This window comes from Fundulus heteroclitus, chromosome 22, assembly GCF_011125445.2.
Source record: "Fundulus heteroclitus isolate FHET01 chromosome 22, MU-UCD_Fhet_4.1, whole genome shotgun sequence".
NCBI classification, from domain to species: Eukaryota; Metazoa; Chordata; class Actinopteri; order Cyprinodontiformes; family Fundulidae; genus Fundulus; species Fundulus heteroclitus.
Window position 1 is genome coordinate 15,061,494 of NC_046382.1, and position 61,117 is coordinate 15,122,610.

Consider the following 61,117-nt stretch of genomic DNA (forward strand, 5'->3'; position numbering starts at 1 on the left):
ATTAAAATCTCTGTCCCCAAAATGAAAGGCTGGATTTTTCTATCTAAGGTTTATATTAAGGCTTTTTACACATCTTTACCAGGGGTGTCAATAAACATGACCACATAAACTTGCCTATCCTTTTTAAATGATGTGATCGCATTCCAAATCCTGGAGGAGACGCATTCTCACAGATTATTTTCCAGCTCTCTGCAGGAGCCACCGGACAGCCCTGAATAGGATGCAATAAAATGTCGGTAGACTGTGCAGCTTTTCTGTTGCCTCCGAAATGTATGTCTGCACCATTACAGGTATATAGTGATGGATTTGGCGAACAAAGAGAAGGATTGGAGATTAATTCATGAAAATAACACTATATTTTGTGACGGTTCTAAGAGGTTTGACCACACAGACCCAACTTTGAACTCCACAAATGATTATTAGACCTTTCAATTCAATTCAATTTGATTTATATGGCGCCAATTCATGTAACATGTCATCTAGAGGTACTTTACAAAGTCTAAATCAATCAGATTATACAGACTGGTCAAACATTTCCTATATAAGGAAACCAGTTGATTGCATCAAAGTCCCGACAAGCAGCATTCACTCCTGGAGAAGCGTAGAGCTACAGGGAGAGTCGTCTGCATTGTACATGGCTTTGCAGCAATCCCTCATACTGAGCAAGCATGAAGCGACAGTGGAAAGAAAAACTCCCTTTTAACAGAAAGGAAAAACCTCCAGCAGAACCAGGCTCAGTATGAACGGTCATCTGCCTCGACCCACTGGGGGTTACAGAAGACAGAGCAGAGATAGAAGCACACATTGATCCAGTAATCTGTTCTACATTAGATGGTAGTAGCGGGTGAGCCGTCTTCTCTGGATGATGTCACAGTTAACAGAACGCCAGACCAGGTGTACCTACTATGAAGAAAAAAGAGAGAGAGAACAAAAAGTTATAAGCTGAAATGATGACAAGCAATGCATAATTGAAGAACAGTAGAACTCGATAGAGTGAGAAAAATAGATCCTGATGTCCTCCAGCAGCCTAAGCCCACCTTCTGGTGGTCTCCTCATTATCCCGAGCAGCAAAGCAGCTTCAGCTAGTGTCGGCGTTTCTGAGCACGTTTCTGATCTATACCCATCCGAACTGAGCTCATGGTATTAAAAAAAAAAAAAAAAAAAAAAAGACAGAGCGCTTTCAGATTTTTGAGAGAGGCCGCCATCAAATACGCCTTACAGCGTGCTCGGTTCTGCAGGCGGCGGCCTGCGGGGGCCCTCTGTGTTTTGTTTCAATCATCAAAGCTATTTGGTTAAGGCTCTTTTCTCTCCGCCTATCTCTCAGCAACACTCATGGCCACTCGGACCTTGAAATCTTACTCCGGGCTGCTGAGAGGAGTGGGCGACGGGGCCGAAGGAACGTCTCCCTGGCCTTGCCGGGCGCTGCCGGGGGGTCACGCTGCCATTCTTCGGTTACACAAAAGACTTCTTCAAGTGGCCGTGTGACAATGGCCTTTAGATCAGTGGAGCGTTATGATTACAGGGGCAACCAGAATGCATTCTGCCTTAAATGAGCCAGAATTAATCCGAACATTTTAACGTGTTTTTAAAGCAGGCCTTCTTGTGGCATCCATTAACTTTTTTTTTTTTTAACAGACAAGCGTTGCGTCTCCGCCGGACAAACTGGGGTCCGTTCTGAGCCCGTCGCTGAGCACGCCCTCTCACTTTCAACCTTAAGTGCTAACATTATGTCACTCACAAGCCCCTCGTAATGAATGTGCGCAAAACCCCGTCTCCGCAACGGCAGTGAAGCATGATTTCACAAGACAAGCCTTTAACTGAGCACAAAGGAATGTCAGATGTGCTGACACAAAAGATCTCCTCTTTTTTTTTTTTTTTTCTCCCCTGATTTACAAAACGTACAGCGCACCGAGGGGAGCTGAGACACTCCGGCATTAGCGCACGGCATTAAAATGCACTCGGCGACTCTGATTGGGGCCCCGAAATGAAAAACATTATCAAATAAAATTAATTAAAACAAGGCGGCGAGTCTATGGCTTCCAGACTGCTTTTGTTTAGCTGTCGTAAACAGAGTTAGCGGCGTCTGTCAGTGAATTAAGAAAACGCTGGGCCCCCCCTTCTTCTGCTGCGGCGGCCTTGATTCGCAGACCCTGTGAGGCCTGCCAGCGCTTTGCTCTCACTCAGCGCGAGCCGACTTGGCCAGTGACAGACAGGGAGCCTCATGTCAAAACACCGTCTGCTTCTGCCAGCCTGCAGAACGCATGCAGCACGGCGCATTGATCTGTTCCTGCTTTTTTTTTCTGCATTGCAACATTGTTTCACGGCTGATCGTGTAATAATTATTATTATTTCAGCTGTTTTATTGGGATTTTATGCAATAGACTAATAAAGACGTAGTAAGAAATACTTTTTTTTTTTTTAGAAGTTTGGTATGCATTTATATTCACCCTGTCTATAATAATGCAACATACAATCCAGCAACCCTCAAGTATCACAAATTAATAAATAGATTGTACTTGTTGAAAGGCCATGGCGCGTCTGCAGGCCTAACAGGACATGACTACCCAGATAATACTGCAAAGGAGTGCATTGATTCAGAGAAACAAACAGGAGAGAGTCATGTTAACTCCAGTAATGTTGACAAGAAAACTGTTGGATGTTCACTTAACAAATTTATGGAAGAGTGGTTGATGTTGAAAGAAAGCCATAGCAAGTCTCTATTTGCTTTCTGCCACAAGCTCAGCGGTAAAACACAGTGGTGGCAGTATCATGTTGTGGGGCGCTTGGAGCTTCATACAGGAAGAAATAAACGGGTTTGATGGTGGAAAATACTTGATACTAGGTTGGAGGTGTACTCTGAGGCAGGACAACGACTCTAAACCAGACTCCGGACCAGAACCAGCAGACTAAAGAACAGCTTTTCCCCCAGAGCTGTCTCTTTATTGAACTCTAACCCTCACTGATAGACTCCCCTCTCCCTCCTCACACCTACCTCCATTTTGTTATTCTGTTATTTACAAGACTGTAATGTTCACCTGCACTCCTGACTGTTACTATTGTAACAACTGTCTACATGCATCTTGCACTACTCATCATGACTGTATATTGATTTGCACTGCTGACTGTTTATTCACAATCGTTTACATATACATTTGCAATACCGTACTTTAACTGTAATATGCAATTACCTTCCACTGCACTATAATTTAAATAGCTGCTGTCCAAACTCTAATTATTCATTTTATAGAAACAGCTACCTGTATATCATGCTCACAATTCTGCCTATAGTACAGTACAGTAGGTAACTTTACATCAAAGATGACAAAAATCACATGTGGGGTTCCCCAAGGGTCCATTCTAGGTCTCCTCTTATTCAATATCTACATGCTCCCTCTAGCTCAGATAATAAAAAACAACATCAGCTATCATAACTATGCAGACGACACACAGCTCTACATCACCATGTCACCAGGTGACTATAAACCAGTTCAGGCACTGAGTAAAAGCCTAGAAGAAATCAATGCGTGGATGTGCCAAAACTTTCATCAATTGAATAAAAACAAAACAGAAGTAATAATATTTGGAACAAAAGAGGAGAGATCAAGAGTTAGCACACAGCTTCAGTCGCTTCAACTAAAAACCACTAATCAGGCCCGAAATCTGGGAGTAGTGATGGACTCAGACCTGAACCTCCAAAAGCATCTAAACACAATTACAAAGTCAGCTTTCTATCACCTGAAGAACATTTCCAGGATTAAAGGACTGATGTCTCAGCAGGATCTGGAAAAACTAATCCATGCGTTTATCTTTAGTTGAATTGATTACTGCAACGGTGTTTTCACAGGTCTTCCTAAAAAGTGGATCAGACAGCTGCAGCTGATCCGGAACGCTGCTGCCCGCGTCCTCACTAAGACTAAGAAAGTAGAGCACATAACCCCAGTTCTAAAGTCCTTACACTGGCTCTCTGTATCTCAGAGAATAGACTTTAAAATACTTCTGCTAGTCTATAAATCCCTGAATGGCTTAGCACCTAAATACATCACAGACTTGTTATCAGTGTATCAACCCTCCAGACCACTAAGGTCTTCTGGTTCCAGCCTTCTCTGCATACCTAGAACCAGAACTAAACAAGGAGAAGTAGTATTTAGTTCCTATGCTCCACTTATTTGAAACAAACTTCCAGAAAACTGTAAAAGTGCGGAAAACCTGAGTTCTTTTAAATCAAGATTATATCTAATCTAGATTAGAGATCAAAGCAGGTTTCTGTGTTAGAACGGCCCAGTCAAAGTAAAGAACTACGTAAATCCAATTGAGAATCTTCAGCGCTGATGAGGAAACTGAAGCTTACAGATGCTTTCCGTGCAGTTGTTGAGCTATTTTGCCAACAAGTAGGTGCGAACGCATTTGTTTCTAGAGTGTGAAAGCCAGTAAAGAAGACATATTCATAAGAGATTTACTTTCAGGTTTTTTTTTATTTCGGATCATTAATAATTGTAATTCATCTTTAAAACATTTGGATTGTTTTTCCTATCGCCGCTTTGTTTGAGGCTATCTCATAAAACGGATGCACAAAACATTGAGATTCTTGTTTGTAACGTGACAAAATCTATAAACGTTCTTGGGGTGTAAATACCTTTCCAAGGTAATGTATGACAGCATGTGCAATATATCAAAGGAACAACCCTGCCTCTCTGCCGCTCCATAAAAAACAGCCAAGTCCGGGCAAGCGTTGTTATTTTCCCCTGACGGAGGTAGAAGATGCTCCAGGTAAAATCTTGAGTTCTGAATTTCAGCTTCTTAATCACTATTCATTGAGCTCTGTTGAATTTGTCACCCTTGAACTTTTATTTTTTTTAGGATAAATCTGGTTTTGCGTGCAGGCCCGAGAGCCAGCTCGTTGCAAATAGACACCGCCTCAAAGAGCGATCATGGGGAGTCACCTGAACGATTATGAAACTGCACCCTAACATCTTCATTTGTAAGTTCCTGTTGCTTTCCTCTCTCGGTGACCGGTTTATCGGAGGCACCTCTTTTGTTTTGCCGTAAATTCCTTGCTGACGGGTGAGCGATTCACCGAGTCGGACACTTGCTTTCTGCTTATCTAAACCAAAACAGAGGAAATTAGCAGAGCCGGCAGTGTGAACAACATGACAACAGTGACAAATTACAACGTTATTGCTTTGTATCTTTATTCAAACAAAATAGGTGCCACGCAGAGAACAAGGCATTCATCCAGGCTGTCAATAAGCGAAAAACAACGCAATCAAAAAGTCTCCATGGCACCCGCGCTTGTGATGGATGCTTGCTGTTTGTTATCATGGTGTGTGGAAACATCCCCCACCCCCCCCCCCCCCCACCCCCACTGACAGTTTTATGATTGCTTCACAGCATTTTGAGAGTCACAGCCAAGGCGGAATAACAAGACAATAAAGCCTGTTGTTGCCTCTTAAAGCCCGGTAAAATTTAACCATACTCAGGTTTATTGATTATACATTTCACTGCTCTCATCGCGCTGCTGCTAAATGGAAACAGAGATGACTACATGTCCAGTGCCCTGCAGAGGGATTCACATCTCATAATCTGTTGTGTTGTCGTGTTACAACCAGAAACCTCAATGGATCTTTATTGGGATCGTAAAGGATAGACTAACACAAATTAGTGCATGACTAAAAGGATCCATAGTTTTTTTAATACACATAAACATTTTTTAAACATTTGAATCAGTGCGTTGATCGTCCACCGTTCACTGCTGTTACAGCTGCAAGAATATTATATCTTTAGCATTTTTGCACATCTAGAGACTAAAACTTTAATCTATTACTCTTTGCAAAATAGAGAGTGTCAATGAAAAAGTATTTTTCAGTCATTTCACAGATTCACAGTTTGATCTCGGCCTGGACTTTGACTGGGCCGTTTTAACACACTGTCCTTCTTTAATCTAACCCAAACCATTTTTTTTGCCCTGTATTTAACTTTATTGATTTTCATAGTTTGGTCTCATCTGACCACAGCGCCTCCTTCCACATTAGTGACGTTTCTTCTCCATTGCTAGTGTCACCGTGTACCAAGAACCCTCCGATGGCTTTCATTTAACAGCACCTTTCTTCTTGCCACTACTCTACTACTCGTAAGTCCAAATTTGTGGGCTGCATCAATCACAATTGCCCCGTCAACAAATTTTCCCACCTGAGCCTCGAGACTTTTAACATTTGAATAGACAGTCATGTCTCGGTAGGTTTTCAGCTGTGCCTTACCTTGTTTTCCAGGGAATGGATTGAGGAGGGCTCCATGAGTTGTTCAAAGCTTGTAATATTGTTTTATAACCTACCTCTGCTTTAAACATCTTCACAGCTTTCCCCTTTAAGATGACGTTTGTTCTCAAGGCCTTCATAGAACAGCTGGATTTAGACTAAGACTAAACTCACAGGAGGATTTTATTAACTAAACGGACAGTTTCTGAAGACTACTGGTTGCCCTGGATTTGATTTAGGAATATCTGGTTAAATATGAGTGCATTCCATCCTTTCGGATAATTATTTGTAAAACAATGATTTAAAACCCTAATTTTCCTTCCTCGTCACAATTATTGGTTACATAATGTTGGTCTGTGATGTTAGTGCCCAGTAAGACGCACTGAAGTTTGTCATTACAATGTAACAAAACGTGAAAAGCTTCAAATGCACTTTCAATTTTCTTCTCCAGAGTTTTTTGAGTTTTTAGTCAACAATGTTGGTGCACAACTCTAAAAAGCAATTGGATAATCTTCAATCTCCATTCACTTCCAGCTCCGTGCTTCAAGGAAACATTCTTCAGAAAGCTGAGTTAAGATGTTCTCGTCATCTCCATCTGATTTTATACAACTATGTGTGTTTTTAGTGGTTTTCAGGGTATTTCTTCAGCTTTTTCTGTTTGTTGTGGTTTATTTATTTATATAAATTGATATTTTCAGTTCTGTGAAAAATTATAATGAATAGCCACATATCCAATTGATGTGAGTTCTTGAACACCTCGATAAAAAATATAAATTTTTTTCATTTAAAAAAACTTTAAACCATCCATCCATTCAAGGATTCAAGGAAGCTTTATTGCCATTGCACATATGACATACAACAACATCTTAGTGAGTCTCCTTAAAAGAACGCAATTTAAAATCCCGTTCCCTCCCTTCATCTCTTATTCTCCCCTCCCACATTTACACATGCACACCTCCATCCGTTGTTTTCTGCTTGTTCGACGTTGGGTTGCAGGGGAAACAGGTCCAGGAGGGACATCCTTCTCCCCTGCAATGTCCTCCAGCTCATTCTGAGGGACCCCAAGGCATTCCCAGGTCAGATGTGATATGTAGTCCCTCCAGCGAGTTCTGGGTCTTCTCCAGGGTCTCCTCCCAGTGAGACATGCCTGAAAAAATCCCTGAGCATCCGGATCAGATGTCCTTTCGATGCGGAGAAGCAGCAGCTCTACTAAAAATGTTTAATACAATTCATAATTAATTCAGTTCAATAAAATATTTTTTATTTGAGATATATTGATTTAGTTTATCATGATGTATTATTACATGTTACATTGTGATGTTATTTTGGCCCCCAAGAACTAATTAATTCAGTTCAATAAAATATTTTTTATTTGAGATATATTGATTTAGTTTATCATGATGTATTATTACATGTTACATTGTGATGTTATTTTGGCCCCCAAGAACAGCTGGGCTGAATCTATTTCCTTTTTCCCATAACAAACGACCCTGAGCTCTCTTTGATAAATGAATAAACTGGGACTGTGTTTTAGCTCCTTCTCCTACCTATCAGCATTACTACCGTGGTAAAAAAAAAAAAAAAACATATTCTAAGATGATCAAAGATACTTTTAGGTTGTTCTACTCAGTCAGAAACTTTCCCAATCAGAAAAAAGCATCATCTAGTTCACTTTTCATGGCACCATGCCCTGTGAGAGCCTCTTTGTGGAGTTGTTTCGTTGCAGTGAACCGTTTTCCAACACCAAGAACACTCACAGCTTTTGCCCTGTGATTTACACAGTGTGCCAAGAGCTTTAAAGCGACAGCCCACTCACAGGGAGAATGGGTCATTAGTTTAACATTAACAGGTAGTTGATGTGCTTCAGTGAAGCAGACCATTCAAATATTCAGCTGTGAACGGTTCCCACATATTTCTAAGCGCACCCGCAGTTGATTGCTCGCCTGCCTCTGCAAAGCGGCCCAGACCCACACATCTGTAAACAAGCCCAACACTGTCCTAAAAGTGTTGGGCAACAGCCCTAATCCCGACACACCTCATATTGGCGCTGGGCCTGAGTCAGGCATCAAATATAAGTAGTGACGGTTTAATTGTTATATAAAATTACCTTAGCTCCTTTGAAGTATGTTTTATTGTGTCATATTGTGCTTCAAAATGACTTTTTCCCCTTTTTGTATTTGAGCAAAACCTTGTTCTTTCTATTTTAGCATGACTCTACAGCATCACCTGCAGCTACACATTTGGAAAAAAAAAAAGTCAAATCAACCCTTTTTTTATTCAGAATAAATTTTGAAAGAATATCTATGGATAGTTGACATAAATAGACAGCCGTGTGTTGTTAAAATGAAACCACAATGAATCACACTGCAACCATTTCCTCTCTAAATGTGGCCCATTTCTTCTGTAATTCAATTTAAAAGCCAACTAAACCGTTTACACAGCAAAAAGGGAACTAAAAGTAAGTAAAAATTTCTTGAAATTAGTGTATTTTTCCTTGATTTGAGGAGCTAAATAACACTATTTGCCAAAGGAATGAGTGTTTTTACCCCTAAAATAAGATAATTAGATATCCTGCACTTGAAATAAGATGATGGAGATTAATTGTTTAAGTGCAAACATCTTATTCCATTGGCAAATAGACTTATTTACCTGCTCTAATCAAGAAAAAATACACTGATTTGAAGAAAATTTCACTTACTTTTAGTTCCCTTTTTGCAGTGTGTGGAAGGAATATAAGAATAAAAAGCAGCAATAACCAGGTTGCACAGCTGTGAACACCCTTAAACCCATGCTTGGTTAAAATAAAGTTTTGACTCGGCTGCAGCAATCAGCCTTCTTAAGTTTGCGCCTGCCATTGTTTGGTCTGTAACACAGTTCTGCTGTCCTAGATTTTCAGAAATGTCCTGCTTTCCATCCCTCAACTAGAGCCAAAGTTACATCTGGTCAAAAGGATTTCAGTCCTATAAGATAACAGGAGAAGAGAACCAAGAGTCCGCGCTGCATCTCGGTTGGTTTAACGTTCAGACTCTGATTAGGACGCTCCAACAAGTGAGGTCTGCAGAGCTTTAGGGGTTCTTTTGGGACCTCCTGGATGAGTCGCCGATGTGCACTTAGAGTAATTCTGGTGTGCCAGATGCTGCACTGTTAAATATTTTCTCCATTCGAGCATAACAATCCTTATTGTTATCCTCAAAGCCTTGGAAGTTCCTTTGTTACTCTTTCCAAACTGATGGTTGTTGATGACTCTGCTTCTAATCTGCTCTTGATCTTTCCTCATTGGTCCAAAGGTTTTGAGTGAAAAGTAGCAGGTGCTTTTATACATCCAGCAGGACAAAAATCCCTGTTCCACCTAAAACACACCATGCTTCACTCTGGGTGTGTCTCTATGTCTCTTGGTGACACGTTGTTATCTCTTTTTTTATGGCTTTTACAATAGTGGCCCACAGGTTTTGCCAGACATTAACACATTCTCCTACAAGGTTTTGGGGGATTTTAGCCAGGGTTGTATCTTTTCTTTTGGATAAAGGAGTCCGTTGTCAGGTGTGGAGCAGAACCACTTCTCGCCCGCTGCCCTTTAAAGTGCTGCTCTCAGCCTCCCTGGCCAGTTTCTGTCATGTCATTGCATTGCTTTTGAGAACAAAATTGGGTAATATTGCAGTTCTCTTAACTATCTTATCTTAGAGATGACTGACTTTACTACACAATGGTATATACAAAGCTGTTACCCTTCTCCAGAGTGACACTTTTGTACTATGCTTAATTTTTGACCTTTTGCAACCTTTTTTTAAACGAACCAGAGTTCCAGGCTTGTTGTGCAGGTGTGAATACACTCAAGCGAACCCTGATCCGGACCAAACAACTGGACCGAGACCCACTTTTTCAGGTGATCTTTCGTCCACTTCCAAACAGACGCTGGTACGGTTAGCTTCAGGTATGAAAACCTAATGGTCTGAATCTGATCCAAACACAGAAAACCTACGTCTCTTGGGACTTAACGAGGATCTGTAGCAGTAACATAGCACCCGTTGGTTAGCAACGCTGCTGGCACATTCTCGAAACCCGGGCTTCTCACACGCACAATGATTTATCAGCTGTAAAAACAGCACAAATATGCAAAGCAGAGGGTCTTTGCTACGACCTGCCCAGTCACTTCTGTTTAACGGAGGCAACCATCGTCACACTTGTGGCTCTGTTACAAGCAATAGTTCACTTGCAAAGAAGTACAATGTGAAAACAGACCGCACCGAAGGCAAAAAAATAAAAGTCCGCTTTTGGTCCGGACCAAATAAGTGGACCAAAGGACTTTCCTGGAGTGAATACTATAGCCGTATAGGTATGTGTGACAAAGTGGTTGAGAACACCATTTGTCTGTTTATATACATTTGGTAATATTCTGGTTTGTTTGATTTAGCCATATTGTATTTAGTCTTTAGTTGCAAATATACACTATCCCGGGTTTGTTTATGTTTTGCATTTCTACTGATTTATTTACTGTAACATCTTGGTTTAAATCATTCAGTTTGTTTGTAATTGTTTTTTCATTTATCTTGTGTATTTTATTTTAGTGAATTTACCTGATGTGTTGCAGGAGGAGGTGTTACCTCACTTCCTGGAAATTAGGCCTTCCTGTTGGAGGATTGGCACAGGAAGAGACCATCTGAAGAGGGGGAAGCAATAACTACGTCATTCTTTTTCTGATGAAGTTTGGGCATTGTGTACTTTCATGCTGTTTGTATTTCAATTTGCATTGTTTCATATTCAGATATAGTGCTGAATTGTATTGATTTAAACAATGATAGGAAATGTATCAGTTGTTTGGGGGGGGGGGTGCTTGTATGGGAGAGTTCATTGGAGGCCATTTTGTCTACCTTGGTGGGGAAAGGTATAAAAGACAAGCAATTGAGAGGTTCTAGAGAGAGGGGGAGAACCAGGTTAGTGTAGCTGTGTGCACGTGACATTCATTTTGGTTGCTTTATGTTCAGTTTTGATTTGTTGAGCCATGTTAAACCTTTTAGTTCTTTTTTTTTTTTTAGATTTTTTGTAAAAAAAAAAATTCCCAACACCTTTTTTGTGAATAAACCACCTGCTGCACTGGACATCTTTTGCCTGACTGCCTTCCTTTTACCCATTTTGGCCAGGCTAACTCACATTATGACTTTAGCTAAGTTCTGGAAATGAGCACATGTGAAGAACATCCAGGAGAGCTGAGCGTGATTTCAGGTCCGTCACATTTAATAGAATTGATTGCGGGTGTAAGATCCTGAAGCCTGATTGCTGAAAAATGTATTACTTTGCAGACCTATGCAACCAAATTATGGCACTTTCTTTTTCCTTTTTCCTTCTGGAAGAATTATCTGCTTTTACGCTGAATTCTACAAGATCTGAATGACATTCAAAGTGAAAAAGACCTTTTAAGTTCATTACTCATATTAATAGCAGTGTGTTTCTTTTTGACACCCGCTGTTGGACATTTTTACAATAGTTTTAGCACCTTTGGGCAACTTGGATTGCACATATGAATATCTGTTTTTGACAGTTTTGCTACGGAGTAAAAATGTGTTCATTCGTAAAGAGTTAATTTACATTTCGTTGAGGAATTGGTTATTGAGTTCATAAAAACAGTCCAAGTTGGATCAGACCTGCTCAACGCTGATAACGGCTTGTTTAGGCTGCATCTCTTCAGGCATTGTAGGATTTGAAGTTTGTTTGGTTTTCTGTTTTATTTGATGTATATTTTCGTTCCCATTGCTCACTAACAAGTGTTATCCTGTTCAATTTGCCTCTTTGTTTTTGATTTGGTTGTTGGTTTATTATTTTTTTTCTTCCCTCGGCCACTCCGTAACTTTTCCCCCCACAGGTCAGTTTGTGCTCCAGTTTCCTGTGTTGAGTTGCTTTCGTTGACCTCCTTTTATGAGCACCAAAGTTATTACATTCCCTTGATATTTTTTTGTGCGCTGTGTAAATAAGCTTTTGCAACAGATTTGTAGATCCCCTGCGTCTCCGTGGTTGGTCCGTGCGCTCCCTGACGCTCCACATGCTGGCGTGTAACGCCGTTTCATGGATTTACATCCAGCTTCCTGGAAATAACATTGCGGCTCTCCATCCGCAGGCTTACAAAAACAACATAATCTCGGGCTGTTTAAGTCAGGAACGAGAGGACCGAACATCAAGACTGATATCAGATCGGGAATGCCTGTTCTTCCTCAAGACTTATTCCTGGTGTGTGCCTGCTAATATGCATGAGCCAGTGGATTTGGTTTGAGCGAGAAGAAAGTGAAGCGGAGGGGTCATCTATATTGAAACTGACAGGCCCATTTGGAAACAATCATCAAATGTGTCATGGAAAAACCGCTACGTCATGGTGCAAAGGATGTCAAGAGGCTGCCAGCATCAATATTTTCCCCTCAAGGCTGGCAACGGATGTCTTTTTGACGGAGCTTATATTCCTCTCTGCAAGCCCGTGGGTCATTTTTCTTTCCCTCTTGCTTTTTTTTTTTTTTTTTCAAGTAAAGGTTGCCGGTTTAAGAGCGACGAGGTTTTCTCACCCCGTGATCCAAAGTGCAACATGAGGGACAACAACCTGGACAACAGAGAGGAAGGGTTTTATCAGCGTCACCTCCTCCAGATAGGAAGCCCAGGTAATTAGGTGCACTCACCTCGAGCGAGGCCCAATATCCTGTTTGGAGAGAGCACTGTTCTGACTCACTGATCCTGAGGACACGCAGGCCCTCTCAGTGTCAGCAGACCACCTCGGTGGGTGCGATGCACAGTGGATCTAATCTACTTGCCTCGATGGTTTTCCTCCTCTGACCTGAGGAACTGTCCCAGGGATCAATGAGGCTGCAAACCTTCCCCTGATTTTGGCCTTCTTCCTAATCTAATCAAAAACACAGTGCCTTGCAAAAGTATTTTGAAATTTTTCTAAAAAGTTTTAACTTTGATATGTTTTTTTCTCGGGATCCTATGTGCACATAACACAAAGCGACACATAACTGTGACGCCGAAGCAATATAAATGATAGTTTCCAACATTTATTACCAACTAAAATCAGAGTGTTGCATGTACTTGTACCACCTCCCCCCACTCTAATATCACTAAATGAAATGCAATGTAATTTAGTGCCTAGTTATCTCCCACCTGTGTGGTTAAATCACAGTACAAAAACGGCTGTTGCTGAATCCCTTGGAGATTTGCAAGCGAAGATGAGTGAAGCAGAACAACGAAGGCCGAGGAACACAGCTGACAGGCCAGGGAGAAAACGGTGGAGACGTTAAAAGCAGGGTTGGGTTAACATGCGACAATATTTCACAGTTGGAACATCTCAGCAAGATGCTCTGAAAATGGAAATATTATAGCACAGCCGCAAATACAATAGCCGTCCACTTAATCCGGCGGGTCGCCCAAGGAGCGCATTCAATCAGAGAAACAGCCAAGAGGCCCATGTTAACTTTGGAGGAGCTGCAGAGATCCACATCACAGGTGGGAGAATATGTTGATGGGAAAAACTGCTAGTTGTCCTTTATGGAGGAGTAACAAGAGGAAGTCCAATTGAAAGTGTCCCTTAAGTCATGTAGGGGACACAACAGCTTCTCCGGTCAGCTTAACTTTATGGCCTGTGGGCAATGAGCTACACGTTTCCACTCTATAGTGAAACGTGGTGGTGGCAGACCCATGGTGTGGGCATCCTTTCCTTCACCAGTTAAAAAACAAAGTAAAAAACAAAGCAACTGGACTTGTTTTCCGTAGTTGAAGACGTTTCGCTTCCTCTCCAGGAAGCTTTCTCAATTCAAAAAGTCTGGAGTAATGTGGAGTACCAAGCTTTATACTACTGCCCAAACAAAGGCCTTGTAATGGTTTAGATAACATGCAAATTCAACAGAAACAGGTCCACCCCCTTAGTAGTTCCTTTACCAGGTCAGGGAATCTGGTTAGAGCTGATGGGTGGATCGATGGAGCTAAAATTAAATAGCTAGGATCAAAGCATATTTATGTGAGAGAATGGTCCAGTTAAAGTCTGGACCTAGATACGAATGAGAATCTGGACTCGTACTCCGACATGCTCTTCGCCGGATCTAACTGAGTGTTGATATGTGGTGCAAAGCAGAATGGGCAAAAATGTTTGTCTCCAGAGACTCACAGCTGCACAACTTGCACCAAAAGAGATTCTACATTTAACGTATTGAGTCGGGAACGTCTGAATACAAATGGACACCATACATGTCACATGTTCGTAAAATCAACCATCCTTTTCCCTCCTTTCCTTCCACGTCACAGTTAGTCGCCGCTTTTGTGTCGGCGTATCTCATGAAATCCTACTAAGATGCACTGGAAGGTTTTTGACTCTGACGTCGGCGCTGGACATGAATCCTCTGTGGAGGAGTCCTCCTGTACACGCGTCTGGGTCACCTGTAGACCAGGTGGAAATGCAGCTATAGCACTAAGACAGGCTAATCTATCTTCCCTCCCCTCAGAGGATCAAATACCCCCAGGCCTTTAAGGATGTCAGAGGACAACACACCGATGATCCATTCATGGGTTGATATGCTTGCTTGTAGGTAACCGTCTAAATCCCTCTGCAGTCATGGCCCCTTCTCCCCGTCCCGCTGACATGTGTTGGGAGACACAGAGAGTAAACATACACATAAATGAGTCGCCCGCAGAATCACCGCAGCAATTAGGCTCAGTTTGAACCAATGAAAATCAAAACCAAACCCCCCCTTAAACATGTTTAATCCCCCCCCCCTTTTTTTTTTAACTCGACCTCCACATAGCAGCTGGGCTCCCGCCACGTCGAGGTGCTCACCGCATATCCTCTCAGACATCCAAATGCCATCACCTCACACAGAGGAGCCTTTTGAACTGCGTGCAGACCTAATTTAGGAGAGAGGGGAGTGCATTTATCAGCGTGCAGAAACCCGATACCGTCTGTAACACGTTTTGTTGGAGCAGCTTCCATAAACACCGTGTAAACACTGGGGTATTTATAAAAGCAAAAGCAACCTAAACGACTGAGGGAACCTCTCTGGGCTCTAATCGCCCGCTCAGATGTGTTTCGTCACCTCGCACATTTATTCCTGCCCTATATGTTTTAATCTCCTTAATGCTGTTGATGCATTAAGGCCTATGCTCTATTTAATTTTTACTGAAAGTCTTCTGGGACTCCTTCAGGATTAGCAAGAAGCTGACTTTTCCAAACTTAAACAATCAAAGACAATTCCCAAGATTAATTATGAGCGCTAACAATTGGAAAATATATGTTTTTCAACACACTCCATTAAATAAGGGCCACAAGCTTGACATGCTTTATATAGTGCAATATTTTATGTCTTGAACTGCCTGAAAGGTTGTTTTTTTCTCCAAAGTTGTCAAAACTTTACATACATGTATCATGGGCATGAATGTTGTACCATATCTGCTTTTCAGTGTGGAGTGATAACGCACACTGCAAAAACGGATCTAAAAATAAGTAAAATGTTCTTAAAGTTAGTGTATTTATGCTTGATTTGAGCATGTAAATAAGATTATCTGCCAATGGAATGAGTATTTTGACCCCCTAAAATAACATAATTAGACATCCTGCACTTGGAATAAGATGATGGAGATGAATTGTTCCTGTTTTTAGTGCAAAAATCTTATTCTATTGGCAAATCATCTTATTTACCTGCTCAAATCAATGACAAATACACTAATTTTAAGAACATTTTACTTATTTCTAGTTCCGTTTTTGCAGTGCAGAGAACAATGTCAAGTATTTTATAAAAACAAAAATTGGGTGCTCCAGTTTAACTTTCCTGTGGCTTTCTCTAATCCACGCTGGATCTAATTTGTGCACACAGGCTCAAATGTTTATCTGCACCGCCACTAATTGTTGGGTGAGTGTCCGTTAACGTGTTGCAGAGCCACCGCATTGCTTTTTGTAGTCATCAACAGGCTGAATGTTTGACCGCTCGTCTTGGTGGGGCTTATTTGAATTGGTTGGCTTCCCTGCATAGATTCAGTTTTTTTTAACACACTCCATAAATGTTTCAATAGGGTTGAGATGGGGGCCGTTCCAGATTTATGAAAGTCTGTTTGAACCGTTCCAAAACCAGTTCTGATGTGTGTTTTGGATCATTGTCCCACTGAAACAGTTGTGTCCAAGTTTCCACCATCCGACCCAAACTGTCGCCCTAAGAGGAAAGGTGCTTGTTTAGGATCCTTGAGAGCAACCCGGAAACCCTCCGGAGCTGAAGCTTATCTGTTTGAGCACCGGTGCCACTGTACACTGTGAGGCTCGTTTTAAATCATCATGGACCGAGAGGGTGCCGACACGTTCAAGCTTGACTGAAATTTGCAGCTGCCCACACAGAGAAGCTAAATTCCTTCTGGAGGATGTTTTATGGCCAGATAAGACAAAGAATGAGCTGTTTGGCCACGATGATGAAAGGATGTTCGGAGGAGTCGAGGTGACGCTTTTAAATCTAAGAGCCCACTGTCCGGCATGGTGGTGGAAGTACCATAATTAGGGGATATTTAGCTGCCAGATGTACTAGTGCATTGCGTAAAGTGACTTTAATAATGAAGACTCAAGGGCTACGTCCAAATTCTTCATCTTTGCCTCAGCTCAACTCCGCCCAATCAAATCTCCAGTGCTACGTCGCTGTTTTCCTGCAACTCATTTAGGAACCTTTTTCAAAATATTTGCCGGGCTGTAGGTGTTTATTTGGTTTAATTAAATTTTATTCCATTTCATTTATATAGCTCCAATTCACAACATGTCATCTCAAGGCACTTTACAAAGTCAAATTCAATCAAATCATACAGATTGCTCAAAAAATTTCCCATCTAGGAAAACCCAGCAGGTTGCATCAAGTTTTGACAAGCAGCATTCACTCCTCCTTAAAGATCGTAGAGCCACAGGGAGAGTCGTCTGCATTGTTGATGGCTCTGCAGCAATCACACGTACTGAGCATGCATGAAGCGACAGTGGAGAGGAAAACTCCCCTTTAATAGAAAGGAAAAACCTCCAGCAGAACCAGAACCAGAACCAGGCTCAGAGTGAACGGTCAGTTCACTAGGGGACCGACTAGGGGTTAGAGAAGACAGAGCAGAGACATAAAAAAGCACAGAAGCACACATTGACCCAGGAATCCTTTCTATGTTATATGGTAATCGCGGATGATCTGCCTCCTCTGGATGGTGTTACAGCTAATAGAACACCAGACCAGGTGTAACTACTATGAAGAAAAAGAAAAAAGAGAGAGAGAACATAAAGTTAAAAGTTGAAATAACAAACAACAAACAAACAATAAAAATTGGAGAACAGTAGGAGAATTCAGCAGAGTGAGAGAAATAGACCCTGATGTCCTCCAGTAGCCTAAGCCTATAGCAGCATAACTATAGAGATAGCTCAGGGTAACATGAGCCACTCTGACTATAAGCTTTGTAAAAAAAGGAAAGTTTTAAGCCTAGTCTTAAAAGTAGACAGGGTGTCTGCCTCACGGACCAAAGCTGGGAGTTGGTTCCACAGGAGAGGAGCCTGATAGCTAAAGGATCTGCCTCCATTCTACTTTTAGAGACTCTAGGAACCACCAGCAGACCTGCAGTCTGAGAGCAAAGTGCTCTGTTAGGAACATACGGGGTAATCAGAGCTCTGATATATGATGGAGCTTGATTATTAAGGGCTTTATACGTTAGAAGAAGAATTTTTTTCCAGTCTTGATTTAACAAGAGACCAATGAAGGGATACCTGATCCCTCTTGTTGATTTTCACCAGAACTCTTGCTGCAGCATTTTGGATCAGCTGAAGACTTTGAGCTGCATTTTGAGGCCTTCCTCACAGTAAATAATTACAATAGTCCAGCCTTGAAGTAACAAATGCATGGACTAGTTTTTCAGTGTCACTCCTAGACAAAATATTTCTAATTTTGGCAATATTCCAGAGGTGACATAAAGGAATCCCTGGAAACCTGTTTAATACGGGATTGAAATTGCATGTCCTGGTCAAAAATAACACCAAGATTTTTTACTTTATTACCAGAGGCCAAGTTCATGCCATCCAGATTCTGAATGTATGGCCTATATGACCCTGTGTCGATTAGAGAACATATATACAAATTTTTTAACCAAATTTTTGTTTCAGAAGATCATTAAGGTTTAATCCAGAACAAATGGCTAAAACATCTCCTTACAGTCCAAAACTAAAGACATCAGATGTATAAAACCCTCTCGGTCAAATCTAGTCTGCATAATTTGGAAACTTTTTCTCATCCTCCTGGTTTCTCTTTTTAATCACACACCTCTTAACACTGACAACGTCACGTAGCAATACTAAAACAACAGCAAAAATCCACCTCTTTTTTTTTTACTTATTTACCGTCATCATCGCCGGCTTGAAGAGCCTGCAGAGGTGCCTCACGTGAAGGATTGTGGTCGGGTAACCTTCGTGGCGCTGAAATGTGTCAGTACGTTCCGAAGAGCACCTCGTGCACACGTCATTTCCTCCTTAATGCAATGCTGACGGGTAAACGCACAAATCCAGTCACACGGTTGCTTTCTTGTGTTTCTCTGATGACTGTTGAAACAACGGAGGGAATCCTGCTGTCTGCTAAGGACGAAAGAGGAAATTAACCTCTTCCTTGACTTTGGCGGGCCGAACAATTATGGTGTTAAATCTTAAAAAGGTAGCGGCCGTCGTCGTACGTCCCTTCACGGGAGCGTGTGTTGTGGATTTTAATAAAAAGCAAGGGGGAAGGGAGCTCGCTAAGCACCTAATCCACCGCATTCTTGTTGAAGTCTGAATTCCAGCAGGCTTCAATGCCATGCTCCACAACAGAGAAGGGGTTGCAAAAGACTGAGGTAATTGGATTGGAATACGGCATTGATTGTCAGACAACAAAAGATATCCATCTCTCTCTCTTTCTCCCCCTCATGGCCTTTCAGGTTTTTTTTTTTTTTTTTTTTTTTTTTGTCCCTGGTCTGGAATGTATTTGGTCATTCACTCGTCTCATCCAAGCAGAGAGAGGACACAAGGACAGGAGAGAGGGAGAGAGCAGCCCATGTGTGAGGATGTATGAGCCACAGATCCCCCCCCCCAAAAGCCCAAGGGTCATTTCTGTGATCATTACCATAATCACATTAAGGCTGCAGGAGATTAGCACCATGGCCTCAGAGGAGAAACCAGGTCTGTGCTCCATGAGGACAACACACCATGCTTACAGGGAGCAGCGGACAAGCTGCTTGATAAATGGGAGCAGTCATGGTGAAACGGAGGAGCTCAGGCTTTTTTTCCCCGATGCTTTTTACAATGAGCCACTGCTAGTTTGGACTGATTGTAATACATGCAGAGACCCCGTTTACAGTCTGTTGCTTAAAAATATACCTGCCCGTTAAACCTTTTCATACTCAGCCCGGTTTACAACAGGAGAGCTTAATGCACTGTGTAGGGAACTTATTCGGTATGCCTTCACAGAGTAGTCCATAGATTTAAAGTTGCGTGTGGCATGTTTTTTTTTTTTTGTTTTCTGTACTCTGATACCCCTTAATAGCTTCGACATCCCCCATAGCGTTGTTCTGGTTTGGCATAACTTTAACCCTACCAAGACATGGCCGTCCCCCTAAACGTACAACCTGGGCAGGGATTACTCAAATAATCTGGTAACTCTGGAGGAGCTGCAGAGATCCACCGCTCGGCTGGGAGAATCTGTCGACATGACATGCAGCAAATTATGGAAGAGAAAGTCAGATTTTGAAATATGAATAGAAGAAATAAAAACACAAAGAATAAAATGACAAATACAATATATGTATAACTAATTGAGTCCAATTGAAGGCTAATTAAGCTAAACTGGGTTATTCTGTTTAGCTTAAGCCGGAGTACCCAGAGAGAATCCAAGTATGCATGCAGAGAATTCGGTGAATCCAAGCAGGCAGACCGATGGGACTCAAACCCGAGGCCTTCCTGCTGCAAGGCGCCAGTCCTAACCATTTTACAGTTCGAAATATGAAATCTAAAATAAAATCTTCATTTGATTCAAGCAGCTGGTATAAAATGGCTTTTCTTCGTAGGGAAACTGGTCAGAGTTCATTTGTAGATGGATGGAGATAAATACAGGAACCATCAAATAAAATACCCGTAAAATACACTGAAGTTTAAGTTTGTGATATGACAAAATGTGAAAAGGTTTTGCCCTTTCAAGCACTCCTTTCACCACAGTCCCCGACCCCCCATCATCATCATCATCATCATCACCTCTGGGCAGGTCGTAGGGGCACTAGAGCCAGCTCTCCGACACAACCCCCTCCCCAAGCTGTCCTCGGCGTCTAGACGCAGCTTCAGCCTTTCCCATCGAGGGAAACGAGCGAAAGAGAGAGCGCAAAAAAAAAAAGAAACTTACCCAAGGGTTAGAATTTTTTTCCAATTAACCCTAATTACCCAAAGAGAGCATTTCAATGAGGCCTGTAACCTGAGATGTCTATCAGCTCAGCGGCTGAGGGAAGCAGGGGAGGAAGCGGTATCTTTCATCTCGAAGTTCAACCACAGGAAACGTGACATTTGAATATTGACGGCAGTGATTTAAGAGTGTGGAAGTAACACTTAGACACTCTGAGCCGCCTAAGAAAGGAATACAACTTCTATTGCCTCTGCTTTAGATGAAAATCCAAGCCGTGGCTACCGGCCGGCCGTCCTTCCCTCTGTCACCGATGCTCCTGCGGATAAGATAAGCCCGATCGTCTTCCTGTTCCAGCGGGAAAACTGCAGAAGTTGTACAGTTTCATAGAAAAACCGCGAGAAAACAGGACATTTGTGCTCCTCTGGTGCAAACGCATACATCCACACAACGCAACGGCCTCATAAACAGCTATAAAGTGGGACGGTGAAGCATTACATAGTTACTGATTGATTCGCTCCTCACTATGTAATACCACAGTTTCCAACGGTGCTTCTTTGATTTTGACCCTTTGACTGACCTGTGTAATTGGTTCGCACAAATCACTAACGACAGGGGCAGAGGGGGTTTCCCACCCCTCGTATGAATGCGTGTGTGTGTGTGTGTGTGTGTGTGTGTGTGTGTGTGTGTGTGTGTGCGTGCGTACGCCGTGCTAGCCACTGATCTGGTTCACAGATTACCTTCTCGAAGAGAGACACCTGGCCGCAGTTACCCTTTGACACCGACAGGAGTATTTCTACGATCACGTCAAAATAAAATGAATGCTAAAGCTGTTAATCTGGTCAGGTGGGGTTTTCATTTAGACAGATATCCGTCCTGGTGGTGCAACGTTTGTTTGGTCTTACCGTGCCTTGTGGACGTCTACACCTTCCTTTGGCTTTTTTTCCCCCTTTCATTCTTTGTTGTTTTTTTTTACATTTTGTCTCATAAAAATCACAATTATAATGTTATTTGACAGGTATTTCATTATTGTGAAATGGAAGGAAGATAAAAACATGTTTTCTATATTTTTACATGTAATGTTTTTTAAAAGAAAGGCATGTTTTTGGATGCTTGATTCGACATTTTGCCGGACCGCCTCTTGCTGCAAATACAGCAGCAGGATTTCTGGTGTATGTTTCCACTACAGACTGGCATTTTTTTTTTAAACCTTGTTCTTTGAAAAAATAGCTCAAGTTCAGTCAGATCAAATGGAGAGTGTCGGTGAACAGCAGCGAACAGTAATGTCCAAATCTTGCCACAGATTCTGATTAGGATTTAGGTCTGGACTTTGACTGGGCCATTCTAATGCAAGACTATGCTTTGAGTAGCTCTGGTTGTATGTTTATGGTCCTTGTCCTGCTGGAAGGTGAACCTTAGCCACCATGTCTCAAGTCTTTTACATCCTCTAACATGTTTTCTTCCAGTATTGCTCTGCATTTGGCTCCAACCTTCTTTGCATCAACTCTGACCAATTCTCCTGTCTCTCCTGAAACAAGGCAGCCCCGCAGCATAATGCTGCCACCGCCGTTCTCCATCCAGGATGCAGCGTGTCCGTCCATGCCGTTAGCCTTTAACCACATGTATATACTTTTTACCTTCATCCCAGCAGTCCAACCTTTTGCTATTTGCTGTGTCTTCCCGCACTGCTTCTAGGAAGTGGTCTTCCCATTGCCCTATTCTTTCTAATTTCAGGTGATGGATTGATGATAGATAGGAGCTTGTCATGTTGTTTTATAGCGTGTAATTGATTTAAAAGAGCCTTCGTGATGCTGTTTGTCCATTAACAAACCTCCAAGGAATTCACAGAACAGCTGGATCTTTACTGACATTAAAATACTCTCCACCTCTTTAGAGAATTTCTGAGTCCAGTTGGTTGCGTTTTATTTGTGATGATCAAAATCCAAACGCCTGCCACTGTTTTTCATGATTTTTTTTTATTCTAAGGAACGTTTAAAACCAAACATCATTTGCTTTCTGTCTCATGATAAAGCTCAGCCAATTTGTTCAACTTGCACTCATCCTGATAAAATACATAAGAGATTGTGGATGTAACATGACAAAATATGAATAAGTGGTAGAAACCCTTTTCCAAAGCGCTGTACATTGTGATTAGCAACCCCTTAACAATTTTCCAGGCTTACAAGGAAAAACCTATGTGCTCTTGGAATTCTAACATTCAAAGACGTTTTGACAAGAAAGATATGCTTAAATTTTGCAGATATTTTGCATGTTTCTCTTGTAGAATTTCACAACCTCCTTCCAAGGCTTGCCTAAAAATACCATGCTTTGCAGCACATGCCCTTGGCTCCCCGCCTGGCCTTGACGCAAGCTTTTCTTTTTCACCCCAGATGATTTAGCGAGCTGCCTTCGCTAATCAGACGAGAATGAAGCCTGACATGGGGCCTGTCCACCTTTCAGGCTGACACGAATCTTTACGAAGTCGAAATCACTGGAGCCAGAAATGAGGCATGCTAGAAAAATACATTTCATTATTGTTTAAGTTTGTGACTGTGGAGAGTCACGCTCATCAGCACGACTTCAGGTCATGAGGCTTCACACAATTACGTGTTAAAAAGTATAAAGACACAATACAGATGTGTGTTTGTTTTGAAGTTTATCAAACAAGAATGAATTTCCATTGCAAGATTTCATAAAATAACTATGTATATTTGATTTAAACGCATCACAAAAGGGGTGCCGGACCCCGCCGACCCCCAAACTATGATCGGTATGGCTGTGGTTGGCAAAACTGAAGCAAACGGTGACAGTTGCAGCTTTTATTTAACCGGTAATAATCTGTTTTACAAGGGTGACCTGGCCGAGAAGTCCACCTTGTAAAGGAGAGATTGTCTTCAGAACGTTTTGTTTACAATTCTGTTTATATTCCTGCTTGAACTTTTCCCTCCGCTCACTCTTCAAGTGTTTACTATCATTAACTCATCAAGTCTGAAACATTGGTTTGGCTTAAAAACCATCACTAATGAAGACAAACTGCTTTTGATATGACTTTAAACAGGACGTTCATGCTCACGAATCCTCCAACTGGGCTGGATTAAACCAATCATACAAAGAAACGTGGCCCAAAATTTCTCCACAGCGATGTAAAAGACTTGTTAAAACATCACTTGAAACTGTAAAGTTTGTCCGATATAAAATATTAGTTAGATGATAATTAATTAGCTCTTACAAAAAAAAAAAAAAAAAAAGAATGAAGAGGACAGCCCTTTATGTGCAGTTTATTAACACATCTGATTGTTTGTATCTCATTAAAGGTTGCCGACAGTACTGTGAAAAGTTCCCTTTAGTGTCTAAACACGTAAAAGAAAGAAATACTGAACGGTGCAATCTCACACTGCTGATAGTGGTTAGCACAGATATGCAAACCCAAGGTTTTCTCACTGTCAACCACGTACAACCCTGCTCCTCTCAGGTCTGACATCATTCTGAGATACGATTATGAGACAATTCAGCTCCGTTAGTCTCCTAATATCAGCGCCGGATATGGCTCACCACCCGGGGGGGGGCGACCGGGGGACCATCTGAGGGGGGGTTCAATAGGGAATAGAGTTGTGCGAAGTGTTAGCACTGTACAAACATAATGCTACACTGCTGTTGACCAGGCTGAACATTTTATCCCGCTTAAATTAAAGGGTTAGTTCATTGTTTCTCAAGAAACCTGGACAGCCTAATGCTTCACAATCAAAAATTATTTTTGAATTGGATTTTTCTGCACTGATTAAAATAGAATTTGTCAATATTTAAAACAAAAAGATACCAACTGCTGAAGTTAATCATTAAATCAAGGAATGGGCGTGAGTTTGGTTCTGTGCGGCGGGGCAAGGGTTCTGGTCGGCGGCGCCATATTTTTTTTTAATTTTTTTTTTTGGAACTAACGCTGCTTGAGATAAACCTCAAACATTGCTTAAACTACTTTGTTCAATTGTTTTCAAGAAATTTCACAAGAACGTATTTGTTTTGTGTTAGTGTGTGTGTGTGTGTGTTTTTTTAAATGAAAGCAACAATTCCCCAAACAGCTGCCGCCTGATTTCACCCCAAGCCCCAATCAAAAGATCGTGTCCCACTTTACTTTTGCGTGACGTCACCAGACGCATGTACCTGTGTGGAAGCACTTTTATTTTTTTGGGTGGGGAGAGTGGATTTTTTTTTATTATTTATTAAATCTCGGTTAACGTAAACATTTACAAGAAAATTGCAACAACAAAAAAAGAGAATCCGTTATTCTGGAGGCGACTTTGCTGCATCTTTTTTTTTTTTTTTTTTTTTGGGGAAAGTGGATCTTTTTTTATTATTATTAAATCTCGGTTAACGTAAACATATACAAGAAAATTGTATAAAAAATAAAAAAAGAGAGAATCCGTTATTCTGGAGGCGAGTTTGCTGCATCTTTTTTTTTTTTTTTTTTTTTTTTTTTTTTTACAGAAATCCTGCCAGGCGGCTTTAAGGCTGAGGGGCGGGCTCATTATAACCAAAGCTACTCCCCTTCCCTGCTGAACTTGCGTAGCCGAGCTGTGACTCGGACCAGCAGCAGCAGCAGCAGCAGCAGTCAGTCAGTCAGTCAGTCAGTGAGTGAGTGAGTGAGCAGCGCGGTCGGCCGCCGCATGGCTTCTGTGTGAAGAAAACTTCCTTCAGCAACAAGTGGAGACGCAGCGCAGACGCTCCGGCAACTTGGACGGACCTACGGGGAAGAGAAGCCGCAGCTCCTTCTATGAATCCGGGACCTGTGCTCCGCTAGGCAGGCTGCTGTTTCGCCTCCCCCTTTCCCTCCCTTCGTTCGTGCATGTTCAAATCCGAGTGGAGCTCTGGTGCCGTGGGTCGGCCGGACGACTAGTACAACCGAGTGGAAAACAGCAGTCCGGAGGCATGACTCTGAGACGCGGCTCCGCGGTCGCTGCCTTCGTCCTGCTCTGCGTTCTTGTGGAGGTATGTGGTTCTTGTCTGGGGAGGGGAGGGGTCACTCGGTTCGGGTTCCGCCGGTGCTGGGGTCTGGGGTCTGCACGCAGCGGTAAAAAAAACAAACCCCTCCGCTTCTTTCTGTCTCCCGAACAGGTGTCGCAGGGGACGGGGCAGTTCGAGCTGCAGATCCTGTCGATGCGCAACGCCAACGGAGAGCTGCACAGCGGCGTGTGCTGCGAGGGCGGACGGAGCGCCGCGGACCGAAAGTGCGCCGGGAGCGAGTGCGACACGTTTTTCAAAGTTTGTCTGAAGGAATATCAGTCCAGGGTCTCCGCCGCGGGGCCCTGCAGCTTCGGAATGGGAACTACGCCGGTGCTCGGAGGGAATACGTTTTCTTTCAGGAGCCCCGTGAGGAATGACAAGTCCAGGATAGTTTTGCCCTTCAGCTTCGCCTGGCCGGTGAGTGGAGGCTTAAATAACACAGATAAAAAAATAAAAAATCAACCATCTGACTTGCATCCCATAATATAAAAAATATATATAGAGAGAGAGAAGAGGGGGGGGGGGGGGGGGGGGGGGGGGGGGAAGTGAGTTTGGGCCTCAGATCACCTAAGCTGGGGCCGGGCCGAAGTGCATGCAAACTTTGCTTATGTGTCTCCTGCTTACATGGGGACTGCTTTGGTGACACGGGAGTGCTTTTGAAATACAGCAAAAGTAAACGCATTAAAAAATGTAAATATGAAGGACAAAAATTCAAATTTAAAACACAATAAGATAGAGATGTAGGAAAAAACAAATGTCTTAAACTGTTTTATAGATCACTGATCAGCAGCGTCTCATTGAGTAACCCAACATCCACCATGCAACCATCTCAACTCTGTTGCTGTGGCAAATATCCATTTTTTAAAAAAAAATAATAATATAATATACACAGGCAAGAAAAGCAATTAAACAAAAGTTATTCATAAATTAAGCATGGACAATATAGAGAGGAAGTCATTGGGCCCCAAATGAAATTCTCCTCAGGTCCTCATTCAGACTTGGACAGGCTCTGGCTTTAACATCCCACCCCCACCCCCCCTTTTTTTTTTCTTCCTTAAAAGTCAATAGAAAAGGCAACAAACAAAAAGAATAGTTTATCTTTAGGTCCTTCTTTTTGCTTTTTTTTTTTTACATCCCCCTCCCTGTGGTCATCCAGATGATGTGCGCTAATTTACAACTCGCAGGTATTTTAGTCCACCAGGCCTAGACCTGTCCATCTAAATTGATTTAGGGTGTCAAACTGCTTTGCCTATTGTTAAACTTGGAATTTGGCTCCAGGTTAAAGCTTGCTGCTAATTTAAAAGTATGATTTTTTTTTTTTTTTTTTTTTTTTTTTAAAGTTAATTGGCGCCATCTGGCAACCATCAGTTTGAGTAGAGGACAAACATTCTTTGAGTTATTCCCTTTTTCTATGGTCTTGCATTCTATGTGATAGGATTAAAAGTCATATTTAAAAACAGAGCGACACCGATCAATCGGCCCAAGATGGGAATCTAGTGTTTTTTCTGCAAGCGGCTTTGATTTGTGGTCAAATAGTGTAAAAAAAATTAGCTTTTTTTTTGTGCCCTTATTGACCAATTCAGGTACATGTAAGAGAAAATCTTGTAATTCCTTGTTTCTGTTGGGAAAACAACCTGCAGCCCATTTTCCCCTTTTTTTATGCATTTAAAAAAAATGCATAAAAAAGTCTTTACTTTATTTGGCCTTGTGTGCACAATCGAACAGATCGACGTTTGAAGTGAGACAGTTGAAATCACAGATTTCCTTTCCTGTGCCTCCTCTGGTTGCTTCTCATGTTCCAGCAGCTCCACAGCAGGGAAGAGGAGGAGGAGGAGGAGGAGGAGGAGGAGGGGAGGGGAGGGGAGAAAAAAAAAAAAAAAAAAGAAAGAGAAAGCTTTCTGGCTTCTCTGGGTCACACATCTCGTCTTCTCCGGGTAAATAAATGACCCTGACAAGCAGGAGTGTTGGAGCTTTGTGAGAGAGATGATTTGCCATGCTGGATGGAGCACATTTCCATGAAGTGAAAAAAAAAAAAAAAAAAAAAACAGGACTGTGCACAGACTGACTGGCCCCACAGCTTGGCCCACAAACTCCTCCACTGCGCCTGATAGCTGGAACGCACAGTCCGCTGCTGCTATGTGTACATCAAGGCTATTTTTACCCCGGCCGTGATGAAAGTTATTTTAATATCCGCCATTGTTCGCACCGATTTTGTCGTTTTCTTTTCCCCCCTCTGTCAATCCTAATCTGTTTCTGTCTCCGGTATCTGAGTTGGATCAGGCCAGTTCTTGTAGTTTTCCAGTAAAGAAAGACATTGATGTGGGCTAGAGGAAATTGAATGGTTTTGTGTTTTTTTTATTTGCCCTCTTAGACTCTGACGTCTCTTTTAAGCGTCAAAGGTTACTGTTTACTCTGGCGAGCTCTAAATTAAGTCCGTGTGAACCCTAGAGTTGAGATTGACGACGAACTCGGTGGCTTGTGGAAGTTGAAAACTCTCGGTTGCACTTTTTTTTTTGCATACTTAGGCAGAATATTACCATATAAAGAATTGAGAACATCTGGATTGTTTTGGGCAACTGCTTCCAGTGCTGCCCCGGCTCTACAAAATGGCTTTGAAGCAGGCAGGACCACATTCTCTCCATCCTTCACTTCAAGAGCTTTACTCCAGTGCACACCAACAATTGTCAGGTTAGGTATGATATCGCTCTTTGTCCTGCTTTTTTTTTTCATTTTTTTTTTTCACCAGTTGATTGGCTGTTGTGGACAGATGGCAGTGTGGTGCAATTGGGCTCGTTGGGTCCTCAGGGTTCATGAAGCCCCTATTCCCCCCTCCCCTCCCTCCCCTCCTGGTCCCTTCATCCGCTCTTGTGAGCCGCATGAAGTTGGCCTCTTGTCCAGACCGAGGGCTTTGTTTAAGTCACGCTCGGTTGGACCTCAGGCATTTCATCGCTTTAACCTTGCCACCCACGGTAACTGCTGCACTTAATGAGGCTGCACACATGTCCTCGGATCAGGTAGGGCGAGAGAGCCGGGCGGGCGTCCAGCCGAACCGGACGATGTCGGCCCGGACCTTCTTTAACGCGAGCCGGGGCCGCTGTTTTTTTTTTTTTTTGTTTTTTTTTCGGAGACTTGCGTTGGGTTCATTGTGTCTTCTTGGAGCTTTTTATTCCACAGAGGAGTGAGTGAGGGCCCAGCTCCACTGGCCCTCACGGTGTATCAAGTAGAGACAATAGGGGGGTGCCCTCTGTGACTACAGTGAGGATTACAGAGCATAATGGAGGGCAGCGCAGCTGTAAAGCCGGCGCAGGACAAGCAACAGGAAGCAGTTGTCGTAGACTCAGCAATGATGGAAGACCTTGCCTCTTTTGCTGCAACAGCGCGTTTGCTCGCCTAAAAAAAAAAAAAAACAAAAAAGAAAAAAAAGCGATTAATCCAATAAAGATTTAGCTCTTGGATTTCTCGGATCTGATTTTCATTTGTCTTCGTGTAAGGTTTGTGTGGGCCAGAGCCGGGATTAAGGTCTACCGTGGTTTTTAGAAAGGTATGGTCATTTTTGTTAGGGAGACGTTAGAGCAGTTACTGGAGCGACCCAGGTTTTATCTTCCTGTTGCTGTGCACTGCCGGTCAGCTGACTGAAAAATGGCTCCTGTACTTTCAAGAAAGACTGATTTGCCTGTTCTTGAAAATATTTCCAGCGGTTAAAAAAAAAAAAAGAGGAGAATCATGGTGTGAAAATGTAAAGGAATTCTAATATTGGACAGTTCAGCCAAAGCGATAAACTTCAATCCGCTTTTTGAGTTGACTAAAAATCAGAAAGTTTCAGAACATGTATTTTGTTTTGTTTTTTTGCTTTAAATAAAGAGATTTGATGCGTTATTGCTCTGATGTGATGGGGAAAAGAAATCCAAATCCAGCAGTTCAGACCTCAAAAGAATTCATAAATCTGTATTGGCCTAATCAGTGCATACATAACGCCTTATGTTTAGTCAAGGTTCTCATACCGCGATATTCCCATACTGGGCTATGCCTGCTTAAGGGTTTTTTGTTTGCTTGTTTGTTGTCTTTAACTTAAGTCATCTAATGTAATTAAATCAAATCGCGTAACACAATTTTCCTTCCATCATCATCTTCTCCATCCTGTGTTGTCGTGTCACTCCGACCCGGGACACGTTAATGTGCCCGTGATTGATTCTTGTTGACGAGCCAGAGCAGTCTGAGAACACGAATCAGGTGTGTCTAAGAACAATAGCCGGCTCAGCCTGGAGGATAATTGCTGTTGGCTGCTGTGGGAGTAATGACATGCTTGTTTTATGTACTCCTCTCTGATGTGGCAGTTAAATGCAGATCAGTCAAGTGAAAGAGGGGAAAAGAATGTTTTTGTACCTCACCCTGTTCTACTTTCTTCTTTTTTTTTTTTTCCTTTCTGTTTTTGAATGTGTACTTGCTGCGCATTTTGCTGTGACATTGCATAACGCCTTCTGATGCCTCGCTGCTTATCGGACTTGTTTTCAAGCTACGCTGAAGCATGGCATGCGTTTTTGAAGCGCATTTAATCGGGATAACCTATGCTTTGTTTTTGTTTCCGTTAATGGAGGCTGACCCGTGCCAAAGAGCGATCCCTCTCTCTCTCTCCCTCTTTGTGCTTGTTTAGTTAAACGTACAACACAACTTTCATCTCTTGTCTCGGGTTCGTGTTTTGATCTTGTTTGCCTGGTGAAAAAAAAAAAAAAGTCTGTTTGCGGCGACTTTGTTTATGTTGGCAAAAGGTGAGATTCTTCGCTGATGACATTGCGGTGGATCCTGTACGTTGGAATATTTAATAAGCTCTTATTTAGATGGCCCATTCTCTCAGGGTCTTGTTGGGATAGGAATGTTTAGAACACAATGTGTTCCTTCCTTTTGACAGCTTTAGAGTTGCCATTTGATTTTCATGAGACTACTACGTTTGTGTGATAGACTGTCTTATCAGTCTTTGGTTAGATTAGGTTACTACAACTAGAAGGGATTGGCTAAGGAAATCTAATACGAAGTTGGCGTTTCTTTTCTTAACCTTCCCTATGGTTTAAGTCATTTAATTCATATGCCAGAGTGAGGGAAGGCCTCTCTCCGCTTGTTGCTGCATACTGCTGGTCAGGTGGCTGAAAGAGGGACGGTCCTACAAGAAAGACGAATTTGATCTTGCATTGTTTTTCTTTTATTAGCAATTGGCTTTATATATGATTAGGAATTGGCCCGATGCCAGTATTAAGGTTTTACTTTTTTTTTTTTTTTTTAAAGCTGTAACATTTACTGTCAGACCTTTCCAGTGGCTTACAGTTCTCAAAATGAAATTACTGGAGTGACAGAAGATTTAAATGCCTGTCACTCCAGTTGTCTGGCTAAAAGAAGGCTGTTCTGAGGCAAACTCCTCCATGGAAAACTTCAGGTCACAAAAAAACATTTTTGTACAAACTAAAGGAGTTTATGATTCTTTTTTTGCTAGTCGAAGACATGTTTGTTCAAGATATGAAAATACCCAATACCCTTTTTAACAATAATTGACCTCTTCTATTTAATCTAACCTTATTTTGTCATTGTTGTGGAGCAATTACCTTCATCTGAGGTTGAGCATGGGTGAAATACCTGTACCAACATCCTTCTCAAAGTTTTTAAGAAGTTCCTATTTCAAAGATGCAAAAGTTTCCTGTCCAACTTTTGTTATAGTTTAATGCCCTTCCAATGAGAAAGCTGGGATTTCTCTTGCTGCACACTGCTGGTCAACTTGGTAAAAGAGGGCCACATTCGAAAAGTTTGGCTGAGCTGAAAAATGTAGGGTCAGAACAAAACGGGTAACGGAGTCTGCATTTCCGTTGTGCTGATTGAAGACCTCAGCTTACTTTCAACCTTTTGGCTTCGGCGTGTTTTTCCAAGACACACGGCTCTCCTGATTTTGTTATATTTCTTAGTAATGGCACATAAAATGGGTTCATTTTATTATTTTTTTTTTCAGCGTAGGACAGGAGGAGTGTGTAGGAAAATTCCCCTACAGAGAGGATTGAGTTGTGTTCTTTGGCAAGTGAGTGTGATTTGAACTGGAAGGATCTTAATCGCCTGTGTTGGTTGTCTGTTGGACAGTGCTTGCTCGGCCAGGAAAGATAAGAAGACATATGGCCACACTTACTGCACTTGGGTGTGTGTGTGTGTTTATGTGTGTGTTGGAGAGAGGGAGTGTATTCTCTGTAGTTCAAAGAGAGGCGGTGAGTCAGCTGGAAGCCTGGGAAAAGTGAACCTGGCAGTGGCAAGACGGTTCCAAGCTGATAAGCGCCAAGGAGTTATGGAGTGTTAGTGAATGAGGAGTGGGGCTGTATTTCAATCTCTGCAAGTGTTTTTTTTTTTTTTTTTTTTTTTTTTTTGTTTCTAAAATGGTGACCTTTGAGACAAACTGAATTCAAAATATCATCAAAGGCTGTTTTAATGGTTTTAAAGACCAATGTATATTGAGCCTATTGAGGATTAGAATGCTTTAATGGCCTCCATGTTGAGGCAAGCCTGAGTCGTGCAAGATCTGGGTGTGTTTTTTTTTTTTTTTTTTTGTGTGTTTTGTAGATGTGCCACAATGGTATTAAGATCACAGGCGCCCCTGTGAGTTTATGCACAGGTGAGCTGCACGCCTTAATGTCTGTTCCCGCTAACGACCGGCACAGAGTGGGATTTCTGTGCTTGCCTGTCATTGACGCAGTGTGACGTTTCATTGTGTTGCAGGTGAACTAGCTTTGTTGATGTTATCACTTGGCAGCTATCCAGTGCTTTCCATAGTGTAACTGTCAGTGAAATGCTTCTACAAAGCACAAAAAAAAAAAAAACAGAATGTACTGATCGCTCAACGATTTCAACTCCAAATGGGCTGTGGAATCATGGCGTGGCCTAACAATGTTTTTATTTTTTTTTCTTACCATTTCATCAGTTTAAACCTTCCTTGTACTAAAATGCCAAAGAAAATACCGAAGTATCCAGAACCTTAAATTGGTTTGTATAGAACTGTAAAGTTCTGGTTTCTCTAGTCCTGGTTTCTTATATTTTATGCCTGTCTAACTTTAAGGCGTTCCTTATGCCAAAACCGCATTGCAATTTTTCCTCGTTCTGTTTTTACAAATGGAAAAAAGTCTCCAATTTTATTTTAAAGGCAAGTTTATTGTGCATTTCAGCAACAATATCTGCACAGTTTAGATATATCAAGCCCAGGTTTCGGTTTACCTACATTTTTGAAGTTCAAACTATAGATGATCTTATAGTACTTAGACTATACTTCATAGTCTAAGTACTAGTGCTTTGCTCCTTTGCTAACAGCATAGTTGGAAGCTAATGGTTAACTACTTGTTATCACTTGGTTACATTAGTATTGAGGAAGTTGGAAGACTCCAAAACATTTATAGGTTTTATGTTGCAGTATTGTAGGATTTGCAGTGGAGTGTCTGGTGTGATAAGTTAAGAGGGACACAAAAGCTCAACGCTTATTAGCAGCAACACATTTTTTTTTGTGACGTATACAACCTGACTTTGATCGATTTTTAAATTAAACAGATAAATTAGCATAAACCAACATACTAGAAATGCTATTTGATATGCTAAATGCAGTTTTTATACATGAAATTATATTGTTTATTGAACAGAAAAGATTCACATCAATCCTTCACTGAGCTAGCAAGGACAACAAACACTAGATTAATATCTGCTTTTAGTTTCCATTTTCCTATGTTTTGTTTAAATTTGACTGCATTTTATTCCAACTGTTGTTTTTTTAACTTTTATTCTGTTTTTATTTTTCCAATGTTTTAATCGTGTAACGCACTTTGGATTGTCCGTGTACTGAAATGTTCTATACAAATAAACTTTACTTTGCTTAGATGGTCGCACACCATCCAGCAGAACGTAAACGCAACGTGTGCAGTTCAAGTATTTTGATTGGACGATCCGAGCTTGGGGCCACAGGATTTGTGCCCCACAGCTGTCCACTGAGAGCGGGCATTGCAATTTCCAATGTTCATTATTTAAACCAACGTTGGTGGGCCGGCGTCTTAAAAGGATTTGGCCTACTGAGCTTGTCAGTTTTCTGCCAGACTTGAATATATAGACACAAATGTTTATAACAGAATTTTATTGGTAAGGGAATCGGGTCTTTTTTTACAATATTACTCTTTAAAGAACAATGATTGTTGTGAATATAGAGCTCCACAGGGGTATCTGGTGAGACCAGGCCCCACTGGCCCCAAATGCAGAGACGCCACAGAGGATTTGTAAGCACTGAAAGAACGCCATGATTAGCTAACCGTTAGCCGCTAGCAATGCTAAAAGTGAAATCTGCTAGCGTTCTGTCGCTACTAATCAACAGGCTGCTTAGAAATGTGGACTGCAGATGTGCTTGTTTAAAATCTAATATATTATTTATAATATATACTATGTAACATAACCCTATAGGATATAGGATATTCTAAACTAAGGTGGATAATTGAATTTGACTTTGTAAGGTGCCTTGAGATGACGTGTTGTGAATTGGCGCCATATAAATAAAATTTTATTGAATAATGCTTGACGAAATAAAGATTCTTTAAAACACTACACCGTTTTAGCAGAATAACCTTTGTTTTAATGTCACTGTAAATGTGGTGAAATCGTGGTATTTTTCACTCCAGGTTACGACATTGTGAGAGTTGCATAGCGGCCCACGGCTAAACTAGGGTGAAAATCAATTTTCCCAAATCACAAAAAAAGTACCTTTTAAATTCCTAATGAATAAATGCCTTGTGAGTTCAGTGAAATTGCATTAGAGTTCCCATTTTTAGGATGAGATCACTGCTTGTATTGAGCTGTTGTCACATGCGTGGGAGTTATTTCTGTTCGTCATCCCTAGCCCAAAGAGGGTTCAAGCTGTTATGCAGTAAAATGGCTCGTAATGATGCTTTTGAGTGCTCTTGTTTAGGCCTGAAATTGAGTGCACCAACAGCCAGCACGCTAAAATGCTAGAGTTCCTTTGCTGGGTTTTTTTCTAGGTGTTGGACGCTGCGGAGAAAGGAGGGTGGATGCCAAAGCTATAGCTTGATACTCGCCAGAACTCTTGTTCTGCCCGCTAGAATAACTAGCTGCAGGTTTCGACAACGTATAAGATGACTAGGTATCACGTTACCGCTGACTCGGGTTCAGTGTTAAGCAACTGCAAGCAGTTATGAATCAGGACTTGCTGTAAAGTCTTGATGAGTGTTGCGTTTCAAATAATAGTTGTCCTGATTGCAGGAAAATACTGGCAAGGGATCAAACAAACGTCTCCTGGTAAAATGGAAAGCCGAATGCCTGAGAAAACCCAAGGTGAAGGCAAGGAGAGAGGGGAAAAAAAAATATAAAAAAAATCCAGTGGAGTGAGTCACGCTCCTTGCTTTTTTGCTTTGTGTGGAAAGTGAGCAGGGGTTTTCCTTTGGAGCGCGTTTGTTTACCATGAAGTCATCACAGCATAGAGGGCCTCAGTGGCACTGCAGAATATTTCAGATGCCTCCATGCAGCGCTGCGCGAGCACAAGCGATGCTTCTGGTGGATGCTCGCGCGCCACCACAAGTTGGGGATTACTCTTTTTCTCCTGCTTTGCAGATGCTTTCGTTCCCTCATAACCGCTGTGCATGGTAGGGTGAGCGTGTAAGCCGATACCTGTGTGAGCTCTGTCAGCCCTGAATTGGACAAAGCGTGTTTTTGAAAGATTGAAATGTAGATGGTCCTTTTTTTTTTTTTCAGGGTTTAGCAGATGACTTCTTTTTTTTTTTTTTTTTTGTGCCTTCTGCAGGATCCCCCCCGAGCACTTCGTCTTAGATTGCCGTTTTTAGCTTTTGCAGAGCGGTCACGAGTTACTTAAATTGGTACGTAATTAAAATGCTCTCTCAGAACGGACGTGTTTTTTCGTGCTGCGGGGTGAGCGGCCAGCTTTTTGGGCCATGTGTCTGCCTTTCTAACTGCGGGGAGACCTCTGCACCAGCTCAGGCTTATCCGTCCCCCTGCTAATCAGCTCAACAGGAACATTGTTGTGAGTTAACAGAAGTTTCTGAAGGGGCTTTTGTTACAAAGCCATTCTAAAGAGTCGAGGGGGGATGAAACGTGACGTCACTGGGAAGATGGCCGACTCTAAACAGGCTGGAAGCCATCTATAAAGAATAGGGTCATGTTTTTGGGATGTGTAACATTGGGACCAACAAATCGAGGCATGCAAAGCATTCTGTGTTTAATGTTTTTTTTAAATATCCTTTTCCATATCATTATGAATTAGTGTCTTTTTTTTTTTTTGTGTGTGTGTGTGATAATGGTCTTCACTGATGCGCCGTATCTCTCTCTCTTCTCTTCCACAGAGGTCCTACACTTTGATAGTGGAGGCCTGGGACTTCAACAATGAAACCAGCGGTGAGTATTTCTTTCCGTCTGACGTCTACGTCCTGCCCCTGTTTTCTCTTTAGTGGCCTTCCTCGGGGCGGCACCTGGGATACATTATGCTGAAGGTCAGGGCAGGAAGTTTATCCTTCCCGAACCCCACTGCCCTCTTCCTCAAGATCCACAGGCTTTTTCTTTTTTCTTCTTCTTCTTCTTCTTCTTTTAAAAAGTGTGCTGACAGGTGCCTAAGAGAGCAGGAAGAAGAGATGGTTAGGCAGAGGAGTGGAGCCTCACTGCCCACACCGGCCTATAAAAATGTTTTTATTATGGCCGATGACGGACGGCAGGTGCTGGGGGTCATGGGGGGTCACGCTGTCTCGCTGTCACCGAGGTATAAAACACAAGAGTTGGTGCGGAACGTGCAGCCTGGCCTGCGGTCTCCACACAGGGGTCCGTGGCCTCTGAGCCGCTCTCACAGTTTCCAGTCAGTGCTGATGCAGGTGAGCTTTGGGAGGAAATCAGATTCTGCACGTTTTTCTCATAAGTGTGGGAATAACACGGCGGTTATTCTAACTTCTGGCTGCTGTTGGGTCTCCTGCTGGTTGGCGGTCACGTTGGAGACAGTGTGGTGATTTGATTTTTTTTTTTTTTTTTTTACGCTGAGGACAGGCTCTCGGACCACAGCTTGTTTGTCTGTTTGAGCTCGACGAGGTTTCGGTCTTTTCTGCAGCATTTGCCGCTCCCCAGAGAACCATTAGGACGCTAGTGCGAAAAGGCCCCTGAATGTGCTCTCACTGTTGGTTTAACTTTTTTATGGTCGGCCGGGTAGCTCACAGCTCTGCTTGGTTCGTGTATTACTCTCCTAACTGAGCTTTAGTGTTTTCCTGTTCTGAATGGCTACTACTGATACCAAGGTTTAAAGACTTTACCAAAGATGCGCTCGAGTGATCTATTGGCAACCAGCGTTGGAGAGCTGATCGGCCATCACGGGTGACTTGCCGGTCAGAGAAACGATAATCCAATATTCACCCAATCGGTGAGCGCACCTCGCTGAATGAAGAAGACTCACATGTAGCTATTTTCAGTTTTTTTTTTTTTGTTTTTTTTGCGGAGGTCAAAATCAGTGGAGTTGGAGTGCAGAGATTTAGCAAGCTGTTTAAAAGGACATTTTATTCTCAACGATATCTCAAGCAGTGTCTGCAGTTTGCTCAGGTTGCGAGAGGGAGAGCGAGAGTTTCAGAAGTCAACAGGAAGGCTCGCTCGCTTTTATTCTTTTAAAACCCCAGTCTGTCGTTAATGACACCATGCTGACTCTGGAAATGTCGGCTGCCTTTTGTAGATCTGAGTTACTGTAAGGATCTCGATTCTCTGAGGAATACACAAGAAGACTGCTATTTAGGTAATGCTAACTGCGCTAAATGGGGTATTAGATGCTAATGACAAGAAGGCTAGACGGCAAAAAAAAATCTGATGGTATCTCCATTCAAAAGTGACTAAACCATATTATAGCCTTGATAGAAATGTTTTTTTATTGGAAAGTGCTGGAGTGTTTTTTATTTCCTCTGGTTGTATTTAACATAGATAAGTAGAGCAGTGTTTTAGGCAGACTGCAGAATCTACCTGCACAGAATGACCCAACTAGTTAACCAGCTAATATCAAATCAAAGTGCCAGTAGATAAATGTTAGATATTTTTATATCAGTGCTGATCCTATTTTTTGCAGCCACAACAATAATGGTTTGTGTTAAATTTCATATAAATACTGTGAAACTACTATCAAGGTTATCAAGCAGTCTCACACCAACCCGTTCCTAATTTGCCGCGATTCTCATTTTTAAGTTCCCCCTTCAGTCCACAGAGCGTTGGAACAGGAGTTGCTTTCTAGATCGTTTTCAAAGCGTCAGCAAGGTCTCCGAGCAAAGAGGACTTTGTGGAGTCGGGTCTGATTTATGCCGGTGGCCCCGGGGCCGGCAGCAGGTAGCACGCCTCTGCTACTCCTGACACCGCGGGCCAGCAGACGGTAGAGAAATGCCACACCGCTTCGCTCTGGATTCCACGCTGCTGCGAAATGTTGGCGGCCGCTGCGATTTCAGAATCCACCTGCCAACCGCCGCGGCGTGGTAAATAAATAACAGCACCATCAACAACCCCCACACCCACCCACCCACCGCCTCCACACACACACACACACACCACACACTCGGCGTTGCATCACACTACAGAGAGGAGCGAGTCACCCGGCGGTCAGCCACCTCTGCTCTCGTGTGAGCCACAGCAAATAATGACTGACATCTTTTTCATTCTCTCCCAGGTGGAAGATTTAGACATCAGGTAGCGAGTGGAGGGCTTTATGTGCGATGGCGCGAGCGCGGCTTCATGCTTCTAGCCAGACAGCGTAGCGTCTGGAGATCGGGTCGAGTGTGTTTGCTCAGTTTGAGCGCGTTTTTGCTCTCTGCGTGAAGCTGGTTACGGCCCCTGACTCTTGGCACAGTCGGCCCGTAAAACCGTCTCTCCGTCTTGACAACATCCTGGGTTTGGGGTTTGTAAGGTACAACAGGCATGGCCCATGGCTGTTTGATTATATCACAGCATTTATATTCACTTTTAAAATGATCTAAGACATGATCTAATAAAAAACTAATATCAAAAACTATTGCCAATTCTGCACTATTATAAATTTACTTAATATAGTTGTAATAAACATTTCAGTGCAATGCATAGAATGCAAATTTAGAATAAACTCTGTAAACTTCAGTAGTACTTTGTGTCAACAGGCTTTTTATTTTTTTTATTTTTATTTTTTGCAGAAAAGGACCCCTGTTTTTTCCCCCCGTTTCTTCACAGTAATGTAGGTCTAACTTGCTGATATTAGCTGGTTAAATCAGGTTACCTGCAGCAGAGCACAGAGTCGGTAAACTGCCATTTACCTCAAATCTTGCCAACTGTAGTTTTGAAAACTGTCCTCTTAATGGGACTGATTAGTGGCGATTGTTTTAAGTTTGTACGTCATAGCTGCTCGGCTGAAAACGTCTCCAAACGGCTAAAATGTATTTTTCTTATTAGCACAGAGGAGCCAGCTGACAGGTAGTGCTCAGCGAGTGGGAGAGGAAAAGCAGTATGACTCTCTATTCTGAAATTAAATGAAAAGTATGGCAGGATTTATTTATTTTTTCTTAGTCTATAAAATGGCCAATTTTCAGTTTTATTGGCCGAGACCTGTGACCTGTTCTTCTGCTGAATGAATGCGCCATAAATAGATTAATTGGTTACGCTGACTGTGGACGGTGTTGCTTAAAGAATAATTAAATTTAGCACTTTTACGTAGCCTTTAGGGGTTTCGAGGAATTTGCAAGTGTTGGCATCCTTTCAGAGAGTATGTTCTCTTAAGGAAGTTGGAAGAAGGTTAAACAAGGTAACCAAGCTGATTGCTAATCTAATCTCCCTTCGCAATGAAACTTGTAAACTTTTTGTTTTACATCGTGTCGTCTGTGGATCCTCGAGCACTTCCTCGTCGCCCGCCGTTGGCGTTGTCGTAAGTCTATCATGGTTAAACTTGAACATGACCTGCTATGTTTATTATGGCAGCTGAGGAGCAGCGGCATGCTTGGGGCGGCGCCTCGTTACGCGACGCGTTTCGTTCCTTGCTCGTCGGAATTGGCTGTGGCAATGGTGCGACGTAAAACTTTAGTGGCCTCTGTCTGCTAGCAACAGATAACGTGAAGGGCAGTGTGTGAAAGTGTTGATTTTTAAAAGCTTTCTGAATTTTAAAGCGTCTGAAAGTCCCAAAGGCATGCTGGCAGTGACTGCGGCATCACTGTCCTCGCACTGTAATTTATGGCGGCTGCGGTTCTGTCCTCGCCTAAGCAGATGCAGGGAGCAGCATCACAGACCAGTATTATCCTTGGGCTGTAAAGCTTCGCATCCAGAAACCCAACCAGTGAGAGCTGGACAGGGAGCGTGAGAAAAAAAGCACTTAAAGCGCTCATTACAGGCATTTCTCTTTCTCCCCCCCTGTATTTCCTCCTTGTACTTTTCCTCCTTTCTAGTGCACATAGTTGACTTAATTACATATAATCTGCTATATCAGAGATCTTCTGCAATTTGTGTCAGAAATTTTTGAGGCATTTTCGGGCTCCCGATTTACGGCCGAGAACTTGACGACACCCAAAAAAACGCGCCGTTGTAGGACGCTGCACTCCCGCTGTTCTCTCAAGCAGTGGAAGAAAACTTTTTTCAAAGGTTCTCATTGTGCTAATGTTGCTGTTTTTTTTTTAGGTTCTGACGGGAAGCTGATCGAGAAGTCCTCTTACTCGGGCATGATCAACCCGAGCCCCCACTGGCAGAAGCTGAGTCACAACGGCCCCGTCGGCCAGTTCGAGTACCAGATCCGGGTCAGCTGCGACGAGCACTACTACGGCTTCGGCTGCAACAAGTTCTGCCGGCCCAGAGACGAGTTCTTTGGGCATTACACGTGCGACTACAACGGAAACAAGACCTGCCTGGAAGGCTGGTCCGGACCTGACTGCAACACAGGTAGTGGGAAACGCGGGCCGCAGCTTCAGACGCTCCGTTTTATGCTGATGAACAAGCCAGACTGTATAATCTATGATTCATGCTGATGCACTGTCTGTTTCCTTCAACAATGCCTTGTTTCAGATCTCTCACTGTCTCTAGGCATTTAGAGTTGAGCTCTTTTTTTCCCAGCATGAAACGTCAAAAAAATGACGTTTCATGCTGGAAAAGATTTTTGGTCTGCACAGTAGTCAGTTTCTGATTAGGCATTTTACTGTGCTATAAGCCTGGGTGTTGGCAGCCGTGTTTATTCATGCAGACAGAAATGTCAGACAACGTAGTAATTACATTTACGGCTATAATTACGACGCACTATAAAATGGAGCTAAATTTAAGTGCAGTTATGTTTTTTAAAGTAAAATCGATCTCCTTCTTCTAGCCATTTGCCGACAAGGCTGCAGCACTGAACACGGATCGTGTAAGGAGCCAGGTGAATGCAAGTAAGTGGCTTTTTTATTATTTACGGTCCTGCCATCTATTAAAATACTCCTTTTAGTTTGGCGTGGGTTACGACCACTCCCATTCTTATGCTGTCGCAGGTGTGTGTTGTGCATGTCTGTCTGGGTATGCGGGATCTTCCGTCTTTGCAAAGAGTTTTCCTGTCGTGCAAAAGTGTTTGTTCATGAATTTTTGCTTGAATTAGTTTTAGTGGAATCAGCACAAAGCAGCGCATAGTAAAAATCTGGAAAGTATGTTTGTATTTAGCCCCAATTCCACTATATAAAATGGAAGATAACCGACCAATCAGCATGTTGTCTTTTGCAAGGCGTTCTATATACAGTTTGGTGTTTTTTGTTAATTTGTTGGTTTTTTGGAGCGTTCCAAGATGGTCTCCATGGCCTAAAAGGAGTGGTTGCCTAGTGGTTAGAGCAGGGTGCCGGCTTTCTGAGAGGGCTGCAAGTGCTCGGTTTGATTCCCGCAATCTGCCGATAAGACCCTTAGCCCCAGATTGCTCCCTGGGTGCTGTGATGGCCAAACCCAGAGACACAAGTTCCCCGCTTTGGGACTATAAAGGGAAATCTTTCTCAAACTGAGCTCAGCTCTTTTTTTTTAAAAGACATGTTGAGGCTCATCTGTCACAATTCAGTGCTTTTAAAAATATAAGATTGCTTCTCTTATGTTGCAGAAGTTATCAGTCAGGTCACATCCAAAGTCTGGGTGAGCCTGTAAGTGGCTTCTAGTGCCGTTTTTATGCACCGAGCCAAAGGAAAAGCTCAAGCCAAGATGGATATCAGAGATGGGGGGGGGGCATATCCCCTCGTCCCGGAGGAGGTCCAGGTGACCGGCTCGTTGCACAGTTCAGGGTTTGATTGCTTGCTTAGCCGTCTGGTTTTGGCCATAACTCAAAAGCACCGAGGGACGATCGTGTTTGTCTTTGTTTTGAAACGCCAGCTTTTGTTGTTTTTCCCAAGCTTTTGACTTAATCAGATTTCTTGTAAGAGCCTGTGCGGCCACTGGCAGAACAAGAGGTTGACTCGCTTTACTCATTTGACAGGTGTGGCTAAATTTAAAAGCTCGGGCTTTAAACTCTCCAAGCAAGCTCTTCTGCTATTGTAGCCAGTGAGCCGTTTCCCACCACTGGGGCGTTTGCGGCGTGTTCAATAACAGCGGTACATAGCAACCCTGGCTCCAGGCGAAGGCAGCCTCCTCGTTTCTGCTCTACCGTGTGCCGTAGCGCAGCTGATGTTCCTGAGGGTGTTTTCTGGTTTCACAATGAGAACTGAGAAGAAATGTGCTGATGCAGAATCAGCAGCGCTGCACCATGTAATGTCACATTTAGGCATGGGATGATATGAGTCCCATGGCACCATAACATTGAATTAAAGAAACAGTGGTTTGAAGTTCTCATTAGAAACCAAAATGTGTAACCGGATCCAATTGCTTATTTAATACAGAATAAAGGGAAAGATTTTTCACAGTGCTGTTAATTTACTCATTATTGTAGGTATGATAACGTTATATCGCTGATATTCACATGGATACATTGTTGTTGTTGTTGTTATTAATTATTATTATTATTATTATTATTATTATTATTATTATTATTATTATTATTATTATTATTATGTTAGAAAGCTTTTTGTATGGAGATGCATCAAAACACCAGCAGTTGACAGGAACTGGCCCAGTTTCATCTTGGTCGGCTCAGACCTCAGCCGGCCGATTTTGGAAAATAAAAAAATTAAAAATCTGCAGCACTCGTCAGCGTGGATGTTATCACAGTCAACATTTCCATGTGGTGTTTTTATGTTTTTAAATTGAGTCAGAGGAAGCTCAGAAGGTGTGAAAAGGCATTTTAATGAAAATAGTTTTCATGACATTGTAGGACATGTTTGTGGTTCATTTTATCCTGAGAAGGTGAGGAGGAGGGGGGGGGGGGCGGTTTAGTAGATGATAGGATGGCTAAACAGAGTTTCTCTTATTCTTTTGAGCTTTAAATTTCTGTTATTGGACATGTGGGAGCACCAGAGGTTTGCACTGTTAGGTTTTTCACACAACACTCTTCGATGTAGATGCGTTTACTAAGGGAAGAAATCTCAATTTACACATTTCACTAATGGATGTAAGAAACAATTTAAAAGGACAGCATTTTCTTTGACGTTATGACGTCCGCAACCGTATCTGCGGTCTATCGGTGTGAGACCGTCTTTTTTTCAGCTGAGGCGCAGCGACAGAAAAAAAATCCTGCAGCTGGCAGCGATTCTGCTTCAACTAGTCAACCTGACTTTTCATTTATAAACACACCTTTCTTATATGTGACAGCATTTAGAAATGAAATAAACGTATGAGTGATGACAGTGTTGTGGTCGCCACCTTCCGCGATGCTACACACGGTTTATTTTTATTTTTAAATCCGTTTGTTGGAAAACCACGACTTGGATTCCCCCCGCAGGAAACTGTCTTCAGTAAGTCCCCGTTCGTGAACTTCGGCCACTCTTCTGATTTTTCTCGTCCTTCGAGAAGGAGTGGAACCTTCACGCGTTTTTGGCCACGCTCGGTCAAATCGGCTCTCCTTTTAAGCAACCGCTGTGAAGTTAGTTTTAAGTTGTATACTGGATGTTTACGCGCGGTGACAGCCTGCTTGTTCGATCCGATACGAGGAGGCTGATGTGGGACTGCCGCTCCAGACAAGCTAGCTCGACTCACTGCCGGTGCATCAGCGAGGAGGGGAGGCTGTTTGCTTTATGGTGAGCTCTGATTGGACAATATCAGTGGCGTAGAAAGACGACCTGCATAGAAAGATGAACTGTTTTTCTGATGTGACCGTTTTTGAGCAACCCGACAAAGCTGACCGCCCCTGAGCAGAGCCTTTGGTTTTCACTGCTGACAATCACACAGCCTCATCAGTGCACAACACATAATATTATATACCTGCAAAACCTCAGAAAAATGACATTTCTGGTCATGGCCCCTTTAAGTATACTTAATAAAATCGCCTTCAAGTATACTACTTCTTGCTAAGGGGCGCTTTACAATAACGCTGCTCTCTCATGCCAGCATGGAAGGCTAGAAAACTTTTCTTTACGCATCTCTTTATTCTGTTGCTCTAAGAGAAACGACTGAAATCTGCATCTGCAGGTCAGCGCTTTACAAGAAGATTGGAAATCGGTGAACATCTAGTTTTAAAACATTAGCTCTTTAAAAACTTCATTAGCCCTGGAACGGGTGACGGGGGTCATGCCGGGTCACACATACGGTAACTGCACAGAAATTACTAAATGGTTTGCGATCCTGCTTGGAGTCCCCTTCTGATGGGGAGGATTCGCCCATTTTTAAAAGCACCGAGTGTTTACTTAAACTTTGTTTTGTTTTTTTGTTGAGGCTAATCAGTGCGCCGCTCCTCCAGGGGGACACTGTTTCCTGTCAGTAATGCAACAGTATCGCAGCCCCGCCACCTCCAAAGTACGGACAAATCAGTCACGGCGTCGCAACTGTGGAGCCGAGAACAAAAGGGGGGCCGGCATTAATCGGAGTAATTATGGACTCTAACGTTTGAGCGGTCAGCAAACAGCGCCGTCCTCCTGCTCTCGGCCCTGGAGGCGCAGGGCCGGGCCTCACTGACTCATGGGAACCAAGACGAGCGGCAGCAGCAAAACAGCTGAGAGGAAGGCTGAACGCCGCGCTCTGTTAGCGACGCCAGTGCCAAGCCACAGGCACAGCGTCGTTAAAGCCAACGTCTGGTCGCATGCTAATGTTAGCCACCCCAAAGGTCCCATTGGAGCTGTAATTTAGTTTTTTTTCCTCTGTTCTGTTTCGTTAAAATGCTAAAGGACTCCTGTGTCGCCGTGTCCAAGTATTGTTAATAAAAAAAAAAGAAAATGCTGTTGCATAAACAGCAGGCTGCTTAAACTTGCCTTGTGGTGTTTGTTCTTGTTTGAATACTGCCTCTTTGTTTTGTCAGCGCAGCTCCGAGGCCGCAGAGGCTGCTCCGTGCTTCATTAAGAGCTGATTATCGGCAAGGAATCTGGAATAAGCGGAGGATTAGAATATTTTCAGATGCCGCGGGGGGCTTATCCGGCCTCGTCGTAAATAAAGTTTCTGCACGTGCGGGAGTTTTTTTATGTTGCTGACCCCCCTTGTCTTGTTGCTGACTGTGTTGCAGGTGTCTGTACGGATGGCAGGGCCTGTACTGCGACAAATGCATCCCGCACCCTGGCTGTGTGCACGGCACCTGCCTGGAGCCGTGGCAGTGTTTGTGCGACCTCAACTGGGGCGGCCACCTTTGTGACAAAGGTTATTTTTATTGTATTTTTTCTCCTCAGTGTCCGCAGCACCCGGCATCACACAATATACACACGGTTAATATAAAGAAATGAGACGCTGTCCGAAATGGCTCCATTTAATGTGACCCTTATCCTTTTCCTAATTCGACTGGAAAACAACAAATCTGCTGGAAGGTTTAAAATGTGAAAAGATGCAATAATTTCACAAGTTTGGACACGTTAACGCTTTGTTGGAGCAAGTCTTCATTAAACGGCAGCACTCAGCGGCCCCTCTAAGCTGAAGTTCTGAACTAAATCAGATTGGGAAGACGTCTCTCCTCCTCAGGGGGACCGTACAGATATTTTTATCAGAAAATGACATCAAGCTGTTGCAGCAATGTAATTACCTTATGAAGCCATCATTAAGTCAGTTTGGTATAATTGTCACCCCAAAGCTTGATGCTGCCACCACCGTGTTTCGGTGTTGGCATGGTGGTGATTCTTTTCAATTACCTCAGGGCCGTTTTTACGCCTGATGCCTGTTTTTTTTAATTATGGCCCAAAATTCAGCTTTGCTTTATTTTAACGGCCCATGATGCATTCTCACACCAGGTTTATATGTGTATGACCTTACTCCGTAATCCAGACTTATGGAGAATACAGGAGATTTCTGCCTCAGGTGGAGCAGCTCCAATAGTTGCCAGAAATCCCTGCAGCTCCTTTCAGTGTTGCTTTCAACTCTCAACATTTGTTTTTGTCTTTTTCTAACATCCTGCTTTGCCCATATTTTATGCACTGTGCCATTGTGCATGTTTTCCTAGAAATGCAGTGGAAATGTTTTGTATCCTTCTTCCGACTGATGCGTTTGCACAATGAGAACCTGTGTAGCCTCTCTGCTAACTATGGCTTTATCTAATGGATGCAAATGCCACACAAACTCCCTCCAGTAGAGCTGCACTTCATTTCAGGTTTATTAGACTACATGTTTAAATGTTCCTGAACGTGTTTTTTTTTTTTTATTATTATTACAACATTTTACCTCCTACCAGATTTTGTTTTTCCAGTAGAAATGTCCCATTATAGTTGGGTAAAGCTTTATTATGGTCACCCTGGCTTTTGAACAGAGGTGTGCACACTGCTGGGATCACCTGCAGGGCGATATGCACGTTTTAAAACCTCACTTCTTTTTATTTTGTATTTTTTCCCCACCTAGACCTGAACTACTGCGGCACTCACCAGCCGTGCTTGAACGGCGGCACCTGCAGCAACACAGGGCCTGATAAGTACCAGTGTACCTGCGCCGAGGGCTACTCTGGAGCCAACTGTGAGAGAGGTAAGTGTGTTGGGATGGATCTTCCCGGCGAGGCCGAGCGCCGTAAGAGCGACTGCGCTTAAAACAAATGGATCTCGAGGGATTTCAGAGTCTCATTTGGAGTTGCACAGAGTTGGCAGGTTTGGGCTCACGGAGCTCGCAGACCAAAGGTCAGAGGTGACCCTGGTTTGTAATCAGAGGAGGTGGTAACTCGCAATAATCTGTTTCCACTTGAGTGTAAGTGCCCCCCCCCCTCCTCCCAAATCAGGTAATCCACTGATTTGCTCTTCAGAGGCTGGTCATCCTTTTTTGCTTCTCGAGGCATTCGGATGAATGTGGCGCTAAGGTTCAGCTGTTGCGAACACTTAACGTGGAGATAAGTTATTTTTCCTCATTAAATCTGAGCCTGGTGAGGCGCTGACAGCTTAACTGCGGAGATGTCAGGAGATGGTGCCCTTTGTGTTACAATAGCCTCGGTCACAACAGACCTCGCGTTACAGAGACCCCCGGCTGCAGCTCTGCACCCGAGACCCCCACCCCGGCCCGACATACCGAGAGCTGATCGCCCCTCACTGCCCTGTTTATTCCTGGAGTAAATCATTCATTTCTGATTCATTTGGGACTCGCTCATCCCTGAACGCGCCCGTGGGCCCGCGGCCCCCAGCTCCATCATCATGTACCGCCTCTCGGTCAGAACGGCGGGGAGTCCGAGGGAAGTCACGCTGCACTGGGCAGGTCAACATAGCATGAAGGATGGTTTCCTGGTGGAGGACTCTGAGGCGGGTAATGAGAGGGAGATGGGGGGGAGTTTTTAGCGGCGGGCTTTTAGAGCGGGGGAGGATGAGTAAAGGAGTGGATCTGGGTATGTGCTGTGGTGACGAAGTGGATCTGGGTTGGCTTAAGGAGGCTTTTGGCTAGTGTTCATATGCAGTGCCCTGCATGCTGATTGGGTTTTTATGCCATAGATAAACACAAATTAGTGCACAATTCTAACGTGGATGTGACTCTTTGTGGGTGTGTATTCACCCCGTTTACTTTGAGACCCTAAAATAAAGCCTGCTTCAACCAGTTGACCTGAAATATACCTAATTAAAGAGTGATTTCATCTCTTGAGGGATGGAATTGATGAAATTTTGGACAGATTACATAAAATTTTGCAATGTCTACAAAACCCTTGAGGTTGTAATGTGGACGAAGTTGCTTACAAGCCACCACACTTTTATTTTCCCTGTATTAAATTCTAAATTAGTAACACGCGTATCTCTGTCTCCATTTAGCCGAACACGCCTGCCTCTCCAACCCGTGCTCTAACGGAGGGAGCTGCTCAGAAACCGCTCAAGGCTACGAGTGTCAGTGTGCGCCAGGCTGGAGCGGCCCGTCCTGCACCTTCAGTAAGGCCAAACCACATCTGCAACCTCTAAGGCGGAAATTGCTCCTAAACCCCCTCTGGGCTTAAGGGGCTTTAAATTACATACCTGATATAAATCAAGTACGGCTTCACATTTTATAAAGTCTAGATGCAAACTTTTGGTATCTGTGTAAAGGTAACGCATAAAGGAATACTTTTATAGTGGAACATAATGTAACTGTTATTATGCCTGATTTATTGGTGATTGACCAAAGGAAAAAAATATATTGCCAAGTTTTTTTCTTTTTTTTTTTTTTTCTTTTTTTCAAATAAACATTACAAAACACCATGAAAACCTAGGAGGAGCCTCAGATTTTAAGATCTACAACTATAACTAAAGCGTATCTTCACTGAATCAGTTGCGGCACATTTGTTCCACAAAGGTTTTAGTGGGCAGACCCCCTGATTTTATTTTATTTTATTTTTTTGGCACTATTTTGCCAACTGTACCCAAAACTATGCAAAATGTGCTTTTTTTACTTCATAAAAATGGATTCTGTTCAAATTAAAGTGCTTATTGCTGTTGTAGAACCGCTTCTGCATATAACCAAGCCTTTGGTCATAACATTTACCCCATGTATCATCAAACTATACCACTGTACGCAGCATAATATCAATAAAAAGAATTGCATCCTCAACTGTATCCTTTTGTCTCCAACTAGAAGAATGTTATCGAGGTTAAAAAAAAAAGACTTATCAGCTAAAAACAATGAAAACATGTATGCAAAAAGAATTGTTATTGGTGCGTGTCGGCTAGGGCTGGGCGATATGGATTAAAAAATAAATCTCTGATTTTATCATACCAAATCCGATTAATCGATTTTTTTTTTTTTATTATTTTTTTTTTTTTCCTCCTTTTTGTTTCATAAAAAGAAATTAAAGAAATTATTTTAAAACCTTGCTTTTTATGTCAAGCATTTCGTCAGGGAGTTGACCTGAATTCAAAGTGCAACTAAAAACAAGCTGTGAAACATGCTTGTAAAACAAGATGGCAGCCGTGCCATTATAAACAATGAAAATATAACAAAACATTTGCTGCTAGTGGTATTACACATTGAGCTAAGAACAGGCTTCACTGCACTTGTGAACTTCAAACTAAGTTAAAAAAAAAAAAGTAAATAATATAATATATGCCTAAACATATATTAAGCATCACATGCTGTTCTCTTCATGGAAACCCAATGAGTGTATTGGCAAAATAAAATCCAGATTTTCCAAAAATGAAATCTTAAAGAATTGTACATTCGAATTAATCGATTAAATCGATTCATCGCCCAGCCCTAGTGTCGGCGCACAGCATTCGTAGTTGTTTTTTTTTTTTTTTTTTCGATTATGCACGGATCTTACTTTATCGTGAAGGGCGCTACAAAGGCGTGCAATACATCGTTGGAAAGGTAAGACTGGTTTCGTATGATGCCAGACATGGTGGGTTTAAGCAAGAAGATCAGTAATCTTAGCTGTTGTTGTTTTTTTCCACTTTGAAGGAGCTTTGAATGTCCTTGCATTCGTTAAGCAGGCTCTAAAAGCTTCAGGAATCATGGGGGAAAAACTAGGTTAGTGACTTGTTTTAGCAACATTTAAAGCCTCATTTTCTGAGGGATTTTTTTAGGGGGGAAATAGAGCGACCATGTTTTACCTATTTTTAGAGGTGATGAAAAATGGCGTCCTCCCGCTCGGCCCGGTGCCAGGCCGAACGGGCTCAAGGGGGGGTATTATTACAGTAAGCAGCGTCAAAGAAACATTATCATTCAGGTTAATTAGATTCCACCTCCTGTCGCGCAGATGTTGACGACTGCTCCCCGAACCCCTGTCGTCACGGCGGCACCTGCCAGGACCAGGTGAACGGCTACAAGTGTCACTGCCCTCCACAGTGGATGGGGAAGACGTGCCTAATAGGTGGAGTAGCGAGTCTCTTCCCACAGCTTTCCCGAGTGACGGATCATCCTGTGTGAATGGCACTGAGTTGTTTATTTTCTTCTTCTTCCCTTTTGCCTCTAGATGCCAACGAATGCGACAGCAAGCCCTGCGTCAACGCTAACTCCTGCCGCAACCTGATTGGCGATTACTTCTGCGAGTGCCTCCCTGGTTGGACGGGACAGAACTGCGACACCAGTGAGTGGAAAGTGGCAGCTGTGGAGCGGCTTCCCTCTAGAAATGATCTCCTGCCAGTCAGCATGTGTTGAATTGTGCACTGTAAATGTTCCTGCAGTGCGATTATTAGACGTGTGTGTGTGTGTGTGTGTGTGTGTGTGTGTGTGTGGGGTGATTAGGAGAGGCTCACAACAATCTGAGCTTGAGTTTCACTTGGCAGCTGACTTGATTGCTCAATACTCTTGTGCTCCCCCCCCCCCCCCTTTTTTTTTCTTTATGCATTCCTATTATCCAGCTCATGTACTTGATTCTCCCAACGATGTTGTTAAAGGGCCCCGGGCATGAGGAACATAAAGCAGAAACTTGTTTTCTAACACAAACTATTTAGCCGAGCTGTTCAGGATTAATCCTCCCATTTGTTTTTTTTCCCATGCAGATATAAACGACTGCAAGGATCAGTGCCAGAATGGAGGAACCTGCAAGGTAGGTGACGGGTCAGTCGGAGAGCATCCAGCTCCTGTCGGGTTGGTTTCATTGTACTTTTTTAAAATCGGTGCCAGACGCGTTCACGTTGGTGGTATAAATACAGCGGATATAAAAAGTTTACACACCTATTTAAAGTTGGATTTGGCTCCGCCTTGGCCATTTTGAAAAGTTTTTCTTCTTTTGCTGACGTGGACGTTCTGTGCCTTCCTGGCCTTTTTGTCGTCATACAGTGTTTTTTGCACCAATTAAGCATTTTTTTGCAATTGCCGCCAAACATTTTCAACGCCGCGTCACATTTTCCCCACATGGTGAAAATTTTGCGAAAACCCTACGAGTATTCTGCCAAATGCCAAGTTTGGGTGCTTTTTTTTTCTCCATTTTCAAGAAAAGGGGTTCCTTCTCTCCATACTACCACTTACTACCACCCTTCATAGGAATAAAAACGGCAGTAGTTGTCACTGCTTCTTCCTAGATGTAGGCGTCTTGGCGGCCTCCAGAATCCGATTTTATCCATCGGTTCTTGCTAATTTCACAGTCGCGTCATATCTTCTAAAACTTGATGACCACTTTCTTCACCGGGATCTATGCGTAGGAAACAATGTTCTGCCGTTCTCCTGGCTGGTGCCGTTTGATAATGGAGAACCGTCTGGTTCTTTGGAAGCCCTCTTCAGATCGATAGATGGATAGAAACCTTAATTTATCATTGCAATTGTACATTCCAACAAAATCCGTCTTCCGCGTTCAACCCATCCCTTAGAGAGCAGAGGGCAGCTGTAATCTGGGCCTGAGTGTCTTGCTCAGGGGCCCCATGGTGGCAGTCTGCGGGGATTGAACCGGGTTCTTGCAGTCTTCTCAGGACCCAAACGCACTGCTCTAACCACTACGGCAGGGGTCTGCAACGTTTACAGCCTAAAGAGCCGTTTTGCCTACGGTCCCCTTGAATTAAACTTGTTCAGAGCCGCAAATGTTGCGTGGGTTTTGAAAAAAAAGACAAGGTATAATTTGTGATAAAGATCTACTGTAGGAAATATGTTGTCATTGTTAAAGAAACGCCATTTTATGTCTATTTTGAGGTTTGAAAAAATAGGATTGATGGGATGTTGATACTTGTGGATGATGTAAAAAAAAAAAAAATCATAGTCTCCAACATAATGAAAAAATATTGATTTAAAATTATATATTACTGGCACTTTTAGCATCATTCTGTTGTGAAAATTAAAAGCGATTAGTCCAAGAAAAAGTTGCTAAAACCTGTATTTATTATCATTACTACATTTAAATACCATAATAAAAATATAATTTGTAGCCAAAGTTATTAAAAGCCACTGTGGGAGGTCCAAAGAGCCACTTGCGGCTCCAGAGCCACAGGTTGCAGACCCCTGCACTACGGTAACCATAGCGTGGCTTTTCCTGTAAGAACGATGTAGAAAATGTCAGGAAAAGTCTGCTAAAGCTACAGGTTAGGTTAATCTCTGAGAGTCAGTGCAAAGTCCCATTCCCAGTTTAGGTGGACATAGTTGTTTTTGTTTTTTCTACACTTTTTTTTTTTTTAATCTAAACTTCTCTGTTTTCTTGCCTATCAAAGGTTGTTAAAATGGCAGGTATAAAGATAATTTTAACAGAGGTGTGCAGACTTTTTATGTCCACTGTAGCTGTACCAGTTTTCCCTAAAAAGGTAAACTGTTATGGAGTTTTTGTTTAAAAAAAAAATAGAGCGTCTTCAGAGTAGTTTCAAATGGAGGAACACACTTTTCTCCCGCTCTCCAGATTAAATTACCGTCAAGCTCCACTTAGTTGACTCTGTACCAGGAAAATGTGTTGAAATAATGGAGCTGTAACATCGCCGCCCACCCCCGGTTTTCTGACAGTTGTTGTTTGGACTCCACCCTGCTGGAGCAGTCGCTCAAATATGCATCCCACGTTGATTTTTGAGCCCGTCCCCTCCTTTCAGGACCTGGTGAACGGGTACCGCTGCACGTGTGCCCCGGGCTTCGCCGGCGAGCACTGCGAGAGGGACATCGACGAATGCGCCAGCTCGCCGTGCCTCAACGGCGGCCGCTGTCAGGACGCGGTGAACGGCTTCCAGTGCCTGTGTCTGACCGGCTTCTCCGGGAATCTGTGCCAGGTGAGACGTGCCGTACGGCCCGATGAGCAGCCGTCAATCCTCCCAGGGTTCACACGCTGTCCTGGAAAGGGTGGAATCTGATGCCTGCGTCGTCCAGGCTGTCGATTAAATATGAAAAGAGATGCAAAGCATAGAAAAAATATTTGGCAAGATGATAAATGCCTGAATAAAAAAAAAACTGCGTGCTTTTTCTTAGGGTTTACAAAACAAGATGCTCGTGGAAGTCTGTTGGTTCATGTATCCATGCATGTGTCGGTTTCTCCACCCCTGCATCAGCTGCATGCAAACATTCGTCTACACATCCATCTAGTCCAGTTCTCCTCAGTTCTGGTCCACGAGGGCCGGTACCGTGCAACTTTTATTTGTTACTCTGCCTCAACACACCGGAGTCAAATAAATCAGAGCCTTGGCTGCAGACTGAGGAGGTTAAATCAGCCTTTTGATTCAGGCGTGTTGGAGCAGGGAGGCATCTAAAAAGCTGCTGGAGCACCCGGGATTGAGGACCGCTGATCTAGTCTGTGCTTTTTGATAAGATAAGATAGTCTTTATTGATCTCACAATGGAGAAATTCACTCGTCACATCGGCTCATACAAGAAGGTGCAGAGTAGGGAAGGTGCATTCAGTTATATACAGTGAATCTTCATATATACAATGGCTCAAAAAGAATACCAAAAATACAAAAAAAAGGAAATATGAATGGGCGTATGATGTCTTTTATTTATATATATATATATATATATATATATATATATATATATATATATATATATATATATATATATATATATATATATATATATATACGTACCTACGCGTATATATGTTCAGGTGTTGATAGCAGCAGAAGTCACTACATCAGGATTATTGCACGGGTTGTAGTACAGTGTATTAATTAGATTATTGCACATTACTTATTACAGTTATGGTCACAGTTACAGTGCAGCATTGTAAAATCTGCACTGGTTTGCTGGTTCTTGGTTTAAATCCTGAACTCAAAATTGGACCCAGAGCTCTGGAAATGTCCCGCTGCAGCACGGTGCTCCTTTTTATTTTAAATGGATCGCTTTCTAGAAGCTGCTCCTGGCTGCAGTGTGACGCATTCCTCAGCACTGAAGCTTCAACTCAAGAGGAGGCCTCCAGTGCCTCTGCCTTACCCCCCCTCTTCCTCCTCTTCCTCCCTGCCTTGTGTGTTGGTGTTGTTTCCTGGCACGGCCCAAGCTGAGGATGCTTGTGGGAATTTGCTTTTGTTTTCTGTTGCAACCTGATGACCATATCGGTTTTCAGGTCCTCCGCTCACTATTCCATGCATTTTTCCTTTCCTCCCCCCCCAGCTGGACATAGATTACTGCTCCCCCAACCCGTGCCAGAACGGCGCGTCCTGCTTCAACCGGGCCACAGACTACGTGTGCGCGTGCCCAGAGGACTACGAGGGCAAAAACTGCTCCCACCTCAAAGACCACTGCCGCACCACCAAGTGTAAAGGTAAATCTCCCGGCTTGCTTTTTTTCCATAAAGCCGCTGAAAGACGATCCGCGTGCCGTGCGGCAGCGAAACACCTCACCCGCATTTTTCCCACGAGAGCAATACTTACTTAGTTTTCATACAGGGAGGCTTTCTTGGCGCCGCGGCGCAGATTTGACGCTTCTCTCCCGAGCGAAGCCTTTTTTCCTAGGAGTGCAAACGTTCAGAAATTTCCCTGCCGCTCTGGCAAGGGCCCGCTGGCGCCGTGTGTGTTCTCGGTTAATGACTTGGTGGGCTACCTCTTCTTTTCCCCTCCAGTGAGTGCACACGGGTTTTCAGGGCCCGCTCGTGTAATTGAGTGAGCGGACCAACCACAGAGGCAGATACCAGACAGTGAGATTCCCTGCGCTCTTGGCACGAACAAAGCGATTACGGGGAAGAAAATTCACCTCGTGCACCTAACCTGATCAGACAGGGGGAAAGGGGGAAGGGATTTAAGGGGCGTTGAACAAAACAATCACTCCAAATTGCTTATGAAAGCATGGCAGCTTATCGCTGTTTGTCCCATCGACACCCCACCATGACCTTCTCCCCATGCTCCTACAGAGCCTTGCAAAACCTTTTTTCTTTATATTTTGTCAGATAACCACTAAGTTTAATGTGCTTTTACAATAGTCTAATAAACACACTATTTATTTAGAGTTAGAAACACAACTGCATATGACCAAGAGGTGACTTAAAGAACAGGCTGTGGAATTGGAGGTTTTTAAAGCAGGCAGAGAGACCCGTGGTGCCACTGGAGGAGCTGCAGAGATTCGCGGCTAGACGGGACGTTTATTACTGGTGCACTCCACAAATCTGGTCTTTATGGAAGAGTTGCAAAGAAAGCCATAAGCAGACGCAGCCAACGCGTGAGAGAAGGTGCTCTGTTCAGATCCGGTGGGGAAAGACGGGCGGAGATGGATGCAAGTGAGGTTCACCTCAGAGTAGGACCCAAACATCCTGCCAGAGCTGTCCGTTTAGGCATCGACCCGGGTTAAAATCCAGATCTAAATCCAGTCCGCTGCAAATCAAGATGCTCTCCATCCAGTCTGACCGAGTTTTTAACTAGTTTGCTAAGTTGAATGGGCAAAAAGAGACGTATTTTAACAGACTGCAGCTGTCTCTGCATCAACAGGTGGTTCTGCAAGCTTTGTTTTGTAGGGAATGCCGTGCTTTTCAGATTTCTGTTTGTACAAAGATTTGAAATATATGCATAATTCACAATTACACTGCAAAAACGGATCTAAAAACAAGTAAAATATTCTTAAAGTTAGTCTATTTGTCCTTGATTTGAGCCAGTAAATAAGATTATCTGCCAATGGAATGAGTGTCTTTACCCCTGAAATAAGATAATTAGACGTCCTGCACTTCAAATAAGATGATGGAGATGAATTGTTCCAATTTTAAGTGGAAAAATCTTATTCCATTGGCAAAAAGTCTTATTTACTAAATACACTGATTTCAAGAAGATTTTACTTATTTTTAGTTCTATTTTCGCAGTGTACACACACAAAATCTCAACTAAAAACGGTGCAGAATGATGGTTTTAATGGGTCAAAGGTGTGAATACTCCTACAAGACATTGTATACTGACCATTTTTCCTCCTGACACCCAGAGTTAGGAGTGATGAGCTAATTGTTAGTCCATCCGTACGGCTCATAGTTCAAACCTCGTTTTTTTAATTCATGTCTGTGGGCTGTCTTTGCAGTGATTGACAGCTGCACAGTGGCCGTGGCATCTAACAGCACGCCAGGAGGAGAGCGCTACATTTCGTCAAATGTGTGCGGACCTCACGGCCGCTGCCAGAGCCAGGCAGGGGGTCAGTTCAGCTGCGAGTGCCAGGAGGGCTTCAGGGGCACCTACTGCCACGAGAGTAAGGCCGACTCACAGAATCACGTTTTGTTCAGCGCAACCACGGCGCACCTCACCGAGTTTCCCCCTCGACTTTTCAGACATAAACGACTGCGAGAGCAACCCGTGTCACAACGGAGGCACGTGCATCGACAAGGTCAGCGTCTACCAGTGCATCTGCGCCGACGGCTGGGAGGGCGACCACTGCGAGATCAGTGAGTAGCGCCTCATCCTGACCTAATGGCAAACTCTGCCCCAACAGAAATGTTTTTTTGTTTTTGTTTTTTTCCCAATCATTTGATATTTGATACGCCGCCCTGTAAACACACACACCCATCTAATGTTTCCAGACATCGATGACTGCAGCACCAACCCCTGTCACAATGGAGGGACGTGTCGAGACCTGGTGTCTGATTTCTTCTGCGAGTGCAAAAACGGCTGGAAAGGAAAAACCTGCCGCTCACGTAGGAACCTCCCCCCCCCATTTTTTTTTTTTTTGTTTCTCTTTTATATTTTCCACACCCACGTAGTCTGTCTGTGCAGGCTCATGGTATGTGCTCATGGCTGTGCTTAATTATCTACTACCTTAGAAACCCTGAGATTTTTTTTTTTTTTTTCCACACACGTTCCCTGCAGGTGAGAGCCAGTGTGATGAAGCTACGTGCAACAATGGAGGCACCTGCCACGATGAGGGCGACACATTCCAGTGCAACTGCTCCCCGGGATGGGAGGGCACGACGTGCAACATAGGTGAGCAGTCCACTGTTAACCATGCATATTTACACTGAAGTCTTTTTTTTTTTTTTTACATTTTGCCGAGTTACAGTTTTAAGCTGCGGAGAAGTTTTTTAAATCCCAATCTTTGAATTGAATCTCACAGAGCGCTGTTCGATCTATTTAAACGTGGGAAGAGCGTGGATTGTTGCAAAGCAGCCTAAGCTTATATCTGGAAAAACTTGTACTGTGACTGAACGTTGGTCTTTGTGTGCTTCAGCATCTCAGGCACTAAAAATATATCCTGTGTGTGTGGGCATCGATGACAGATATATTATTGCCATGCAGAAATTTGCATAGCATTTCCAATATATTATCCTACCAAGCATTGCATCCGCGCCTTTGTAATATCGAACCCATCGCATCCTGTGCTGCCCCCCTATTGCAAACGTACCGAAACCCAATCGTCCACCTAGGCTCACAGGCCAGGGGAGGAGAACGTTCAGCAAAACAAAAGCAGCTAAGAGCTCTGTGGTAACTCTGGAGGAGCTGCTGGGATCCACAGCTCAGGTGGGAGAACCTGCCAACAGGAAAACACCACAAATCTGGCTTTTATTGAAGAATGGTTAAAAAAAAAAGCAATAAGGGGACTTAGCAAATGTAGAAGAGGGTTCTCTATTTAAATGGCAACTCTTAACCTTTTTGCATTGCATGCAAAGAGCAGTGGCTGCATTGTGATGTGGGGTTGCATTGTCTTCTAATAATGAATCAGTGGCTGCATTATTTAATTTTTTTTATTTTATTTTGAAATCACAAATCATTTCCCATCAATTTCAAAACTGCAAACCAGTTTGTGCTGATCTACCACATACAATCTTATTTAAAAAGCATCAGAGTTTTATGTTATAAGATGACAAATTTAATTTCTCCTTCACCTCCGTCTTGTCTAAAATGCTCATCCGATCCTTCGTGCTCAGAAAAATGATCTTTATCCCACGACTCTGTCAGCTCTCCTCGCTTCTCTCTCTCCTCCATCGCCGCCCATTTCTTAGTGCTGACAGATATCCGCCTAAATTTCCTAGTTGTACTTGACAGCACACATCAAAGCCGAAGAAAGTAGATAAAAATAATAATGATGATAATAAAAAAAAAAAAGCAGACCAACCAGAACCAGTTTTGATCGCGTCATCTCACGTCGAAGGTGTTTGGCTGCAGTGACTGTTTGTTTGATTTAGCGTTTCCTCACCCTCTGTTTCTCAGCCAAAAACTCAAGCTGCCTGCCTAACCCGTGTGAGAACGGCGGTACCTGCGTGGTGAAGGGGGATTCCTTCACCTGCGTCTGCAAGGAGGGCTGGGAGGGTCCCACCTGCACTCAGAGTAAGTAGAATCATCAGCGCTCACAGATGGACGTTTATTGCCTAATAAATGAATATTAACCTCATGCCACTTGGTGCAAAGGTTAAGCTCTGCGTCAGCTGGCCAATCATCTTTTAATCTGCTGCCCTTCACTTTCCCCGTTTTAATTTTTTTCCCCCCCTCCCCGGGCCGATGCCGGCCTTGAGAGGAAGAAAGCGTTAGGGGAGAGAAAGCCAGAGGAAAGTGAAGACAGATGTTTCTTCGCCGGTTCCGCACCCCACCCCTCTCGCTCTTTCTGTCGTTGCATTCCTGTCCAAACAGTGACATGTCTGCTTGTTCTGCAGCCTTCCTGTATTCCCCCAACTTTCCTGGGATCCCTGCCCTTGTACGCTTGTAGTCCAGAACATAAATTCCTCCTGCGGCTATTCCTCCTTTGTAGAGGGGACGAAATGAGGCTTTGGGGTGTTGAGTTGTACGGCCATTTTTTAAATTATTATTATTATTTTTGAGTGCTCTGGTAATAATGCAGGGCGATCAGGCGGTGCTGATTGGCCTATTATGGCCATGCACACGCAAGCTCAGACGTGCTCTTTTGCTGCCAAAGTGCATTGAACACCTATGAGGGTGGAAAAAACAAAAAGTCTCACCAGTTTTTGTCTCTTTCCCTCCCACCTTTCTTTTTTTTTTGCACAGATACCAACGACTGCAGTCCCCACCCATGGTAAGTGGAAGCCAAACATTTCCTGTAGATTTTAACCGGTGTAAACAAGCTGCTCCTCCTGTGTGGCTCACCTGAACGCTTCCTCCCCGCTGACAGTCGGGCAAAACGCCCTCCCTTCATTCCTGGGATGCAGTTGCCTAACCCAGTTTTGCAAATTCCCATGTGTGACTCTAATTTAACTAAACGTTAAACGCTAAGTGAGCTTAAACTTAAGCTCACTTTTCCCATGTGAAAAAACAACAACTACTAATACCCTTTTGTCTTTGAGAATCTGTTGGTTGATGGTATCTTTTTTTTTTTTTTTAATCTTCAGCTACAACAGTGGGACCTGTGTAGATGGGGATAACTGGTACCGCTGCGAGTGCGCCCCAGGTTTCGCCGGTCCAGACTGTCGCATCAGTGAGTATTAACTCCGCCTTCAATTCATATACGATGCTCCGATAAATCTGTCCAGCTGACGGACAGTGCACTGCAACAGGTGGGGGAGGGGTGACACTTCCTTACGCTAATCTCCATACACCCAGAGAATGTGTTTGCTCATCTTCTCACTTTTTTTTGTCTCGTTAAACTAACTTGGAAATCTGTTGGCGATCGGAACCGGCCGATTATTCAGCTTGATCGGTCCAGAATGCTGACCAAGCTGGTTGGAAACTGAAAAAATCAAATAATTTAAACGCTACGTCACAAAAGCAACACTCTTCGGTGCAATGCCTGTACTGAGGAATGAAGAGTCGGATGAAAAAGCATTTTTAACTGGAAACCGTATTTTGTATCATAGCATGTTGAGACCTTATTTCACATTTCCTACCTGTAGAACATTTTCCCAGCTGCATACTACTCTGTACAAGATTATCTTATACTGTAGTTGAGTATTTCTATTGCTTTATGTAGATTAATGAGACGGGTTTGATTTAAGTGAATTTTACTGTCTGAAAACTTCATGTCAAGCTCTTTTGATTCTTTTTATTTTGTCCAATTACTGCTATAAATTGACAGCTTATGAACTCAATCAAACCTAAATCACTCCAAGTGACCTCCTGATAGTAGATCTGACTTATTTGAGTCACAAAACCACATTTTCTGTACAGTTGACTGACAACCACTAGTAGTTTTATAGGTTTTTACACAAGCCAGCATGAAACCGCCCCACTTTGCCCCAGGAAAAAGTTGGTTTGGTAAAGTCCTGCCTCTAGAAAGGTATGAAATGACGATTTTTGGGGGGGGGGAATACTAGCATCCCCTTGTGAGAGTGTTTGCAGTTTATTCAGGCGGCGAAGAGCGAGACAGAGTGAGACTTTTAGCAGATAAACGTTGGAAACAGATTACAGCAAAGTTGCTAAATTTTTATCATTTTGAGCTTTAAAACATCTCTCTATTTTCAAAAGTAAGGGAAACTACACCGGACTACTGCTGTTTAGTCATGCTAACTATTCTAGTTATTGCTAGGCTGCCTAACGGCTAAGGATGGTTGTGGCGATCTGTAATCATTTTTATTTTAGTAGACCGTCTCCTCTGCTGACATGAATGTTAATGGCGGCATCAGGGACCTGAGAGACTGGAACATATCAGTTCTTCCTCCATCATTTATAAGCAGTTCTTTAGAGGAGAAATCACAGAAATCCCCCCCCTCTACAATCGGCGGCTCAAAGCCAGAAATCTGCCACAAAGCTCTTGAGCGGTGCATCTTGAGTTTTGAGCCGGCCGGTTCGGTCCCGTCAGATCATGTCTGCGCGGCCCGGCGATTCACTCGCCTCGCAAATGGAAGGTCTAGTCGGCCAATTATCCGAACGCCGGGCTGCAGGCCAGCCTGGGCCATTTTGGTGGGTCACTCCACCGGGCCGTGTGTTGTCCCGGGGGTTAAAGCCAGCTTAGCGAGCCAACAGCTAATCAGCCATGCTCTCTGACACTGATTACTCCCACTGTTTTCCCTCTTAAAGGCTTCGATGGCCACATTCTTTCCCATGCACAACCTTTGTTCTGCTTAGTCCAACCTTTAGCTCTTGCATACCTGCTAATGACGCTGACTTTCTTTTTAAAAGCTGGGGGGGGGGGGGGGCTTGGACGGTCCAGGGCTCATTTAAGGCCGGTTTGCTTGTTTAGCTTTTTTTATTTATTTGTTTTATTAATTTGTCTATATTGCACAGTTTCAATGACACATGATCCCGGAGAATGCGATTTGAGTGCTGATTTGCTTAACTCAATATTTGAATTCTGCATGCATGTGCTTTTTTTATTTTTTATTTCATAAACAAGCTGTTTCTTCTCTCTGTCCCGT

The 61,117-nt window shown here is 43.0% G+C and overlaps 1 protein-coding gene across 1 annotated transcript; it reads left to right on the forward strand.

The window, feature by feature from the left end:
- Positions 1-25,173: 25,173 nt before the first annotated feature.
- LOC105934717 (jagged canonical Notch ligand 1b) lies at positions 25,174-59,241 on the forward strand (the record flags this gene model as incomplete). Its single annotated transcript, XM_036126025.1, is given in 20 exon segments — positions 25,174-25,603; positions 25,730-26,035; positions 35,980-36,031; positions 40,274-40,531; positions 40,950-41,010; positions 45,174-45,304; positions 46,487-46,606; positions 47,863-47,976; positions 49,776-49,889; positions 49,992-50,105; positions 50,521-50,567; positions 52,522-52,695; positions 54,028-54,178; positions 55,909-56,073; positions 56,153-56,266; positions 56,402-56,515; positions 56,688-56,801; positions 58,026-58,142; positions 58,815-58,842; positions 59,156-59,241. Coding segments are annotated over 20 exon segments (2,440 nt in total), but the record flags the coding sequence as incomplete, so codon positions are not given.
- Positions 59,242-61,117: the final 1,876 nt, after the last annotated feature.